Raw genomic sequence first — 72089 nt, 5'->3', positions numbered from 1 at the left:
CGGAATGATCTGCCCGCACACCCCGACAGGTTCATGGCAGGTATAACTGAAAAGGTCCCCATCAATAGGAATGGTTTTCCCATGGTACTTATCAGCCCGGCCCGCACAGTAACGGGGCATCTGAGGACCGTGTCCAGATCACCAGGTAGGAGATGACAGGGCTTGCCGTTCGCTACCCAGGGTCTCCAGGGCTCCAGGTAGGTCCGGTCTCGCTCAGAGAGGCCAGGCGGTTCAGCCGGGCGCCCTTACGGCCTGGTCCACATCTTCCTGTGTCCTTCAGCTACCTGACAGAGGACTTCTCAGGTGGATGGCGTGATGGCGGGGAACGTTTTCTTGCTGACAGCATCGTGCCACTCATTGTTTACGAAGATCTGGTTGTAGAAGACTTCAGGCTGCTGGGAGGCGGCGGCCCGGGCAGGGCGGGAGCGGGCTTGCAGGCCCGAGCGCCGACGCTCTGTATGGCACTAATTTCTAACGGTTGCACCTAACACTGGGTCTGGCAAGTACTCATAGTAGCATTCTGTAATGAATAGAATCAATGAATCAACTATGTTGCACCCCTGAAACTAATACAACACTGCATGTCAACTGTACTTCAATATTGAAAATGAAAAAAAAAAAAGTAAACTAATGTATGATAAGTTACAAATACTGATTGAGTTCCTACAGTATGGTATATTGGGTCTATTAGTGACTAAGACAAAGTCCCAGTTACTACTGAATCTGCATTCTAGTAGACGGAGACTGATGAATTTCCATGAGAAGGTTACTATTATTAGTCCCGTTTGAGGAACTGAACCACATAGAGATCACATAACTGGCTCATGTTCATCCAACTGGCAGATGTTAAAGCAGAGATTCCAATCCACACAAGTGTACACTGGACTTGCGTTCTTAGCAATTGCTCCCCTGGTATCAACCACGTGCTCTGGCAGTTCAGAGGACTGGTCAATCAGAGCTTGACTTGTTATTAGTTTACTTGTCGCTGCTGTAACAAATTACCACATATTTAGTGGCTTCAAACAACACAAATTTATAATCTTCCAATTCTAGAAGTCAGAAGTCCAACTCTGTTCCACTGGGTAGAAGTCAAGGTGTCAGCTGGTTGGTTTCCTCTAGAGGCTCTGAAGGGAGAATCTGCATCCGGTCTCTCAGCTTCTAAAAGCCATCTGCATTTCTTGGCTCACCCCTTGCATTTTTTTTTTTTTTTTAAGATTTATTTATTCGTAAGAGACACACAGAGAGAAGCAGAGACACAGGCAGAGAGAGAAGCAATGTGGGACTCGATCCTGGGACCCCAGGATTACACCCTGGGCCAAAGGCAGGCGCTCAACCCCTGAGACACCCAGGCGTCCCACCCCTTGCATCACTTTAACCTCATCCTTCATAGATCCATCTCTTGCTACTGACTTTGGTCTTGTCTCCCTCTTATAAAAGTCTTGTGAATACAATGTACCCACCTAGATAACCACGGTAGTCCCGTCTCAAGATTCTTCTCAATCACATCTGCAAAGCCCCTTTAGTATATAGTATACATACTATGTATTTAGTATATAAGGTAACACATAAACTGGTTCTGGAGATTAGGACATGGACATTTTTGGAGGATTTTATTCGGTCCACCATTGTGATTACTAGAAGAGCTAAAACTTGTGCTTTAGGACAAAGGTAGGATGGGGTGGGTTTTATTTTCTTAGTTCTGGATGCCAGAAGTCTGTGATCAAGGTGTGGGCAAGTTGGTGTCTTTTGAGGCCTCTCTCCTTGGCTTGAAGTGGCCATTTTCTTTCTGTGTCTTTACAGTCATCTCTGGGTGCGAGTGTTGGTGTCCAGACTTCCTCTTAGAAGGGCACGGATCATAATGGATTAGGACCTACTCAAATGCCCTCATTTTAACTTAATAACCTCCTTTAGAGACCTTATCACCAAACGTGGTTACTGTCTGAGTTACTGGAGGGTAGAATTTTGATATATGAATTTGGGCACAATAGAATTCAGTCCTTAACAGGCTTGAGTAATACACCAACTCGGTCTCATGCTCTCAACAGCCCAGTTTTGGCAGATAAGAATGTGGTGGTGGAGAGCAGTTCCTCAGAGGAACTGAGGTCTCAAGCTGGCAAGTACAACAGGGAGGATTCACACATGGGGCTGTCTGCTCCAAAGGCCAAGTCCTCGCCAGGTTCAAGCTGCTAGGGCAACTGCAATGGCAGAGCTGGGCAGATGAGAGTGGCCTGTGGGTAGCGAAGAGACTAGCCTGAGGATGAGAGCGTATGTTGATTTGGGGGAAATAGCAGAGTGTGACCTGTGGAAGGCTTACAATCTGGAAGAGGCATAGAGTGATTTCGCAAAGAAGTCCTGGAAGAGGAGAGGCAGCACTTGAGATGGGTTATTTTCTGACTCTAGCCAGTTTCCCGTAGGTCCCACCCCACATCCAGTCTTACCATAAACTTATACCAGGCAACTGTTCAGTTCTTTCAAATGTTCTTTACAACCTCACAGTGAATCTGCAGCAGAAACTTAGGGCAAGGGACCCCCTTCATTGAATGAATCTCCCAAAACAAGATGTAATTTCACTATTTGAACCTACAGTATTCTCCTGACACCCTGACCCTAGATCACTGGATGGATGACAGCTGTACCTCTTTCTAACCCTGTGACTTTAGAGGTTAATAATCTACTTCATCTCTCTCAATCTGCTCCTTAAATATTTATACTACTTTTTCAGCTTTTCTACCTGACAGAAGAAAGATGAAAAGGGACTGAAATAATTAAGTTTAAGCTGCTTTTTGAAGGCAAGACAACACATGAATTTTAACCTATATTCTCTCCTGTTCCCATTTATCATAAATGGCTGTTGTTTTGCTGATTCTAAGATTTCCCTCAAATTAACTTTCATCAGCCAACTTAGGAAAATAAAATTGAAATGCACTATTCTTACCTCTTCCAAATGGAATTCGTGCTAATGGGTTAAGATTTTAAGCATTTTAAAATACAGTGATCTGCAAATTATATAGCCAGGTTAGAACAGCTTATGTAAATTTTGGCAAATCATACAGCCAGTCCTCAACAGAATTATTGCCCTTTCAGACACTGGAACTTTTCCCTAAATGAAGAAAGGATTCCACTTTAAGGCTTCCTCTAGGGTACAGCGTAGGGGATGACACACCAGGCCTCTTGGTGCTAAACACAGATCCTCAATGGCCATGCTCCTCCGCCATTTAACCTGGCCAGCGTTCTTCTAGAGCCCATGCCTGGGGAAAAGCATTTAGAGATCAACATTTTTTGCTATGAGAAATGGTATATTTTTAAGAGTCACAACCTTTTTATAAGTTCAATTTTTTCCATTTCTCACGTCTCTCATTATTGAAGACATCCCTCCATCTGTTTAAACTCTGTATTTTTGGGATCCCTGGATGGCGCAGCGGTTTGGCGTCTGCCTTTGGCCCAGGGCGCGATCCTGGAGACCTGGGGATCAAATCCCATGTCGGGCTCCCAGTGCATGGAGCCTGCTTCTCCCTCTGCCTGTGTCTCTGCCTCTCTCTCTCTCCCTGTGTGACTATCATAAATAAATAAAAATTAAAAAAAAAAAAAACTCTGTATTTTTATTATTACTGAAATTTTTTAGATAAATTATGTTTTTTCCTTATTTATTTAAATAAAAAATATTATTAATAAAAAGAAAAAAAAAACCCAGAAGTCAATGGGTTTTAAGTTTATCCTGATGCAATGTCAGAATGAGATAAAATAGAAGCCAATCATATTTCCCTTAGAGTAGGGAACATTTCTATTCTCTCCTCCAACTCACTACTGCTATAGTAGATTAGTTATGGCTGCTCCTACTGTTGTAAAGCTAAACATTCACTCTCAGTGATTCAGTATTTGCTGAATAAACAGTTCATTACATTTTCCTGTGCTTATTTATTAGGGCCTGGCACATGTACGTGCTCTGTCAGCTGCATTATCACCATCAACATTATCACCATTATGCAATTTAGTGTTTACTGCCACCCACAATCCACAAAGAACTGCCTCCCCTACCGCCCAGTATCCATGAGAACCACTTAAATCAAGTAAAATATATTTGAGGTTAATAGTGCTAAATTCTGAAGAGAAAAAAAAAAGTATAGGTAGCATTTATTACAAAATTTTACAGTGGTCAGGAAAAGCCTCTTTGAGAAGGTAACATTTAGGAGAAGACCTGCCATGAAGGACTGTCATAATTCAAGGAGAGCATTCCAGGCAAGCAAAAGTGTACATGCAAAGGCCCTGGAGCAGAAGTTCACCAGCCTGCTGAGCAGCAGTGAGGAAGACAGTGGGCTAGAGATGGGTGTGGGAAAGTAGCTACAGATGCAGCCAGATCATGAAGGTCCTGGTAGGTGACAGGACTTTTAGTTTGTACTGAGGAACCTGGGAGATCCTAAAGGCAGAGGAACGAGAGAACCCCGTATAGATTTTAAGAAAATCACTCTGGCTGCTGTGTTGAGAATATTTTGAAGGCGGCAAGGGAAAAAATTGTTAGGACACTTAACCAACATGCCAGTATCCTGTAAGTCACAATCTGATAAGATTAAAAAAAGAAATCAACAGAAATTAAAAATAGTCCCTGGTGACTGCCTGCTTATTCTGGTCACCACTGCTGTACAGAGACCAGATGTACGAAGTAAATGTCAGGTCTGGTAACAACAGAAACACGTATGGATACAGTAGATAAAAATTTTTATTTACTTATTTAAATTATCCTAAAATATAAAACAGAGAATGGTTTCCTCAGTTACCGCTTCTGGCAGTAAGTAAAGGTTACAACAAAAACAATAAACCTCAACTTTCTACAGCAGCTTTTATTTTTCCCTAAAATTAAAGTCCGCTTTCCTACATACATTCATTCATTTGGATGAGATATAAATCAGGCGTCTTTTAAAGTGCCCAAACTCATACCATTCCTGTAACTGCAGATGGGAATCCCAATGAGCAGAAGAATGTATCAACTTAAATACTCAAGGTCACTCAAATCCTACAGGATGAGACGGGGGAAGGATTTTGCTAGATAACACTTAAACTAAATCCAGGCAAATATGGTCTACATCTGATTTCCTGGTTCTTAACTCTTTAACATATTGCAAGGCTGCTTATTCAAATCTAATTATGTGGTAACAAGACCTGAGAGTGTTTTGCAAAAGTTTGTTTTAAAGGTTCCTAGATCAATGTCCTTTGCTAATTTTCTATTCTATCTATACTTTTCTTTGCTTCATCTGTCTTCTTTTCCTTCCACAAATTCCCAAGGACAATCCCTAACAAAACCACTAGTCCCAATGTTCGATTGGAGGTAAATTTATCCCAACAATCCTCAGGTCGGTGGATGTCTAGAGTGTAAATCTGTAAGAGAGGATCACAATGCTACATTAGTACTTAGTATAAACTTTTTGGCATCACAAATAAACAGATTTGTACAGAGAAGACAACAGCACTTTGTTACAGGATTTTAAGGAATGGGAAGTCCTTTATGTACCCAAACAGTTTGGGTACTTTTCCCGGTATAGAAAAGTCTACCGTATCTCTCATTGGGTATCATCCAAGCTGTGTGGTAAAATTTTCCACTTGAGGGGTTCATGAATGCTTAGAGAGGCAACCCATGCTATTTTTATTTCTAACTCTTTAGAAAGCTCTAAACCAGTTACAATGATCTAAAATCTGCCTACTCCTACCCTCCAGTTCTAGCTTTATTACTTGGAGTAATGTTTCTCAACAGGTAGACAAGTCACATTTGGGAAAGGACAACTCTATTGTGTTGGGTTGTCTACTGCATTGAAAGATAGTTAACAAACCCAGCCCCACTAACTCAGGGGCTCTGGTGACCCCTCCTCCCTAGTTTATTTATTATAACCAAAAACACCCCACGGATGTGTCAATCTCCTTCCTACTGCCACATAGAGGGGGATCTGGCAACCCAGATCTGCTGAGTCACCTAGAACAAACACATTCCTTTTCTCCACAGTAAATCTATCAAGGAAGTCCCATGTCCCTGTCTCAGTTACTCCTAGGCTTTAGCATTAGCATCCATCATTTCCCCAACTATTCTCTATTATACGGACTGTGGACTTAAAATCACCATGATTTCCTTTTTTTTCCAAAAATGAGAAGGCTATGTCCATCGTAAAATACTGCATCAACACTAGACAGAAGACCGCAAATGCCATTTAGAATTGTCAAGTGGGTTCCAAATCTCTCTTACAGTATTTGTAATTGTATTTGTAATTTCTGCCTTCCTCCACTTATATCCTGGTGCTTAATTAAATATGGCTACACATCCATTATCTTGAGCAGGCAATCAATTGATGGTGACAACCCCCACAGAGCTGAGTTATGAGTAAAATAGGGTGCTAAGAAATTCTGAGGAGGCAAGTGGTGAAATCTAGAGGGTCCTGAAGAATCACCAATTCCTGTCTTAAAGCTTTCCTTGTGAGGAAAACAATGAAGGTGATAAGGCATGGGGTTTATGGATACTGGATTTTAGTTTCCTTCATACTGTGATGCAAGTCTTGCTATATTGCTAAGTAATTTGCAATAATCTGCATAAAACAGATCATCTACATACAGACTAACATCTTTTTGGATCTGTCAAAGAAAATAAGAGTAACATGACACAAAACTAAGAGGCCATTTACTAGCAGTCTATTTCATTAAGGTTAGATTTAGTTCATTAATTTACCAAAGTCAATAATGTAGATTCACAATATAAGCTTTTGGGTGCTGGCCGAACATCTTGAAATGAGTTTCCCATGATTTAGGCAGAACTCTGACATGTTAGCACTTCACGTCTTCTCTGGCTTTGGTTGTTAATGCCAGTGGGACCCAAACTTAGGAATGATTAGTTTGCTAACCATCACATCCATCACTGAAACCCACATATTAAAAAGATGATTATGTTGATCAGTTTGCTTTTGGAGCAAACTCAATCTACAACCTTTAAGACATTGCTGAAATGTTTCCAGACACGAATCAGAGGTACTTCAAGAAAAATCAGAGGGAGAAAAAAAAAAAAAGTAAATCTAGGTTTAGTTTTAGATTATTTCTCTAAAATAATACAGCTAGCTTTTTCAAGCAACACATCAGGAGAGGGGAGGGCATGGTTCAAGGTAGTATAAGCGAAGTAGTTGTTTTAGGAAGTACCCTGCTTGGTAAGCACAGAGGTTGTTTTGTTTAAATAATTTTTACAGTTTATACCACAGAAAAATGAGGGGAAAAGTAAGAAAAAGGTCAAACCTGGTGTGCCAGATGGGCTCCTACAGCAGCAAGAGCAGTGTAGTAGGGTGCAGTCTGACCACTATTCACTCCCACCAGGCTCAGCGCCCCCAGCATCGCCACACTGAAGCCACTGAGCCACTGCTTGGTGTTCTCCTGGAACCGCAGCGCCGTGGACTTAAGACCAATCAGAGCATCATCTCTTTTGTCCTAACAACAGAAAGTATTAAGAAACTGTCCGGTTTTTATTGACATGCTATAAAACTCACCATTTTAGTTGTATAATCATCACCACTATCTAATCCCAGAAGAAACTGTCTTTCAAAGGATAGAAGCTGTGAAAGCCGACAGTAACTTGGAAACATAGGCTGACTGGTAATAAATGCAAAGGCAGAATCGTAGTTAAGTGTCACTGCTAAGATGATCTTCCAGCTTTATTTCCACCTGTCGTTGTATTATAACCCTATTAATGACTCTTAACTTCACACTGACCACACTCAAAATTAAAACTCAAGTCTAATTGTTCACATAGCTTCTCCTTACCTTAGGGCTCTCCAATCTCAAGAATTTCCTGTACATTTAAGTTTCAATCTTGCTAAAGTCACAGATGTAGAAAATGGTCAATTGCCACCTAACCACATCCATTCACATTTTATTTCTAGCTCAATGTACTCCTTGCCTCTCCCATCAAATCCTTTCTGTTTAAGTAGAGCTAGGTTTTGGTGATACATTCACATCTAGCTGACTGATCTCTTCCCCAGCAATTTAATTTCTAGGCATTTCCACATACTGTTCTAATTATGGCCAAGTGTTATCAGAGGCTGTATGCTGAACTCTGTACCCACCTGCAGGCAGATAATGACCTGATAGGCTATCTTCTGGGCACCAAATCCAAATAATGAATGTGGGGTTAATGTATGCTTTTCCTTTCACACTGTAAGTTCAGAGGAGAGTCTGCTTCTCTCCCTCTCCCTCTGCCACGCCCCCCCAAGCCCCCCTCCACCCCACTTGTACTCTCTCTTTCAAATAAATAATCTTTAAAAAAAGAAAAACACAGTGCCTGGCATATAGTAAATACTGTTTAAGTACTTGTAAATAAAAGAATCGATCTCTGGTAAGCATACCACATGAAGCAAAAATATTTTGTTGGTGCCAAGAAAGCATGAATGATCTTCTTTTGAGAAAAATATACTTCCACTTTAATGTGGTTCATAAAGTTCTTAAATGGCAACAATAACTAAACCAAAGAAAAAAGATATCATCATTTTACCTGGTGGGCATAGATAGTATCATATATTAGAGTCCACATAATTCCAGAAAAATAAAGAGGCAGGCAAATAGATGGATCACAGGAGCCCTTGATAGCAGACCATCCAAGTAATGCTCCCCAATTAAAAGTCAACCCTACAAATGGTGAGAGACAGAGAGAGAGGACAAGTCTTTTTTTTTTTAATTTTATTTATTTATTCATGAGACACACACACACACACACACACACACACACAGAGAATGAGAGAGAGAGGCAGAGGGAGAAGCAGGCTCCATGCAGGGAGCCCGACGTGGGACTCGATCCCGGGTCTCCCGGGCTGAAGGTGGCGCTAAACCGCTGAGCCACCCAGGCTGCCCAAGAGAGGACAAGTCTAAGTGCACTTTAGACTCCCAAAGAGAAGAAGGGGCATCAGCACATAATAAGTGTCTCTATACATTAGGCTTTGTGCACTGTTTCCTGAAATGCTCTTAGCTCTCTGTGGTGGTGATTAGCTACGTAGCAAAAAAAAAGGAAATAGGCTCAGAGAGGTTAATTGACAAAATAATCCAGGTAACAGAAAGAATAGTATCACCCTGATAAATAGGATGTTTCAGGAAAACATCATTTACCCTATCAAGTATGGTGGCTGGCACAGTCAATGAAAATAGAAGCTGGAGTTTCACCTTAGACCTACCTGAGCCAAAACCCCCTGTTCTTTCCTTTATGACTCTATTTCCCCCATAAGCTACAGAAACAAGAGCATAGGCAGGTACACTCATTTATTCTGTAAGTCCATCTTCTCTGAGGACTGTAAACAAACACCTACAAGCACACAGCTCCTAAATCTCTTTGTGCAATCTGATCACTTCCTTACACTTGAGACTAGAGACTGAACTGCCTGCTGGCATCTGTACCTGCAAGTCCCTAGGTATCTCATACTCAGTGGGTCCCACATGTCTTTTCTCAGAAACCATTTTTCTTCTTTTATTCACTAAAACAACTAGAATAGTTCTAGAATAGTTCTAGGAATACTCTAGCTTATTCTAGGAGTAAATATTTTTGCAATAGATTCTGATTTACCTACCTATCAACCTTTGCTTGCTCTGTCAACAGATATTTATTGAATACCTGTGATACAGCAAATGCTATGTTAGATGCTGGGCCATCTACATGTAAAGAAAGTTTTATCTGTTAGGCATTTACAATTTACAACTGAGGAGACAGAGGCGGCTTTCAGCATCTTCTGTTTTAGTGATTGCTGGTTGAAAATAGTAAGCACCACGCCAGAGTGCTGTGGGACCCAGAGGCAAGACTGGCTAGCTTTCTCCTGGGAGATCTAAGGAAGGCTTAACAGTGATGGTCTGTCTAGGCTTGCACAAACTAACCCTGGTTCTCTTGCCTGACTTTGTTTTCTACCCCAATACCCCAAGTCCTCAAGGCATCCAAATTAGTCACCTAAAGAGAAGGGTACGGTCAAATCAGTTAATTTTTTCTTTGTGACATACTTAGATTTTAAAAGAGCATTTCAGAAAATAATAATGATGATAATCTTAATAAGTATGTAAAATTCCTTAGCCAATAAAAATGGCTAATTGCCCTCCATTAAAATATGAAAATCTATTCTTGGTTTGGAAAATTTCATGACTGACTTGACATTTTATTTCTGCCACACTGTATACACACACACACACACACACACACACACACACACACACCCCAAAGTATAAGTTTGAGGGTATTGAAGGAAATCCTTGTAATTATTTCAAGCTCACCTAGGGCTAATTGAGGCCAGTATGTAATTCTTTTCATTAGTGGGTAGGTGATGACAAGAAGCAGGGATGCTGCTCCCAGAGCTATACTGAAATCAAGAAAAACCATTACAGATTAATATCACCATCTCTTAGAAATTGCTAAATAAGACAACAGTAGTAATACTAACTGGAAAATGACTTGCTATATTTTTTATGTAAAATTATTTTCCTAGACTTAATTAGGATAAAAGTAATTAGAAAATATTTTAAGTGTTACAAAACAACCAAACAAAATAATAATACATATAATGCTTTCATGTATTAGGCACTTTTCTAACTGCTTTACATATGTTAATCCATAATTTTTACCACAAACCTAAGAGGCAAACTGTTTTATTCTACTTGTTTTTTGCAGATGAGGAAACTAAAGCACAAAGAGATTAAGTAATTTGTTGACTGTCATAGAGCCAGTCAGTAGCAGGGCCAGATTCAAACTTAGGGCAAGATGGCTCCAGAGTCCAACTTACTACCCATTCCATGCTACTGCTTCTCTAAGTGTTGTTTTCCAACATTAAGACAGCTAGTAAATGGAGATGCCCCACAGAGTTAGAATCAAGATCCCCCCTCTCAATATGCACAATGGGTGTCACTTCTCTAGGAGAAGATAAAGCATCTATAAAAGGATAATAGCATCCTAAGGTGTTTTTAGGTACTTCATAGCTCGCCTAACATGGTCCTTCCAGGAAAAACATTCCAAAAGCATTTTCACGTGATATTATCAGGGCAAAGTGTGCAATTAAATCTAGTCTCTATAAAATGACAATTAAATTTTTTGTCTTTTTTTCTCATTTATATACTTTGTAGGCAGCCATCTGATGTGCAATTTTTAATTTTGTCTCTACTTAAGAGATCTAGGAATGAATCCTTCCACTTTTTCCCCCTCTGTCATCGATTATAAGCATGGCTCTAGGAAAGACCTGCTTAATCTTTTTGCAAAATGAGTATAATCACTTCTCTATACTTTAGAGATTGTGTCAGGATAAATAAAATTATACATAAGGGTATATACCAATATCCCTGTATACATCTGAAAAAGTTATGAAGGTGCCATGTGTTTCTTAGGTAACACATAATGGAAGTATAACAGTGGCTCAGAATAAATTAAATGCTGATCTTCTCATTCCTTTGGCTGAAAGTATTCTTGCTTTTACGACATGTGGTAATGTCTTTATACTTGCTAACTTACAGATGCTCCATAGATAGCCAATAAACAACTTTGGATACAGATATTTTAATTTTATTTATTCTTACTTTCTCCATTTCAAAAGAGAGATTTTATATGTGATTCTGAAAAACACATTTACTATACCTGTAGTAATTCAGACACAAAAGAATGCCCAGTGCCAAGGTCAGCTGTCCCCCAAGGAAAATAAAGGACTGAAAAGTTGAAATGTCTCCAGCAGCTATTGGGCGATTTGCTGTTCTTATAACCTTAATACATAAAAACAGATACTTTAGCCTCATGTAATGGTTCAATCATAAATTTAAACATGTAATCAAGAGAATGGCCCATGGCAGGCACTAAGGAAAAAAATATGAATAAAAGGTAAAACCAACATTGGAAGCGCTGCCAAAAATAAAAGCTTCATATTAAAACAGCTTTGAAAAAAAAATAAGATAAAACAGCTTTGAAAAGCACTAAAAATTCCCACCACTCATTCCCCTCTCTTTTCATCTCCCATCTCCATCTCCAACCCCACAAAACAAAGCAACTTCCTTATCTGGCTATTTAGCTACCCAGCTTATTAGCATGTATATGTTTAATTTCCACAGAGAAAAAAGAGACAATAATTATGGTAATTCTCAGGAAAGAGGAAACTGCAGTGAATGTTTTGATTACAGGAAGCACTGCAATCAGCAATCAAATGTAAATAAAGAAAGAAGACAGATTATCTGGGTTTGAAAGCAGGAGTGCTTTTGCCAGGCTATTTAAGGATGGGACTATAATCTAATATTAATTGCACCCAAATATAAAGGGCAGACTCAATGTAAGAATATGAACAGACAGAGCTATTATGTGGACCAACAGGATATATTAGTTGTTATTTTTTGCTGTCTAGAGATCATGAAATCTGATTATTCTAAACTGAAGCATAAAAAAAAAAAGGGCATAACCAAAATTTTCAGCATTGTTAGAAGAACTCAAGACCTGGGACCCAAGAGGCCAGCATTTGAATCCAGTTCTATAACCTACTTATTGGCTGTGTGAATGTTTGCAAATTATTTAAGCCCTCTTGGGCTTATATTACTTACTTGTTAAAAGAAAAACAGAAAGAGAGGGAGAAGAAGAAGAGAAAGAAGTAATAAGAGCACTACCTCAGAGTAAATGTGGTGTCTAAAGCATGTAAGTATGCAGTAAATGTTAGCATATGAATATAACATATTTCCGTTTTGATTTATATCAAGGGTTAGCAAACTATGCCTATAGGCCAGATCCAGCCTACTGCCTATTTTTATATGGCCATGAGCTAATAAGAATGGTTTTTCTTTTTTAGGCAGTTGAAAATCAGTTAAAAAAAAAAAAGTAATATGACTTATGAAAATATTATGAAATATAAATTTCAGTGTCCATAAATAAAATTCTATTGAAACAAAGATATATCCATTTGTTAACGTATTGTATATGGCTGCTTTCATGCTCCAACAGAATCAGGTAGTTGCAAGACAGTATGGCCCACAGAGTCTAAAATATTTACTTAGGAGAAAATTTGCTGACTCATTTTATAGCATGCTTCACTGTATAATAAAACAGTTTGTCAAAAACCATAATGACTCACCTTAGTTAGACTGCCAGACTTGTATCTTTTATCTTTGATTTAATCCCCACAGTTTTAGTTGGCAATATATTTATATCTTGTATTTGTTTTAGGATATTATGGTTATTCCAACTAGTACGTGAGCGCTTACCATGTGTCATTATTCTAAGAGCTATGTATTTATCCCACCACTGAATCCTCATAACATTCCTGACTTTTAGCCACTCACAAGTTCTTGCCATTTGTTTTAGAAAACTGAAACAGAGTTCAGTAACTTTCCAAGGTCATGGATGGGAAGTAGCACAGTCTGTCTAGCTCACCTGACCATACTATTAACCACAGATTACACAGTCCTTTTATAACTACACAGGTAGTTATAATTACCTAGCTAAATTCAAAAGCTGAAAATAAACCTGCACGCCATCAAAAGACTAAAAGTGATGTAATATGATGATCAAAACTTATTCCATGTGGTTTTTAATGAAACCATTTACTCATAGCTTATAAAACTGAATCACTGGGGCACCTGGGTGGCTCAGTCAATTAAGTATCTGACTTTGGCTCAGGTCATGATTTATTTATTTAAAAAATAAACAAATAAATAAATAAATAAAATAGAACTAAATCACTAACACTTATACGCTGAGATTATTTCAATGTTTATGAACCTAATGTTTATCACATGGTTGGTAGATTATACAGAACATCAACAGAACACACTTAACTCATATACCCAAATAACAATCGATTTATCATTTAATATACTAGCAATTTACTTATTATCTAACATACTAAGCAAAACTCTGAGCCACAAATATATCCTTAATGATATATAGTCTTTAAGAAACTGTGAGGTAAGCATTACAACTTAGTCAAGCCTTTTAACTCATTCTTTAAAATGTAAAAAATCTGTTGTGTTTTTTGAACACTAATAAAGAACTACCTAAGAGAGATTAAAACAATCTTATTTACAACTGCAGTAAAGAATAAAATACCTAGAGACAAATATAACCAAGGAGGTGAAACACCTGTATGTTGAAAACTAGAAGACATTAATGAAATTAAAATCACAAATAAATGGATAGATATTTCTTGCTCATGCATTGGAAGAATTGATATTGCCAAAATGTTCATACTATTCAAAGCAATATATAGATTTAATGCAATCCATATCAAAATCCCAACGGCATTTTTCAAAGAAACAAAATGATCCTAAAATTTGTATGGAACCACTAAAAACCCCAAGTAGCCAAAGCAATCTTGAGAAAGAAGAACAAAGCTGGAGGCATCACACTTCTTGATTTCAAACTATACTACAAAGCTACAGTAATTAAAACAGCTTCATTTTGGCAGAAAAACAGACATATAGATCAGTGAAACAGAACCGAGAGCCCAGACATAAACCTACACATATATGGTCAACTGATTTATGACAAAGGAGCCAAGACTATACAATAAAGAAGAGTTTCTTGAATAAATCGTGTGGGGAAATACGGACAGCCATATGTAAAATCTGGACCCCTATCTTACAGTATACACAAAATTAACTCAAAAAGGTTTAAAGATTTGCACATAAGACTTGAAACTCCTAGAAGAAAACATAGCAGTAAGCTCCTAGACACAGGTCATGGTAATGATTTTTAGATCTGACACCAAAAATAAAAGCGACAAAAGCAAAAATAAAGTGGGATTACACAAACTAAAAAGCTTCTGCACAGCAATGGAAATCATCAACAAAATGAAAATCAACCTACTGAATGGGAGAAAGTATTTGCAAATCATATGTCTGGTAAGGAGTTTATATCCAAATATATGAAGAATTCATATAGCTAAAAACAAAACAAAACAAAACAAAAAACCACCACCCAAAAATCCAAATAATAAATAGGCAGAGGACACGAATAGACATTTTCCAAAGAAGACATACAGATGGCCAACAGATGTATGAAAAGATACTCAACATCAGAGCAATGATACTCTAATCATCAGAGCGAATAGACATTTTCCAAAGAAGACATACAGATGGCCAACAGATGTATGAAAAGATACTCAACATCAGAGCAAAGATACTCTAATCATCAGAGCAATGCAAACAAAACCACAGTGAAGTATCACCTCACACCTGTTAGATTGGCTATTATCAAAAAGACAAAAAACAAGTGTTAGTGAGGATGTATAGAAAAGGGAACTCTTGTGCATTATTGATGAATGTAAACTGTTGCAACCACTGTGGAAAACAGTATGGCAGTTCTCAGAAAATTAAAAATGGAACTACCATATGATCCAGAATTCCATGTGTCTAGGTATTTATCCAAGGAAAACGAATACATTAATCTGAAAAGATATATGTACCCCCATGTTCACTGCAGCATTCTTTAAAATAGCCAAGATATGGAAACAATCTAAGTATCCACTGATGGATCAATGGATAAAAAAACTGTGGTACATACACATGCACACACATATACACAAAATGGAATACTATTCAGCCATTAAAAAAAATCTTGCCATTTTGAAACAACATGGATGGATCTAAAGGGCATTATGCTCAGTGAAATAAGTCAGACAGAAAGACAAATACTATATGATCTCTCTTACATACGGAGTCTAAAACAAAACAAAAACTCAAGCTTATAGAAAAAGAGATTAGGTTGGTGGTTGCCAGAAGCAGGAATTGGGGGGGGGAAGGGGGGAAATGGGAGATATGGGTAAATGAATTTTTTTTCCCATTTAAATAGACCAAAATATTTAAAAAGAAATTAGATTATAAAAGAAATACATATAACATTTTAAGTCCTATTAGCAAAACCTCCTTAATAGCTATAAAACACTGATTTAAGAGCTTTGTTGTATGTCTATATAGAACCTGGACTCTTCTAAGCAGAGAAAAATGTCATAGGGGAGATAAAAGATACCTAATCAGTTACCCTGTAACCTAAAGAGAAAAGAAAAATCACTTAAGGGGAAACGAAAATGGTCATATTTTGTTAATTAAAAGTTGGTTATTATTTTTTAATTATATTATCTATTAGTTTTTTAATTAACCTTTTCTCTTTTGAAATGATTATAGATTCATATGCAGCTTTTTTTCTTTTTAAGATTTTATTTTTGGGGGATCTCTGGGTGGCTCAGCGGTTTAGCTCCTGCTTTCGGCCCACGGCGTGATCCTGGAGTCCTTGGATCAAGTCGCATGTCAGGCTCCCTGCATGGAGCCTGCTTCTCCCTCTGCCTGTGTGTGTGTGTGTGTGTGTGTGTGTGTGTGTGTGTGTGTGTGTGTCTGTCTCTCTCTCTGGGACTCTCATGAATAAATAAATGGAATCTTTAAAAAAATAAAAAATAAAATCTTAAAAAAAAGATTTTATTTTTTTTGAGAGACAGCGCAAGAACATGGGGGAGCGGGAGAGGGAGAGAGAATCTGAGACAGATTCTGCACTGAGTACATAGCCTGATGTGGGGCTCCATCCCACAACTGGGAGATCATGGCCTGAGCCGAAACCAAGAGTTGGACGCTTAAATGACTGAACTGCCCAGGCACCCCAACGTGCAGTTTTTAAAAAACATCTCTGCGTTTTAAAAAATATAAAGATCCCACATGTCCTTTATCCAGTTTCTCTCAAAAGTAACATCTGGAAAACTTTATAAGTCAATAAAATATTACAACCAGGATTTTTATATTAGCTGCTCTAAACATGTTCAAGAATTATTTTGAAGTAATATATACCAGAATCCTCAATCATCTGGTTATGTAGAATGAAAAACTGACTGGGGTCAGTTTTGGGGTGTATGAACCCCAAATCAAGAAAGTATGCATCTCCTGACATGAATCAACTACCCCAGTTGGGTCAGCGGGGTCTAGAGATGTGTTCAACATGCAGTTCCAGCCACCTGCCACTATCCTATCCTCTAGTCACACACAAACCACATCGCTGCAGTGGTTAAGTTTTATACTTAATCTCACAGCCATTCAAGACCTTCACTCTTCCTCCCACCCTTGTTTTTGCCATCTTATGCTAACACAGTTCAAAGTCACCCCCCTGGAAAGTTCTCTCTGCTCCGTTTGGCTGAGGTAGGTGGTCGTCAGTAAGTTCCCTTGTGGATACCACTCTCACAACAGTGCTGCTGGAGTGTAACTATGAAACTATGAGGTCAGGAATACTGCCTGAAGGTCAGGAATACTGCATGCTTTCATTCATGCGATCCTAAAACCTGTCACTGTGTCTCACATACAGCAAATACTCAATAAATATTTTTTAGTTAAAAAACACATTGTGATATTGTTCTTACAAACTAAAAATCATTGCAGGTATACCTTGCTAAAAGAAAATTCAGACCAGTAGTATGAAAGGCAAACTAGGGATGATTATTCACCTTATTATTATTTTTTAATATTTTATTTATTTGTTCATGAGAAACACACACACAGAGAGGCAGAGACACAGGCAGAGGGAGAAGCAGGTTCCGTGCAGGGAGCCCCACATGGGACTTGATCCCGGGTCTCTAGGATCACGCCCTGGGCCGAAGGCAGCGCTAAACCCCTGAGCCATGGGGCTGTCCCAACTATTCACCTTATATAAATGTATACAAAATTATTCATTTTGTATTAATTTTTCATGGGTTTCTTTTAAGTTGAAAGTTTACTTGATTATTTACTCAAGCATTTAATGAATGATCTTGTACTTGTAATGGCACAGTCACTAGGATAAAAGGCAAACAAGTTGGATGCTTCCCCTGAAAAAATAACTGTCTGTTGAGGAAGAAATAATTATACACAAACATTTGAACATGAAGAGAAAATAATCCAGAGAAATATAATGCATCAAACTGTTAAGTGAAGTTTCTCTAGGGGTCTGGGAGAGGAGATAAGAAAGACTTGAATTTTCTATACTTCCTACTTCTGTACTGCCCAAATTTTTCAGATTAAACATGTACTATTTTTCTAAGGAGAAAAAAAAGAATAAAATTACATTTTTGTAAGGAAATAATCACAGCAAATGCTAATAGGGGCTTCCTTGGCTTATTTAAATTAAGATTTGAATTATAGAAGAATAGTTCCAACTCCACTATATATCTCAAAGGAAAGAATGACAGTTCTTTGGGATACACAAAAGTTCAGGATGAACTTTTCACTTTGCTCCTAACATCCTTACCTTAGCCTTCTAAATTCTAATTCATTTTGTAAAAATGAAGTACACTCCCTGCCTGCATGGCCGCTTTTGTTGAGAAAGTACACTGCACTTTGCAGTATCAACTATTCTACTGAAAAACGGCACTTCTTACGATATGGGATTTCAAGGAGTACAGTAAAAGATCCTTTGCCTTCTGTGGACTTTAGAAGTGATGCCACCATGTCACTCTGCAAAATTGAGAGGAGCCTCCCTATTCCTTTCCCGGAAGAAACTACCTTTTTATCATAGTCCCGGTCCCACATGTCATTAATAGTACAGCCTGCTCCACGCATCAGAACAGCTCCAGTGCCAAAGAGGGATAACATGTACCAATCTGGAAAACAACCTGGTTCAGCTGCTAACCCAATGCTCCAAGTACATGGCAGATACAGCAGCCAGGTTCCTAAGCAAAAATAAAAAGACAAAAAAGGTACACATTAAAGTTAGTTAGTTAACTGTCTTCATTTGTTCAAACACTACATCCCAAAAAAGTAAAGAACACAAAATCAAAAACACAGGACAAAACTGGGAAAATAAATTAACAACTTATATCACAAAGGACTTTTTGGCCCAATATGTAGGGTTCCTAGACACTGAAAAGAGATCAATAGTCCATGGAAAAACAGACTAAAATAATAATGGAAGTTCACAGAAAAAGAAATACAAATGACTTATTTATATGAAAGATCAACTTTAAGAAATACACATCAAAATTACATTGAGATAACATTTTTCACACATCAGATGAGCAAAACCCAGTCAGATAACACACTCTGGGGAGTCAGATACTCATGCTTTTCTCATGAGGTTACAAAGCAGTCCAGCCAAACTATTTTTACCATGCTGTGTACCACCTCCCACCACCAGATACATACATTTGAATGTCAGTATGTTCACAGGCCATGTCAGGGAGGAGACAGTAGAAACTGATAATGATATCTGCCTCTGGGGAGGGGAACTGGGTGGCTGGGAGACAGGGGAGGAAAACTTAGTTTTCACTCTATACCTTTGCACTTTCTGAATTTTGCATCACATGCAATGTATTACCTACCTGCTAAAAAAAGGTCAGCAAAACTTTTTACTGTTGTTAGTACAATAAAATAAAATGGTCTTGCAGGAAAGAGGTCATTAACCTACTGGTTTTTAAATATTTTACAACTACATGCACAAATGGGATTAGTTCTTGGTTTCTTAGCCCATAAACCAGATGAAATTAAGCTGAAGCCAAAAAGATTGTGCAAAAAGGAGACTTTACATGTAAACTCTGATATTCTACTTTCAAAAGAAAGCCTTTCAACGAATGTTTGGATATGGTGCCTATTAAGATAAATTCTGAGCTTTACTGTCCAATTTTGCCACATAAGAGAAAAAGGAGATGTGGCTAAATAAAAATGAGATCCTATACAAAAATGGCCAAATGACAAAGTACCTATAATCATATTTAAACTTCATAAGCTTAAGCTTTATTCATTTATAGGTATTTATAAAGCACGTACAAGAACTGGGAATACAACAGTGACTAAGGCAGAGAGGCTTTCTGCTTTCACACAGCTTATAAATGAAAAGGAAGAAACACAGTTAAACAATAACAATAAAATGGATCAATTCAAAAATAGGGCAAATACAGGGTCCTACAAAAATGCACAAAACAGTGCCACCCAAGTTACTGGGGGAGGGATCAGGGAGGACAAAGCAGAAAAGGCAAGCAGAGACTGAAAACAAGCAAGGGCCAGTTCAGACTCAAATTCAGGTTCAGGTTCAGGTTCTCCTGGATAGACACATATTTGGTGTGTTCCATATAAAACAAAAGCAACAAAAGCTAACATGTCAGTAAATGTTACTATTCCAAATGCTTCATACACACAAACTCATTTAGTCCTCCACCACACCCTTACAAAGTAGGCACTACTATTGTTCCTATTTTACAGGTGAGGAAACAAATGCACAGAGAGGTTAAGTGTTTACTTCCTTTTTCCTAGATCTCCCAGTATAGCTCGGAGGGACAGAGTGACCCTGCCCTGATAGATACAAAAGACCACCACTTCAAAGGCATTATTTTCCTAGTGCAGCTAGAACTGAAGGGTCTATTTAAAAAAGAATTCTGGAGAGAAAAGATGTTGTAATCACCTACAGCATTTTTGTGTCAGCAACAAAATTTCCTTCACTATCAGTCTGCATTAAAGGTACTATATTCATTTACCTATAGGAAGCTGTAGGGCACTCCTATGGATGAGGGGGGTTCCTAGGGAAAGTCAGACATTCGGTTTGATGTCTGCCACTATAAATGGAATGATGCCAGACACTGAAGTATATTAATTGGTTCATCTTTTTTTTTTTTTAAAGATTTTTAAAAACTTATTTGACAGAGAGAGAGCGCGCGAAAGCACACAAGCAGGGGCGCAGTAGACAGAGGGAGAAGCAGGCTCCCTGCTGAGCAGAGAGCCCAATGCGAGGCTTGATCCCAGGATCATGACCTGAGCTAAAGGCAGATGCTTAACCGATCGAGCCATCCAGGTGCCTCCAGGTGCCTCGACACTGAAGTATGTTAAACTTTAAGGTTCAGTATTCCTCATCTGTAAATGAGGGGAAAGACTATCTCTGAGAACTGTTAATGAGAAAATGATACTGGTAATGATGAAAATAAAAACAGAGCAAGTATGTAACTGTTGCTATGTGCCAGGTGCTATCAAGAAATACTTTTGATTCTCAGGACAAACCTATGAGATGGGCACTGTTTTTATGATACCCACGAAACAAATACAAAAATTGAAGCACAAAGGAAGTAATTTGCCCAAGGTCACAAAGGGCAAAAAGTGGCAGAGTTGAAATGTAAACTCAGGTGGTCTGGCTCTCCCTAAGGGCAATGTTATCAGTCATTCTACCCAAATCTCCACATACACTGAAGTCCTTACTGGCCCTCTGCACTCCTGATTCTCAGCAATGGTTCTTGCCTCTCTTCCCAGTGGTACTTTGATTATTCTCTCTTCCATGAAGAGGGATGCAGAGGAGATGAGGATGCAGACAGGTTTCAGAAAGAAATATCTACTGTTGAAAAAGGAAAATGAGCAAGTCCTGAGAAGTGGTGGGCAGACCAAAAAGCCTATGAAAACTGAACCTAAGGTTCTTGACTAATTACATATTATCTTCAAGACAACATAATCACCCATGAATGCAGGGAAACAAAAATTATTACCACCAATTTAGTGTCAAGAGTGCCACCTGCTGAAACTTTGTGAAATACCACAGTTTGTGACACATTTGAAAGAAGTTGTAATCCCTTCTGAAAAACAAGGAATTCCACTTTGGTTTATAAAAACAAGATCCAACTTCAACAAAGTAAAACAATGAACAGTAACATAGACCATTAGTAAATGGTCTTAAAAAAAAAAAAAAAAACCCAAAAAAACAAAAAACCCCTGCAATCATCTAGTACTAATGCCTAACATTTCTTGGGCGCTTATTATATCAGGCACTGTTCTAAGGACTTGAAACACATACACACATAAATGATTCTCATGACAATCTTATAAAGTCAGTACTGTTAGTATCTTCATTTTATAGATGAGAAATGAAGAGGTCTGGTTTCAGAGTTGTACTCATTACCCTTAGTAGCCAGCCTCTTACTACTGATGTAAAAGTCAGAGGTTTACAGAAATGGGAATAATGGCAGCTGTTGATCTGTCCTGATGTCTGTAGGCCTACACTGCAGCTCCATGACACAGACACCAAAACAGAATTATAATTATGCTTCAGATTAGAACTGGACTTGGAAATTAATGACTATCAACTCTTATCTGGCCCAAAATGCAAGGGGTTGTGATGGCAGGACTGTGTTTATCATTTAATTTGCTTTTATACTTTAATAGCTAATTGGTTTTTTTTTTTTTTAGATTTTACCTATTTATTCATGAGAATAAATTTTAGATTTTACCTATTTATTCATGAGAGAGAGAGAGAGAGGCAGAGACACAGGCAGAGGGAGAAGCAGGCTCCATGCAGGGAGCCGGACGTGGGACTCCAGGATCACACCCTGGGCCGAAGGCTGGCACCAAACTACTGAGCCACCAGGTGTCCCAATAGCTAATTGTTCTAACACTTAGTGCTCTGATCCCAAATAAGTAGTGCATAGACCTAGAATACCATAAGCAAGATCTAATTTGAGGTCTTGGCTAGGCAGACGTGGAGTGAATATGTCTAAGCACCTGGATGCATTTCCATGCACTACCATGGCAAATGCTATCACCTAGATTATCTGCAGTTCAGTCTCGGCCCCTCCATTCCCACTGTCCCTCCTTTTTCCATCCAGCCCTTATCCAGCCTTGCCTCCCAGTGTTTTCTACATCCATCTGCTATTCCAGATCAACTCATATCCTTGATGTTTCAACTCTCAACCCCTGAGTCTGCAAAAACATCTCCCCAACCCACCAAGATTTCTTCTCCCTTCTGCAAAATCTACCTGTCCTTTGAGATTCAATTTGTTCTGGACACTTTCTAGCAATGTGGATCCACAGTAACCACTCTTAAGTGTACCACTTGCCATCTGTACCACTAACATCTGACCTCCTACTTTCCCAGCTCACCCAATCATATTCGTCTTTTTCAACTAGAAAGCAGGGCGTTTCCATAGACCTTTCTGTCCCCCAGACTAGGCAGTATGATAGGAATTCGTTTGATACTACCGGCAGGCTCTATACGAGGCACTAGATAGAAATGTCCCATGGATGGGGCGCTTAGATTGTGTTGGAGCAGTCCATCAAGCCATCGGTGTGTGAGGTTAATCAGTGGGGAGTGCTACGACGAAAATTGGAAGGTAGAGGAATAGAGACTGAGGTGGCAGGTATTATTTAAATAGGAAGGTCACAGAAGTCTTCGGGGACGACTGTGAGCTGACAGGCAGTCGGCAAGCGCTACCCGCTGCATTCAGCGGAATTACGTCTTTGCGTTAGGGTTGGGGTCGGGCAAAGCTAGCACGCAGCATCAAACTAGGTTCCTCGGCATCACTGCGGTGTCTGTTCTTTGCTTCGGGAGCCTTGCAAAATTACGGCAGGGATCAAACAGCAATGAATGTGGAAGTGCTTCAATACCGTAAATCTGTGCAAATAAAGGGGCACGGAGTTTCCGCTCAAGGCCTGTTTCAACAAGGGCCGTGCCATGAGCCAACTTCTCGCCCGCCCGGGGCACTGAGGACGCAGGGGGACGTGCGAACGGGAGGGCCACTTCGGCGCCCGCTAGTCCGGGGGTCCCGGGAGTACCCCGCGCCTCGGCTTCCACAACGCCCGCAGGCCCCCCGCCCCCCGGCCCCGGCCCGCGGCGCCGCGCGCTTCGGCCCGTCCGCCCCGCACTCACCAATCGGCTTGTCCAACCGCATGAGGCGCAGGTAGGGCTGCAGGGGGCGGGGCGCCGAGTTCACCACCGCCGCGGCCGATAGGCCGAGCCCACGCCTGCGCGGTCCCGGCCCGGCCGAAGGCCGCCCGTGCCCAGCGCGGAGCGCGCCAGCCGCGCGCGCCAGGGCCAGGGCGCCGGACCCCCGCAGCCACGGCCGCGTCAGGACCCGCAGCCCCCCCGCGAGGGCCGCGCAGCGAGCGGCCAGCATGGCGCCCGGGAGGGCGTGGCCCCGCCCTGGCCTGAGGTCATTCCGCGGCGACGGGTCGCGGCAGGTCTGCGCAGTGACGTCACTGCAGGCCGGCCGGCGCGCGCCTAGTCTGAGCGGCCGAGTGGTCCGAGCCTTTCTAGTAACCGGCCGGCGCGCGGGGTGGCCGCGGTCGCTCTAACCTTGGGGGCGGGGGTCCCTGGGATGCTTAGCGTGATGGGATGATTCCTGTGATGGGCTTTCTCAATAGATGAGCAAAGATAGTGTTGTACCAGGAAAATAAGAAGACCTCGAGAAAGCTACCAAAATACTGATTTGGGGACAGGTGTTTCCCTTTTAAAGTAAAAAGGGCACCGAGAGCCATTGTAAGAATGTAAATTAAACCCGTGCTCCGAGTCAAGGGACATGCATCACACAAGTGAAAACCTTAAATTCGACGGTCAAGTCAGAGGAGTTTGTGTAGTCCAGAAGCAGTGAGCTTGTGAGATGCAAGAGCCTGCGGCTGGAACACGTGGTGGTGCTCTTACTTCTGGCCGGTTCTTGGGTAGGGCCGTGTGCCCCGCACTGTTACAGGCACTTTGCACGGATTATCCTGTTTAACCGCTTCCTTAGTCACCATGGGTAAGCCACTCCCCTGTATTGCCTTTCCTTAAAACCACAACAGTGATTCTGTGATACCTTGAGTCTCCAGGGGTGGTGAGGAGGGGGCAGTCTTTGATAATTCTGCAAAAATAGCTCACCACTAGTTCACTGATTGTAGACAGAGGGATCGAGGCATCAGGAAATTTTACTAAAGGAGAAAACACGCTTCCTCCTGTATGTGTTACCTCCTCTCTCAGTGCTCCACCACAACACCAGATGTGTGGGTTTTCCACATACCAAGCAGTTCTGTGATAACACGTGGTATTCTGTAATTTAACTCAGTGCTGGTACTAAGTACCTGGAGATGCCATTAGATCCCACAGGTTAAGGGCTTGGGCTGGCAAGACTGCCCCTTGCCCCACTGAAGATGCTAATTGCAAGTCCAGGTCATTATCTGTGCTTCTGACCTATTGGCTATTGATTGGAAGTTTTGGAGACCCCTTCTTGCATTTGATTAACTTGCTAGATGGTTCACGGAACTTAGGAAAACATATTACTTACGTTATTACTGCTTTATTATAAAAGGGTGTAACCCGGGAACAACCAGATAGAAGAGATGCATAGGGTAAAGGGTGTGGGAAAGAACACAGAGCTTCCATGACCTACTCCCTCCACACCTCCGTGTGTTCACCAACCCTAAAGCTCTCTGAACCTTGTGGTTTGGGGTTTTTGTGGACACTTCATTACATAGGCATGATTGATGAAATCCTTGGCCGTTGGTGATTGAACTCAATCTCTAGTCCCTTTCCCTTCCCTGGATGTTGGGTGTTGGGCTGAAGGTTCCAATCTTCTAATAATACATGGGTTAGTTCCTCTGGCAACCAGCCCCCATTCTTGAGGACTTTCCAGAAGTCTCCTTGGAGTGAGAGTGGTATACATTGTCCTGCCTCTGATGAAAGGAACTCAGGGGAGGTTCAGAAAATGGAAACCTCCAAAGTGGACCACTGTTCCCCTGCAACTTGATGCAAAAGTGCTCTTCCCAGATGGTCCTGAAATGATCACCAATGAGAGTGCCCTGGTCTGGAGTTAGGCTTCTAGCTTCCTCAGCGGGCTCGTTACTTTAGAGTAATCATTAGACTTGTCATCAAAGCAGTTTCTGTGTTTGTTGGAGAAAGAGCCCTAGAGCTGGATTGGGGTGGGGGTAGGGAAAGGATGAAGGTCAAAGTTGAGTTTGTGGGTTCGCTATTTTGTTTGATTACACTACCACTGAAAGTCATATGAGAGAGCAGCAACTTTCCATTACTAATGCCCTGGCATTTGCAGTTGTTGATAGAATCCTTCAACTACATACAATTTTCTCTCCTTAATCTCTCGTGGAACTTTGTTTTTTCTGTTTTACAAAATTTAAGTAATTTTCCTTTGTATCATACTAATTTTATGTTCTCATTTTGATTGAAAACCCCTTGAAGTTAAGTATTTAAGAAAATTTAGCAAACTACTTATTGAATTCTTGTTTTATGAAAGCACTGTGTTTAGCACAGGGTATGTCAAGGGGGAAAAGTCCTATCATCAAGGAGCACACAGACTATTCATTTAATGTTCATTAATATAGGGGTACCTGGGTGGTTCTGTTGGTTAAGTGGCTGGCTCTTGATTTCAGCTCAGGTCATGATCTCAGGGTCCTGGGATTGAGCTCTGTGTGGGGCTCCATGATCAGCGAGGAGTCCACTTCAGAATTCCCTCCCTCTCCCTCTGTGCCCCCCTCTAAAATAAATACATGCACACATAAATGTTTTTAAAATATTCATTAATATATAACTGAGAGCATTCCTTTCTTCATATAAGGATGCCCCCAGTTTTTCACATAACCACCTGCCACTAGTAAGAGCTCATTAGTGATAGTTTTTAAAAGACTCTTTAAAAGTAATAGGCAATGCCTTCTCAGGTTGAAATATCATTAACTTTTTCTATATGTTAAAAATAAAAATACTTAAGCTAGTCTCAAATTTGTTCTTCGCTGTCATTAAGGAAACATCTGAGTGGCTACGGTGTGCCAGACAATATACTAAGTACAGGGAATATAAAGATGATTTAGGATACTGTACCTCTTTCTTCTGAGCTTAGAGTCAAGTTAGAAAGACATATGGATACAATTAAAATGCACCATAAGTGCCATAGTAAATGTACAACTCCTAAAGGGACAAAGAAATAGGACTAAATCTACTTAAAGTATGGGGGAGTCGTGGAAACTGGTGTTTGAGAGGGTCTTCATAAATGTGAAAGTTTGCCACAAAGAGAGGAAAGTTAGAAGATCAGTTTGGATGGAGAACAGATGGACCATCACCAAAGGTTGAGGGGACTGTAGGTTCAGACCCCCAGCCAGTGTGCAGGCAGGAGAAGAGAATTCTTGGCAAGAATAAGAGTTAAGGCTGAAGAAAGAGGCAGGTGGAGCACCTTACTGTGACTATAAGAAATGGGGAGCCATTTAAAAATTTTAAGCAAAGTCAGAGAACAATTAAGAGATGGTTATAATAATACCAGTGATAAATCAGGCTTTACATTTATTAAGTGATAGAGGGGACAGGGAAAAGAAAAATAGATGGGACAGGACTTTGATCATGATTGAGTCTACCTGATGAGGGAGGAAATTGTGTTTGTACCTGATTATCTCTTTGCTTCAAGGTCAGCTCTTGTGTGCAGGAGGCAGCAAGGACAGATAAAGGTAGCAGGTGTTAACAGTGCTGAAGGAAAGTAAGGCTTGCAAATGTAGGGATCTGCAGGCTTAAGGTTTTTTCCCCCCCAGGCTTAAGTTTTATTAAAAGAGTAATCATGCAATATTGAGGTTATAAAAATTACTTTATTTCCAATGTGAAAATATAAAAACTACTTATATATAAAATTTAGGGGTATCGAAGCATCCAAACTCTAGGTTCTGTCTTTAGTTCCTTATATATGTACTTAAATTTAATTGAGACAATATTCATAGCAGGCATGAATATAAAGAGAATTATATTTCTAAAAATTAAGATACAGGAGAAAATAATACCTTCCGTCAGTGATAAAAGCACAGAACTATGGTTGTCAGTGCCACAGACTTCCAAACACCCTGTCCATTCCAAAAGATTACTAGGAGACAATTATAGGGATTTCATTGATGTTGATAGTGATGGGGAGAATGGCCATGTGACCCATTCCTGACCAATAAGACATGAGGAAACATGAGGAAAGGTCCACTAGGTCTACTGAGAGACCCTCTGAGAAAGGATTCTTCAAGTCTATGAAGGAGAGGAAAAAAAGTTGCTCATCTTTCTCTGACTGCTGCCGGGTCTGAATGGGTCCATGGAATAACTCCAGCCATCAGGCATGAGCTTGAGAATGAAGCCAATGCTAAATGTGACAGAGCAGAGAGATGGAAAGGTGCTGGTTCCTCCCTACTTGAACTTCTTATTATGTAGGTTTATAAATGTCCTGATGGTTTAAGCCATTTGAATCAGGGTTTTCTGCTACTTGCAGCCAAAAGTTTCCCAACTAAAACAAGAATTAAAGGTAGATGAAAAGTAAATATTAACAGGTGGTTATAATGTATTTCTCCTTTTGGGGAGTCAATTTCTTTTATAGTCACTTTAAAATTTCATTTCAAGTTTACATAATCCAGTCCCTCTGAATTGTTCTTTTTTTCTTGTACTGTCACTTCTAACCATCTGTCCTCTCACACAGCATTGTTGACAAAGAACAGAGAGAAGAGAAGCAGCAGTTGAACCTAGCTGCCTGTTTAGGTGCGAAGAGACTGTCTCTCATGTATAGGCAATTTGAAGATTGTGGCCGTAGATTCCATAGAGAGAGCGTATAGAATAGATTCCTGCTACCTTTTAATAACTGTTTTTTAAAATAAAAATAACTAAGCACTTTCTTAAAGTTAATCATATAGCCTTCACTTACTTGCCTCCTGGCTGTATTGAGAGCACCCATATACCTTTTTAATAACCTTAAATAAAAATAGAACATGCAAAGCACTAAGTGTAGTGTTTGGCGCAAGGTATTATTAGCAGTGGTCTACTTAGAACAAAAGACTCCATTAAATCTAGCACTGAGAGTATCCCAGTGGCCCTAAAGCCCTCGCTAGTTGATTTGTAATATATCTGCTTGCCTTCCTATAGCTTGGATTTTGTTTTCCTCTTATCAATACATTTGAAAATTTCAATCTCGGGGCTAGTGTAGGCTTTTCCTTTTCAGATGCAAGCAGGAACTTTGGCATTTCTTATCACAAAAAATCCATATGAGAAAGCTGGCAAGCCCAGTGAACTCCCTGGGCGGAGAGATTTTTCTGTTAAAGCCGGGAGGGTGTGATCATCCACCATCTTCAGAGTTTGACCATTGAGTTGAACAGATCTGTAAAGGGGAAAGATACATCTAAGTTAGCCCTAGTTGTGTGTGCTCTACAAAAGTCGTGACATTGTTTTAAGATCAAAAAAACTTGTGACAGCTTGTATTATATAACTTGTATTTCTGTCTATATTGGGTAAATGTTTGACCCAGATGATCTCTAAGCTATACTGGGAGAGCTGAGTCATTGTGACAGAGACCATATGGCCCGCAAAGCCTGAAATACTATCTGGCCTTTTACAGAAAATGGAACACACATAATCTATACTAGACACTATGACGGAGGTATCAAAAGGACAAACGTGACATAACTTCTAGATTTGTGGCAATTTGATTTGCTGGTAAATAATTGAAAATGTTTTTTTATACAAGGCAAATAGATATATAGAATGGGATGTAAATTTCACAAATTTAACGTTAAAAATGGCAGTGAAACTTCCTTATAACTATGCCCATAAATCCTCTAAGTCCCCTTCCCCCAGGTGATATGCATTCATTTGCATATCTTATGTTGTTAAGATATTTTGGTAGAATATATATTGCTGGAGTGAAACAAAAATAATTCTGTTTCACTGAACCACAGATTCCCCAAAAATGTATGTTTTCTTTGTGTTCTACTGTTGGAATTCAAATTTAAAACTGAGTCAAAAATGTGAAAAATATTTTAAGGACAAGTATTATTTTTATGTGTATTTATTATTATTTAAGTCAAATTAATGTAGGTTCACAGCAATAAATCCAATATAAATAAGAGCTTATAATGAAAACCTTTAGCCGGCTTTTAGTTCCACTGATAAGTTAATTCCATAATTCTAAACATCTTATATTTCTATAATCTTTTTCTCAAGCACTTTTTACATTCTGACGTTTTTCCAACAGGAAAAAAATTTGTTGTTGAAATTAGTTAATGTCAGAGTTATATGTACGTCCTATATGTAATACATGTAATATATATAGAACACTTACAGGAGTTTCTTGAATATAGTAACACTGAAAAAGTATTATCTATTATCATTATTCTGATGAATAAATATAACAAAAGTAACCTTCTAATTCATCATAACCATTTTTAATATTTTGATGTATATTCCTCCATCTTTTCATCTCTTTTATGTATATACATGCATATTTTCATTTAAACAAAAACAATCATACAGTATATAATCTCTCAAAACTTGATTCTTTTTCCCTTAACACATCTTAACATTTGCTCACACACATCTACTACATCATTTTAATAGCTGTACAGTATTCCACTGTGTGAGCATATTAGCTTAGTAATTGTCTAGTGTTAGACATTTGGTTGTTTCCAGTTTAGAATTATTTTAATTTTCCTTTTTAAACATCTCTCAAACTTTATCCTCACTAAGTATCAGTCAGCAGAAAAATTGATTTCCATTTAAACTTGGTTAGATGCCCAGCTCTGGTTATGTACCAACAGATTTAATAAGATAACCATGATGATGCTAGAGGCTACCAAGCCTGCCCTGCATTTACACTTGGTCCACATGAGCATGAGTTTTGTTTTAGTGCCTATATCACATCCATTTTTAGATGGGATGGGGGAGGAAAGGCCATGACCACCATCAGGAAACCACAAACATTAATAGGCCTTGAAAATACTTCTAAATGCTAGTAGTAAGAGCTATTCTGCAAGAAATTGAAAAACATTTTCAAGAGTACCTGAACAAATTTCAGAAACACTTTAGGAGAGGCCACAGGGCTTAAAGGTAAATCTCATCATTGTAAATTAATAGTGCCATGGGTTCAAATGATGAAACATGGGCAAGATAATACCCAAGACCATCTGGCTACATTGTTTAATTAGCTGTAAAAATAGCTAAAGGATGCTATCAATACATTGAGGAAAGCTGAAAGCATGTTGATTATTTTTGCACTGGGCTGGGTAAGTGAGGGTAGGTTTTATTAGAGGGTAGTATCCTGTTTCATATTTTGAAGTCAGTAACATGATGACAAGAAATAGAAGACATGCTTGTCAAGTTTCAGATGAAATAGAGCTGAAAGGAATTAGCAAGCAAGAGGAATCTGAATTAGGGATGCTGGGCAAAATTTATCTGAGATAAGTATAAAATACTGCTTTTATGTTAAAAATATTCTCTCAGATATTTACTAAATGCCTACTACACAGGACCATCTGTAGACACTATACAAGTTGTTCAACTGAAGAATGTTTTTTTGAAAGATGATCATTGTTTAAGCCTCTGAGGTCATTAGAATGAACAAGTTTGTAACTGTTCACAAATTTAACATTAAAAATTTCACAAATTAAACATTAAAATTTCACAAATTTAACATTAAAAATGGCAATTACACAATTACACTCATCAAACTTATCTGGAATACTTCTGCAACATTTTATTTTATTTTTTGCAGCATTTTAAAGAGAAAAGTGTAAGTAATGGATACTCATCAAAGAGAACTTAGGGTAATAAAACATGATCCATAATTTCACCAGTTCTCCATTATTAAGCATGAAATGTATGATCAGAAAGCAACAGGGTCTGATAAATACAGCAAAGAAAAGGATCATTAAAGAAATTGGGCACATTAAACCTGGAGAGATCAATCTAATTGTCCTGCAGCTATTGGAGTTACACTGGAGAAAATTAGATATTTGGCATCATTACACATTAAGGATAGTGAACTCAAGTGCTCACAAAGCCAAGGAATTTATATGTGTAAGTGCAGTAGGGCAGGTCTCAGAGATAACAGGGTCATGGAGGGACTGAGAAGAACCTGTGTAAAGTAAACAACCCCAATTCAACTCCATCTACTTGGGAAAACAAGCCCAGAGTTCCAGAATACCTGTCTTTAAATTTTAAAAAATATTTATTTATTTACTTATTTAGAGAGAGAGGGAGGAGGGAAAGAAAGAGGGAGATGGGAGAAGAGAATCCCAAGCAGACTCCCTGCTGAGCCAGGATTCGGTTATAACCTGAGCCAAAACTAAGAGTTGGATACTTAACTAACTGAGCCATCCAGGCGCCCCTGGAATATCTTTTTTTTTTTTTTTAAGATTTTATTTATTTATTTTTTAAGATTTTATTTATTTATTCATGAGAGACACAGGCAGAGGGAGAAGCAGGCTCCCTGTGGGGAGCCTGATGAAAGACTCGATCCTGGGACCCCGGGATCACAACCTGAGCCAAAGGCAGATGCTCAACCACTGAGCCACTTGGGTGCCCCTAGAATATATATTTTTAAAGAAAAGCTAGAAATCCAGATATTTTTGTAGTTATCAATTTTTAAATGTTGACAACTTTGTAAACATAAAAATTAACACAGAGTGCATGCCAACCTCCCCTAGTAGGAAAAAAGAGGGGAAAAAAGCCCCCTAAACCCACTTGTACACAGGCATGAGGTGTAGTTTCCGACCTCTGCTCTTGAGGACAGAACCAAAAACAGCAGATGAAAGGCAAGAGAGAGGCTCACCTTCCCCTCACCAGAGAGGATGGCTGCCTGCCTGGAGAGGCTGGCCGATCCAGCAGAGGAGGAATCAAGCAGAGCTGAATGGCCTGAACTCCCCATTGAAGGTTGGACTAAAATATCTCTATGCTTTTCCAACTCTACAACTATTATTCAATTATTTAAGAAAAGCTTTTTCCTTGTCAGCATCAGACACAAATATCAGCATCAGACGTAAAAATATCCATTTCAGAAAGTCAGAGCCCAAATAGAAAAAGTATCTGTTAACGAAATATGCATTATTTACATTAGGGCGGAAAATGATTAAAATGGCAAGAAAATGGGTTAAGTAAACCTTGGTAATTTTACAAAACATGCAGCCCATAAAAACGTCTACAAAGGCTTTGTATGGAAAGACATTCCTGGGTACCCCCTCTTTCCCATTAGAGGTTGTATGATTACAGTTGTAAAATAAAGCATAGGGAAAAAAACAAGGACTGGAATCCAACGTTAATGATGTTTGTCTATGGAATGCAGGTCTTTGGGGAAAGCATGCTTACTGTCCTTTTTCAGGTTCTGATGCTGATTATTGTGGAAAACATCTCTCATACAGCATTTGCAAAGATGGGAGAAGATGGTGAGAATTTTGGAGATTCTTATTTTTTTGCTCCAATGTGAGAATAGTCATGATGAAAAGAGCTCCTTCCCAACACAGAATCTTACAGTTTGCATGCATGCCTCTTCAAGGCTCATGGTCATTTTTGGGTGTTCTGTTGAATACGGTATTTTATAAGACATAACCAATGACTGGCTTTTAAAACTAAAATGTGTGACAACTAACTTCAAATAATCCACCTAACAGCTACGCTCCTAGACATTTTTTTCTTACTCTATCCAAATAAAAACACTGCTTTAACACTGTAAGAGAATCACACTCAACTCACATGGTGTAATATGTACGCCAACCCCAATGCTCTTAGTAGCAATTATACATAGGTATGTTTTGCTTTAATGACTGTATTACCAAGAATTACAAGTTTTGTAGAGCAAATAATTTAAATGCTTTGAGGGCATTGACATATCAAATTGTTCTGAAATGCAAACTACTCTGTAAGAGAACGGCTAATTTGTGTTCATATCCTTCTGCTTAGGACTCTGGGTGAGTTATACCTGTATTGATAAATATTCATATATAAATTTCCCGAACATTAAGAATTGTTAGAACCTGAAGTAGTTGACTTTTTTTTTCTTCCTATCAACACTCTCTATTCTGATAAACATCAATCAATTTGGTGAAAGTTTGAAGTGAAAAAGGAAAATCACTCACTTGGAAAGTAACTCATCAGGTCCTAGAGGTTGTATGAGATACTTGTCCACTTGTTTGTCAAATAGATGATACGGCAACTGCAAGCGTTTGGTGACATTATGGAGGTTTAAGGCATACAGAGTTAAATCTCCTTCTTTATACCTTGGGCTAAAAGCAAATGGGTTAACTCAATAAAAATATTTAACTTAAGCAATTAAAAGCAATTACAAACATAATCATGGTTACTAAGTATTGGTGTCTATGATGATGGGCCCTCCTTTTATCCTTCCTTTCATGATTACAGTTGATGACTGATATGGTCCTATTTGAAAATATGATTGAAACTATTGCTCCACATGCTACCATTTTCTGGGTTAGAGCATTTTGGGATCTTTGATGCTTTGCCAGGTGGACTTGCCAGGAAGCTGGTCAGCCCAACCCTGTTCAAACATAGGAAAGTTAAATAATAAAAAGCAAATTTTGTGTGTTCCTATGAATTCAAATCATAAACCATGCAAACAGGAGCTTTTCTTGCCTTATGAGAAAACTAAAACAAACAAGAAAATTGAATCTATTGGTACTTTTCAGAATTTCCATGTGAACCATTCATTCTCCTACTCCCTAGTGGGTCCTTGCTATTTAAAGAGTTTCCACTCACCAGAAATCATGGGTGGCTTTATTTTGGCTAGAATTATTATTTCAGTATAACCCTTTCAGGAAGGACATTTTACTGATTAAAACTTGTTGACTGGTAAAGGATGTGTTACACACTTACTGATTGACATTGGTGCAGTGAAGGTATACTCGAAGTTTACTTCTGTCTGGACCTTTCACACTTGCCATGAACACATTGGTGCCCACGAGTTTCTTGAACAGAAGAGATAGCCAATAATCCTAATGCAGTGGTTGGGGAGAGAAGGAATCAAAATAGATCTTATTTATTTCTTTACTTAACAAAAACAGTGTGAGCAAATAATTAATCCTACAATGACTGTGACTGTTATCCTAGAAGTATTTAAATGAAATACATCTTTTGATCCATGGTCCCACCATGAATCCGAGGGCAAATTTTTATTTGCTGCTTTTTATCATTGGAGGACTATGTTGGTACAATTCAGAGGGTCATGACCACTAGGAGATGTATCTCAAGAACGTAATTCATTGCTGAGAGAGTTTAAATATTCTTTATCATCTATCACCCAAGAATTCAAAGCAAAGCTCAAAGTAGAACATTTAGATATGTACAAGTACACACTCACACTCAAAGACAAGTCTTTACAATACAATTTCTACCTACTTAAGAGATTAAAATAATTTCTTTTTTAAAAAGATTTTTAGGGATCCCTGGGTGGCGCAGCGGTTTGGCGCCTGCCTTTGGCCCAGGGCGCGATCCTGGAGACCCGGGATCGAATCCCACATCAGGCTCCCGGTGCATGGAGCCTGCTTCTCCCTCCGCCTGTGTCTCTGCCTCTCTCTCTCTCTCTCTGTGACTATCATAAAAAAAAAAAAAAATTAAAAAGATTTTTAAAAATTTTAAGTAATTTCTATAGTCAACATGAGGCTCAAACTCACAACCATGAGATAGTGTCCGTCCCCTGCTCCACCAACTAAGTCAGCCAGGAGCCCCTAAAATAATTTCTTTTAGAACCTTATGACCCCCCTTCCTGGGTAAAGTAATGGATTAGGCAACAATCCTTACTAGCTTTAAGGTAAAAAATATATATATATATAGAGAGAGAATCAGACATTATGTGCTTCTTGTTGGAAGCACATAACATCTCCTATGAAGAATTGCTACAAAACATATCTCTTCCAAGTGGCTTTTTGGATCAAAAGCCTACATTCCTGATTTGGCACCAGATACAGTTGCAGGTAGGGTGAAAATGAACTTTATTCATAAAGATCTTGAAGATTATAAACAAAATAGCCAATTTTTAGGGTGAGATTTTTGAAAAAATAAATTATAATTTCCTGACAGAAAAGTTTTGAAGTTTTGGATACTGTTAGTAATTTTAACTTTGATTTACTTTGCAAAAAACATTTCTTTTTTAATTAATTAATTAATAGTGTACAAGCAAGGGGAGGGGCAGAGGGAGAGAGAGAATCTCAAGCAGACTCTTCACTGAGTGGGAGCCTGACCAGGCTTGATCTCTGGACCCCGAGATCATGACCTGAGCCAAAATCAAGAGTTAGACTCTTATCTGACCAAGGCATCACGGCACCCCACAAAGTTCTGAGTTCGTTATCTTATGAAATTGGAGTCATTAAATTTGAAATTTTCCTTTAAAAAAAAATCCCATGTGGTGCCTGGGTTGCTCAATTGGTTAAGCATCTGATTCTTGATTTTCACTCAAGTCATGATCTCAGAGTCATGAGATCAAGCCCCATATGGGGCTTGTACTTGGTGTAGAGTCTGTCCCTCTCCCTCCATTCCTCCCCTCGCCTCTGCACTTGTGTTCTCTCATCAATCAATCAATCAGTCAGTAAATAGCAATGGGAAAATAATGATCACTTACAGGTAAAGGTTCGAAGTTTTCATCTACTAAGTGGTAGTTTCCAGCTCCAAAGAGCACTTGCCTCATCACCACTTCTATGCCCATTCTGGCCGACAGGCCCAATTTATCCAGCCACCTGCAAAAGAGCAAGGCCCAGCTCTCTTCAGGTTTGGAAAAAAAAAAATCAGTTCTAATTATACAACTATTCTGATTGATTCATCTATGTGGGAGGAATTGACAGGAAACCAGACAAGTGGTATTAATTATAAATAAGCCATTCACATGAAATGGAGACTATCCTTCCCTTCACATGTTCACACGTGTGAGCATGATAATAAATCATAGAATACTATTAATATGCCATAGGAGTTCCTTTCGAGGTAAGAAAACTTCTACAAAGCAGAGTAAACAAATTCTCACCCCACAGGCAATCATTCATCTTGCTGGATACCCTCCCCACCTCCCCAAAACCCAGGCCCATGTGAGGAAGAAAAGGTTGAAGAAGAAAAGGCAGTTTGTAGTCATCAGTAGTAAAATATGAAATAAGTAGAATCACACCTAGACTTTTGTGGCTATCTTCCTCCATCCCTTCCATCTTTAGCTGATGGCGAAACAAACATCTTTATTCTTATCTCTTCTCATGCCCCCATGAGCAAAAATAATTTATTTTTTTTTATTCTGGGTTTACAAGAATTAGGAGGGTAGGAGAGGAAAGAGAGTAAGTCTCAGTGTAAGGTTATAGAATTATAGATTGGGGATCCCTGGGTGGCGCAGCGGTTTGGCGCCTGCCTTTGGCCCAGGGCACGATACTGGAGACCCGGGATCGAATCCCACGTCGGGCTCCCGGTGCATGGAGCCTGCTCCTCCCTCTGCCTGTGTCTCTGCCTCTCTCTCTCTCTCTCTGTGACTATCATAAATAAATAAAAATTTAAAAAATTATTTAAAAAAAAAAAGAATTATAGATTAAGAGTGTTAATAGAGTTCTGGAATGTAAGTAAACCAGTTGTTTAAAGCAATCAAGTTTGTGGTGGTTGGATAATGAAGGTGATTTAGTAAGTCTTGAAACTTATTGGTAGCTCCTCACACTTCAGACTCTAAACTCCTTGGGAATCTATGAATAGAGCCACATATACATAAGGTTTCTTCTCAGACTTAAGCCTCTAGAATATACTCTTTTATGATCTCTTTCAGAGTAAGGAAGCCTTGGCATATTTATGGGCCATAATTAAGGAACAGCACTTCTAATGCAATTCATTCATACAATAATTAATTTGGGACACCCATTAAAGATGTCCAACAAACTTTAGTAAAAGATTTCCTTGCAAAATCTGGCATGAATTTTGGCTCTCAGCCATAGAAATGGTCTTTGATCAGCTTTCTGGGTGATGAGCTGTTTCAACATCCTGTAATAAAAGGCCAGGAGAATGTTGCAGCCTAATCCCCAAGGCGGTGCTGTTTCACTCACATAAAGCCAGCTGCAAAGGTGTTGGACAGCAAGGGTGCTCCACCCCCGTATGCTGAGCTTGTTTCTCCTAACCAAACCTTCTTGTGGGGGCTGGTCTCCTCAACAACCTATGGAACAGGAGATTCCCTATTATATTTGCAAATAAGCTAACCAGCTACAGTGATAAAAATAAATAACATTCAAAACCTTGTATTCCCAGACTGATTTGTCCAATATAGTTACAAAATGTGTTCGTGGTCATTTAGGTCTTGGGCAATTTACTTTTATTAGAATACTCAGTGTGGAAGGAATTTAAATAATCCCATTCTTATTTGAGGCTGGCCTTGGAGAGTTAATTCTACCAAAGACTATTGGAAGTATTTTTAATTTTTAATTGGGCATACATGGGAAACACAGGATGCTAAGGGGGATGGAAGGTGAATAAGTATCTGTTATTTAAAGAAAAACATGTAAATGTATATACACATGGAATCTAGAATTAACTAGACCACAAAATAAAAATTCTGGCTTTACAGAAGTCTCTCCTTATCTATGGTTTTGCTTTCTGCAGTTTCAGTTGCCTGTGGTCAACTGCAATCTAGAAGCAGATGGTCCTCCTTCTGACCTATCATTAGAAGATTGCTAGTAGCCTAAAGCCACCAATACATATGTCATTCACCTCACTTCATCTCATCATGTAGGTATTTTATCATCTCACATCATCACAAGAAGAGTGAGTGCAGTATGGTAAGATATTTTGAGAGAGGGAAACCACATTCACATAACTTTTATTATAGTTATACTGTAATAATTGTTCTATTTTATAATTATTGTTGTTAATCTCTTACTATGCCTAATTTATAAATTAAACTTTATCATAAGAATGTATGTATAGGAAAAGTATATATAGGGTTTGATATTATCTGTAGATCCAGACATCCACTGAGGGTCTTGGACTATATCCCTTAGAGATAAAGGGGACTACTCTCCTTAAAAAAAAAAAAAAAAAAAAAAAGAAGACTATTACCTGGAAAATCTTTTGCACAGTTGAAGTAAAAGTGTCCAAAACATCAGGGTTTAGGAAATCTTCTTTGGTAGCAATTCGTCCATTCAAGTAGTAGCTAAATTATTTGGAAAATATTCAGAAAAACAAACAAACCATACTTCCTGCTTTTAAGTTAATTGGCTAACTTGTTCTCCTTTCTACCTCTTCATACCCCTCTGTTATTAAAAAAAAAAAAAAAAAAAGTCAGAACTTCTAGCAAGAAAAGACCAAGATGGAAGGGGATAGTCACAAGTGCAGGTTCTTATAGGTTACCTGTTCTTTAGCAAGCATATTGATTTTAGCTACTTATCTGCTCCACAATTTAAATGATAGTGTGTTTTGATCTTATAGAAACTACCATATATTTAAAATAAAGTTTAAAATTTTCTTTTCTTAATATTTAAAGTCTAGTACAAGCTGCTTGAGATACTATTTGTTTCTTATTTGAACTATGTCAATTAGTAATTAAATGGAAATAATTTTTTGAAAACTAAGCAGTAAGTAAAGCTAGCATTAGTTTCTCAGTACTAAGATCAGGTGACATACTTACTGGTGCCATGTAACAGAATCAATCACTTTTCCTCCAGCCTTCAGGAAACTGGAAAAAAAATCCATTATGATCCTTACTTAATCCTCATATGCCCAGTATATATGCACAATATATGCACAGGAATTTTACTTCCTGGAAATGAGCTGGTTGCTGCTTTTGCATCAGGCAAACACAAACTTCCCAATACTGATACAGATTATATCGTAGGTTCCCTTGGCCCTCAGATCCTTAGTATTCTGAGCCAGGCAATGTTTCCCCTTTTGGTAAAACATTAGGTAGCAAGTGGCTTAATTACAGGTGGACTATTGAGAATTCTCCACGGGAGATAAATACTATGTTTAAGAAAAGTGGTTCTGCTTCCTCTAGCTCCTACCTCCTTAGCATGGGGACTGTCTTTCCTCGAGGCTGGCCAATATCAGGACCATAGAGATTGGCGGTTTTGAAAGAGGTTTTGCCTAGAAGTTTATGCAACTTGACAAAATCTTTTCCTAACTGCAATCCATCGATGAAAATACCAGCCTTCTTCCGGAAACTGTTAGGTTCTGAAAGAGAGCAATACTCAGGGTAATCGCGTACCTAGAAATCTTGTATTCAAAAGCAAATTTAACAGCAGCATCTAAGAGCAAGAAAACATTTCCCAGTCACAAAAACTTAGATTCCAAAGGCAAGAAAAGTAAAACCCCTCTTTATCCTCTTTATGAAGAAGATATTTCAGTTAAACACAAATTTAAAGGACATAACAAAAGGGTGAGGGGATATTAAAACAATCTGAAGTTAATGATGGGAATATTAAACTAGTGGATAGTTGGGGAATAGTCTTCATCCAGTACTTAGTACACTGATTTACTTAAAAAGGATGAAAACTTTGGGTGAGAGGTGAAGACATTTAAAAACTGATTTCTATAATGCCATTAAAAGCCTTATTGAGACCATTTATTCACAAATTATCTGTGCAGGTGAACCTGGATGTAGCCATGCTGAAGACTCAGGAGGGAAGCAGAGAAGTGTTCAATCCACTGCCCAGAACACCCTGTATGGGCACTTCCTTGCTCCCTTCTCCTTCTCTCTGGAAAGCAGACCTTTTTCTTGCAAAACGGGGCCCAAGGAAGAGGGGAGACATGATGGCATGGCCCTTTTATCTTCCTCTAAAGAACAGAAGGAGTTGGGGATGAGTACAATAGAAAAGGAGGGAGGGAGAGATGTATAGAGTTGGGGAAGGATGGGCTCAGATGACTCATTATTCATGTGGTTGCCATTGTTCAAAGTTGTTCAGTGTCTAGCTAAGATATGGTTACCCCTACGTTTATATTGTGTTTTGTGCTTTGACTTGCCAGTTACCCTTAGCAACCTCATCCCAAATCCACCTCTAGATATCATGGAGGTACATACCACTCTAGACATTTAGCTTATTTCTTTGCTTGCTTTCGTGTTGGTCTGGCTCCCTTCCTCTAGAATGGAACTCTTGAGAAAGCAGGGACCTTGCTCTGGAGCCAAACTACCTGGGCTCAGATCCCAAATCCTCCGCTTAGCAGCCCAGCATCACACAGCTATTTAACCTTTTTGTGCCTCTTTTGTCATCTGTAAAATGAAGGTCATAATTGTATCCACCCCAGGGTGGTTTATGAAGAGAAAAGAATACTTATTAAATGCTCAGAACAGTGGTTCAGGAATGTAGTGCGTGCCCACCATATAACAACATCCCATTTCCCATTTCACTTTCAGTTCCATTGGCTCACGTGTGGAAAAAGCATTATAAATATGTTGGAATAAATGTGGCTGTAGTTGGAATTTACAAGTTCTTTGCAAAAAAGTGAAGAAGGAAATCATCAGGAGCTTGATCTGGGTAAGATTCTATGCTAGGAACTTCTAGCTTGAGCATATCATGATGATTGGGATAGAGTCGCTGAGATTAAGTGACAAGTTGAGAAACAAAGAAAATAGAAGGGCAAAAGCAAAAGTGCCTGCTTTATAGTTTTGCTGAGTCCAGCCTGCCAACCACCCTAGGTTTAAGTGACCCTGAAACTGTCAAGTGAACCCAGGAGCTGTGGAAGTTTCTGGGTCCAACCAGTTGCCTTCAGCTCAAGTGTAACATAAACTAGGATTAACAGTAGGTTCTAGGATCTATAAAGAAGTTTATTGCCAGAAGCAATTCCAAAAGTTGCATTGTTGACCACTGGTACAAGTGTGCCCAGCCAAAAGTATATCTGCTAATATTAAAAAGAATGTCATAAATAGGAACAACTAATGCCAAAGGGGAATCCCTTTATGAATGAAATGTTCCTGGGGGTACTTACCATTGCCTAGTTCCCAAGAGATGTTATAATTCTTGGAAGAGCAATAGTCCAGGAGCAACTGAGCGTTAGAACTATTCCACTGCAAATCTGCTGTTCGTAGTAAGGCATTTAGACCAAAGATCAAGTCCAATCCTGAGCAATTTGCAAAAGTGTACAGCATATCCACAGAGCTTCCTAAAAGAAAAATGTTGCAATGTAATGGCTGGGTCAGCACCACAATAATGAAGGCCTCCAGATTTGTTCTCCAGTGAATTACTATTTTGGTTGTTAAATTGAAGGAATTACAGTCCTAATGAGTGACTATAATTAAGAGACAAAAAACTGGACAGGCAAATTAAAAAAATTAAAAATAGATAGGACTTCATTGCCTTCAGCGGTTAAATCAACTTTCCATGCTGAACCATGTGAAGTACCAGAAGCTTTGGTCTGGTACTCAGGTTTTATTCAAATGACCTCAAGTGAACTCATGCTCAAGCCACACTATCATTAGTCAACATAAGCCACACTCTTCATAATTAAAACATCTCTACTCACAAACTCAGTCACAAAATATTTTGATAGATTTAACTATATTTAAAACAAGTTTTTGGAAAATTCATGTATATGATTTATTGATTTTAAATAAGTACAATTTGACATTAAAAAATTGACCTATGATTATAGATCTGTGGTTTCCAAACTATGTGCCAAGACATCCTGGCAAGTTTCAAGAAATTCACCACATGGTTGTCAGATTTAGTAAATGAAAATATAGATGACCAATTAAATTTGGACTTCGGATAAATTATTCAGATGAATAATTTTTACTGTATGTCTATGCAACATTTGAGAAATACAGTAAAAAAATTTAGTTTATCTGAAATTCAAACTTACCCAAGCAGCCCTACTCACAGGAGCACTACAGAATCCTTTAGATTTGCAAGGGAAACATCAACTCTGTTGGACATGACAAGAACTATTACTATTAGGTTTTTGGACCTAACAACTTCATAATTGAAAATCTTAGGTATTTCCTTGGGGCTAGGTAAGATATGAAACAAATTACTGAGTCACTTAAGTGCCATAAAGGTTTGGAAACTTTTGAACTCAGCGTTTCTAACCATTAACTTGTTTAAAATCCCTTCTTGAGAGTGGCAACAACGTCAGCTTGAATATCATCTTGAAGTCAGGTATCATACGCATAGTAAGTCTGTAATCTTCATGCATATTTAGAGTTATTTGTTGAATAGAAATCCACTCAAACTCTCCTAGTTTAAAAAAATCTAAATGAATTACTTGGATCAGCATAGCAGAGAAACCTTAAATTTAATATTGCCGATGAAGCTGAGGTGCAGGGGCATCTAGGTGGCTCATTGGTTGAGCATCTGCCTTCAGATCAGGTCATGGTCCTGGGCTCCTGGGTTAGAGTCCCACATCAGGCAACCTGCTCAACAGGGAGTCTGCTTCTCCCTCTGCCCCTCCCTCCTGCTCCTGTTCTCTCTCTCACTTGCTACCAAAATAAACAAGTAAAATCATTAAAAAAAAAAACAACAACAACAAAACAAAACTGAGTGGCAGAAACCTCTCATGCAAGTTGTTTGAGGTGTTTTGAATGTTTGCTGTGTCACCCACTTCCACAGAACTGCTGCCTATCATCAAGGAGTTTCAGACAACGGAAGTTGAAAAGCCCTCCAGGTCTGTGGCCCAGCATTCAATCAGAACCTGAGCCACAGTTTGAGATGGCCTTGGGATTGTTGAGTTCTCCCCAAACCTACACCCTCATTTTTCCATGAGGAAACTGACACCCAAGGAAATGAAGTGCTTTGCCCAATACTGCATAGCTATTTGGTGGCAGTGTCATTACTAGAGCCTGTTGTAAAAGGGTGACTCGACTGTCTTAATCACAGCTCCCCATTAGACATATATATATATTGCAAAATCATGCTGTGGAAAGTTTCCTGGATCAGGAATCCTAAGACCTGAGCTCCAGAACCCACTCTCCCACTTATAGACTCTATGATTGAGGTGACTCCTTTACCATGCATGAGCCTCAGCTACAGATGCACAGCCCTGGAATTAGCACTATCATGTGCCTATTCACAAAACCGAGGTTGAAATGACAGATGTGAAAACCCTTTGTAAATCATATAGTAAACCTTTACTTTATTGTTACTACCTAGTCTTTCTATGGCATTTTCAAAAAAGTTTGCATTTCAGAGTAATTATTCAACTCATGCTTTACTCTTTGTCTATTTCATTTTTCCAAATGCACTTGGAATTTATATAGCTTACAGTTGTATTATATGCTCCCTACAATGTAATCATAATATCTCCTAGAATAAGAGCTGTATAATACTGGATTAGAATCCACTCTTTAAAAAAAAAAAAACCCACTCAGCCTACTTTCTCCTCAAAATAAGAACAATAGAAAAACTCATAGCTAATTTTCCAATTCCCAATCATTACCCCATCTCTCACCTCTTATTTTACAAGAGAGTGGAAAGATCCGTGGGACAAAGATCATCTAAATGACACACTGAAAACTGACATTGACTCTTGCCCTGGTGTTATGCCATGTCTGTTTACATACGTGTGTCCAGTTCCAGTGTGGGAATGGGTGATGGAGGTCGAGGAGTCAGGTGATGATGAAGAGAGGTGGAGAAGGAGAGCAAAGAATTAGCCCATTAAGTCAAGTTATTTTAATAAGGAAGTTCTTTCTGCAGTCACACCCAGAATTATATCCGTAACATTGCTTCCTTTTCCTGCCTAAACAGGCTTATAGAGTTTGTAGTCTAATGACAAACATTTTTGTCATCTTCTACTTAAGTGAAACCCACCATCCAATGGGTCCTGTAATTAGAAAACTTAACTGTATCTTCTAGGACATCTGTTTTAAGGGTGTAGGCCACTGACTAAGCAATTAACCTGTCCTTGCCACAGTAGACTTTTGCAATCTCTTCCACTGACAATGTCAGCCCAAGTTACTCAGGCATTGCCAACCTCAGTCAGCAGTGCAAAGCAATGTGTGGAAACACTTATAGGCTTCTGAGACACTTACCACTATAATGAGTTGATGCCAGACTGAACAACGTCCATTCCTATCTATATGTTTCTAAGACATGTACATTCAAACAAAACATTTCAAACCAGGAGTCAAACATTTCCAAATACAAATAAACTATCCATATTTGTTCAATATTTTAGCCAATCAGGTGGCTGCAGTTATAATTAGACCTAGTTACATAGTTAGTGAAGGAACTTCCTTCTGGTGTAGCAACTAGGAAGGTCCTAGTCCCAGAGGCAGGGAAAGATAGTGGAAACCTACCATCTTGATTCCAGAAGGATCGTGTGAGGTAGGAAACTGGTATAAACTGACAGAATGTTTAACATGATACAAAATAAAGTAGAAGTCAATAGATTACCTAATAACATGGAGTCTTCTCTTCACAGACCTAGATCATAATGATTTATTATAGGTGAGATCTTACTACTATGGGTCTCTTGTACTCCTGTCACTCCTTTCATGGGATCTGAGACAGCCCTGTGTTATGCCAAATTCCATTCCACCATAGATCATGTTATTAAAGTGTCAGAGTAGTTCCCCCATCCCCTTTAAAATGCAATAAATAATTTAGAGGATTAAACTATTTTCTGATTTCTTATGTGTCATATCTTTTCTATACCTTATAAATAAAAAAATATAAAGATAAAAATCCATGGGATACATTGAACTCCAGATAACATACAGTAAAATCTTACAAAGATAAATAATCTACTTCCAATAATGTATTCTTGGAAATGCTGAGTGACCTAAATTAACTACAAGATCATTTATTTTCCAAAAATCCAAAGAAGAACGTTGTAGAGTAGGTTATTTCCTTAACTGAGATCTGGGGCAACATCATCCCTTAGCTGGGTATAAAATATCAACTTTCATGGACAGCCCCGGTGGCACAGTGGTTTGGTGCCGCCTGCAGCCTGGGGTGTGATCCTGGAGACCAGGGATCAAGTCCCATATCGGGCTCCCTGTGTGGAGCCTGCTTCTCCCTCTGTCTGTGTCTCTGCCCTTCTCTCTGTGTCTATGAATAAATAAATAAAATCTTTAAAAAAAAACCAATTTTCAGATAAAATATTTTTCATCGTTAAATAAAGATTGCCTGTTTCAGTCGTTTTAAAGCTCTGCACGGCAATATCCTCCCATATTGAAGACTGGATAACTGTATCAGTGAATGGAAATAAATTCCTGGTTAGTCTAGCTAGTTCTACGTTTGCAAAGCCTGAGAGGAAAGAAAAACAGAGAGCTGCTTGATGGCCAACACTCTCTTTTATGACTCAGGCTACCACTGCCTAATGGTACAACTCATAATAGTGGTTGCTTCTGGGAGGAGAGATGGAATAGATGACGAAGTGTGGATGGTTTTCACAACTTACACTTTTTTTTCCTAAAGATTTATTTGTATTTTTGAGGAATCTGTCCACCCAGTGTGGAGCTTGAATTTTCAACCCGAGATCATGAGGTGGAAGCTCTACTGACTGAGCTGTTCAGGTGCCCCCACTATTTACTTTTCATACTCTTGTACTTTACTTTCACACTGGAATTGTATCTGTGTCTTCCTTGACTTCCTAGTTCTCCAGAGCAGTAAAGGTCATCATTAGCTCATGAATGAATGATTTCTAGATTTCACTTCATGGCTAGTAGGCAAAGTCAGGTGAAGTAAAGAAATGGGGTTCACGATTTCCCATTAACTCTTGATACCATTTGAGTATTATGCAGCTTTACACAAATGCTGTAGGGCGTACATGATTCAAGGCCAAGTTCAAGCTCTCCATGTATTTCGGGGGCTGGGACACCTGCAGAGTGCCTTTCATCTCTTACTTGAGTAAGTGCTGTTCTTGAACTTTTTCTGATACTGTTCTTGGAGCAGCAGTTTTTCCTGGAATGGCCATTCCAACTGTAACCTCTTCTCTACATCAGAAGGGATGGATCCAGATTTGCAAATATCTGCAAGTGGAAGAAATAGTTTAGAGAATCTATTTTCACAGTGATAAGGTTCAAATCCCACACATTTATTTCATTACCTATCTATGTGACTAAAGCAGGATAATTACATTTTTGGTTTTTAGGTACAAGACCGGAGGAAGATACATTCTGTTACACACGTCAAATTTGCTGGCTAACCAATCACCACACAAAAAGACAACCAACAGACAGGTTTCCTAAGAAACAGTGGGCATACCCTGGATACCAGATACACTGGGCATAACTGCAAGTTATTTAACAATTCAGAAGGCTCCTCAGAAACTTAAAATTGCTAGAGAACCCCACTGAAGAAGACATAGTTCAATTCTCTTAAGATTCATTTTCAAAATACATAAAATTTGTTTCACTGGCCTCTATCTGCTTTGTGATGATTTTCTCTTGCCATAATGGTAGGACAGGAAATATTGACTTTTTTTCCCCCTTCAAGTATGGTATCCTCAAAGCTTCTGAGACCACAACATGTGCACTTGGAAAAACCAACCACTATGCTGTCAGGCAGACTGTGCTTCTTTATCACAAGGCAGCAGAGCTGCTGAGGGCTGGCCGCCAGGGCTGGCTGACCCGCCAACAACTTCCTTTCTGGAAAGCTGCTCATTCTGGCTTTCTGGCAGCTCATGTCCCATCCATCCCTGTGCTCACAAAGGATGCTTCAGAGGCTTTGACACCCCCCGCCCCTTACCACATACACACACAGGATGAGGAAAATCGATGAGCAAAGGAGAATTTCCTGTCTGAACTTAAGAGATCTTTCAAACACATGTGACTGAGGGAATGGATAAGTCTGAACATATATTATTCCAATATATTAAGAGAATTCTCCTGCTTTTTTTCAATGTTTTTCTAATTACTCTTTTATCAATTTTGGCCCAATTACTGATTAAGTGTTCTAGACACTTTCTAACTGAAGAAAATAGAAGGAAAATATTTCATAATATATGAAATAATTAATTATTCACTAATATATACATTATACATACATTATTATAATTCAACTATATATACCATATTTTTAATAATTGTTACAATAATTATTTAACTGCCATTTGAGGTCTGTATAGTACTTCTGAAAGACACAGGACAAATCCTTGTGGTTCCCTCTAAGACAGGTTTCTCAGGGGGAGCCAACAGACCTCGAAATATCAGAATCACCTGAGGAGCTTGCTAAACTCATAATCTAAGGTTGGAATGCAGAATCCAAACATTCAAACTCACCCAGGTGGCTACTGAATAGTCAATAAAGTTTGACAATCACTGCCCAATAAATCAAGTCTTAAAATCCATTCTGAGATACAGAGCATATGTCTACACCCTCTTGTTATACCTTTCATCCACATGCTATTTTCAGAATAAATGGATTTCAATCTACTGCTTGTATCTTCATTTGGAAATACCCTTTTTAGTTTGACACATTTCTGCCCACACACTCCCCACTAAGCAGCTGTGTCCTTCAGCTACAATCATTGTTCTATTTACAGGACAATTAACTCTCAGTTATGCCCAGCACAATTTTTTTTGCAAGGTCTCACATTCATGAAAACAAGAGGAGGAGGAAAGCTGCCCACTGCTTCCTCCTTTTATACCAGTGCCTGCATTGGTCAGCTGAGAGCTCTTGATTTCTCATTAATTGTTAGATGTCAGCAATGACACTTCTGAGAATGCTCAAGACTAACTCAAGGGAATTAAAACATATCATGAATCTTTAAAAGGCTTCACCCTGCTTGACTTGAGACTGCCAGTAACTTCTCTCTTCAAAGGTTGGTTCTTTTTGGGGATCAAAAATTAGAAAGTCCGTCTTGGTGCCACCAAATCGCAGGTATGCAGGAGACAAACCTCTGGCCAGGGTACGAAGCTTTGGTGAACTGTTAGAAGACAAGTGAGAAATTAAAATTATTTTTTTCCCAAGACAATCCAGTCAAACATGCTTACTCTCTTCTCTTTCACTGGGCCTATTTCTTAATATGTAGCTGTAAGGCCTTGGAGGGAGAAGTCTTTTTGCTATAATGGAGAAATCTCAATCTGCTTCTTTTTAATTGAAGATCACACTCCTAGGCACCTACAGGCAACTTGGAGCTCTGACTCTGGCAAGAACTTATATTTTAACTTGATAGGTAGGATAGTGTTCAGTGCTTTCAAAACACTCATAACCTTTTATGGTTGATGAAGGAAAAGAGGTTAAGAGAGTGGAAACTCTAGGAAAGATGACTGTGTTTCTTTGAAAAATAGATTGTCTTCAAAACTTATATTCTTAGAGCACCTGGGTGCTCATTCATTTAAGCATTGGACTCTTGATTTCCACTCCAGTCATGATCTTGGGGTCTTGGGTCAGCCCCACATCAGGCTCCACGCTCAGCGGGGAGTCTGCTGCTTGGGATTCTCTCCCTCTGCCTCTCCCCCCACTCATACTCACGTTGTCTCTAAAATAAATAATAAATCTTTTTTGAAAACTTGAAAAAAGGTTTATGTTCTCAGAGAAGTTCATAAGTGAGTTAGACGTTTTTCTCTGCTCCCTAACTCTGGCTTTCAAAGAACACCATCCTTCTAAATTTAAGTCAAATGGATTAGAATTAGATAAGATTCTAATTCCTATCATTAACAACTCTAGTCTGAGCAATTCTAAATTCATATCTCATCAAGTCAAACATGCTCCTGATAGGTGACTAGTATGTGCTCAGAATGGCACCAAATGCTCTAGAATGGAATTAGAATGATTTATAAACCCTTCCCTCAGAAGGATGAAGATGTCATGGATATTTAAGTGAACAAAACTAAGATAACAGAAGACACAGGTAGTAGGAAACTATACATTTCTGAAGTCTCACACATGTGACTCTGGCCACACTACTCTCCAAATTCTCTTAAAACACATAAAACCAATGCTGTGCAGTTCCTTGGAATGGTCCAATTACTTAGCTTACATGTGGGTTCTTTCAAATTGGAAAATCATTCCAGGAGGACAAATTAGCAATACCTTCTAACATCCTAGGAATTAGAGACCTGACCTAAAGTATCTAAAATTTTAAGATAGTGCTTAACTATATATATGACTCAGGACGCCTGGGTGGCTCAGTGGTTGAGCTGTCATCTGCCTTTGGCTCAGGGCATGATCCTGGGCTCCTGGGATTGAGTCCCACACCAGGCCCTCTCCTCAGGGAGTCTGCTTCTCCCTCTGCCTATGTCTCTGCCTCTCTCTCTGTGTCTCTCATGAATAAATAAAATCTTTAAAAAATCTCTATATACCACCGTGTAAGATGTTGGAAAGATGTCTTTATTTATGCCTAGGAAAGAGGACTTAAAAGATGGAAATAGACCAAAGATAAGTCTCCTGCATTAAAAACTTCAGCAATTCCTCCTTGCCATTTTTGTTTGTTTGTAACTTGAGAGCTTCTTATTGTACTACCTTGGCATTTTTGCCTTCATGATCCTCTTCTTCCATAAAAAAACATATTTAAAATTATATTTCATGATGATATTTCTAAAAAGACAAACATGTTAGAGGAGGCTGGGTAGCTCAGTCAGCTAAGTGTCTAACTCTTGGTTTCAGCTCAGGTCACGATCTTGCGGTCATGGGATTGAGCCCCAAGTCAGGCTCTGTGCTTAGCAGGGAGTCTGCTTCAGGTTCTCTCTCCCTCTTCCTCCTGCTCTCTCTCTTTCTCTTTTTAAATAAATAAATATTAATATTAATTAATTCAATATCAACATTAATTAATATTAATAAATAAAATTAATTAATTTAAATAATTAAATATTAGTATTATTTAATGTTAATTAATTTAATAATAATTTAATATTATCTATTAAAACATCTTCTTTGACCTAAAGGTTAATTTACTTTGGATCTTACAAGAAGTTGGAATATTTTCATGGTCCCCTAAGTGTGTTACAGGTCCTAGCATGAGGAAATGCAGCCCAGAGTGAGGCTTCAAAAATAGTATCAGGCTGGGTTCAGGGCTGGCTGAAACACACAATGGCACCAAAGTACTCCAGGAAGGATGTCTTCTGCCATGAAATCCTTAACAACTACCAGAAGATAAATGCTAATAACCTTGACTAAGTCAGGATTCAGATGAAAGCCATTTCCACTTTGCTACAAACCCAAACAAAAATAAGCTGTAGGGAAAGGAAGAGAGCACTTTGTTTGATGGGCACAGAGTTTCAGGTTGGGAAGATAAGAAAGTTTGAAGATGGGTGATGGCGATGGTTGTACAGCAGTGTGGGTGTACTTAATGCCACTGAGCTACACATTTAAAAAGGTTCAATGGTAAGTTTTATTTTTTGTAAATTTTACCATAATTTAAAAAACTGCAGACATAGTGTGATTTCAACAATGAAAATAATATATATAGAAGGTTAAATATGTATAGTGATGGATGGTAGACTCTTTTTTGTATTTTATAAGCGTTCCATAAAAAGCATATGACATTTTAAGCTACACAAGGTGGTTTTGTGTATATGTTTCTAGTTTTTAAGGGTAAGTGAGAAAACCAAAATTTAGTGAAGGGAGGCGTAGCCATCCATTAATCAATAAATATTCCTGGCAGACCCGTCCTGCCAGGTATTGTACTAGTGGCTGGGGATACAATAGCAAAAAAGACAGACAAAGCTCCTGTTCTCATATAATTTACAGTTCTGCATAAATACTTGTTTTTGGTTTAAAGATTTACTTATTTATTTTGGTTAAAGATTTATTTATTTATTTATTTATTTATTTATTTATTTATTTTAGAGAGAGAGTGTGTGTGTGTGCATGTGCGTGTGCATGAGTATGTGAGTAAGTGGGTTCGGGGGGTAGGGTGGAGTGGGGGAGAGGGAGAGGGAGAGAGAAAGAATCCCACAATGAACAGAGAGCCTGATGAAGGACTCCATCCCACAACCCTGAGATCAAGATCTGAGACAAATTTAAGAGTAGGGCACTCAACCAACTGTGCCACCCAGGTGCCCCAATTGCATACATATCTATTTAAACAAGTCAATAGGCAATTCCAAAACAGTGCTATGAGAATATACAAAGAGGATCCTAACCCAGACTTTGGGCTGGGCGGTAGGGTGTGGTTAGAGGCTTTTGGGGGCACTAGCTTCATTGTTAGACATTCAAAAGGAATAAATCTTATCCAGATAAAAGATAGTGAGGTGGGATTGAAGGAATTGTTCTAGGTGGAGGGAAATGTCTGCAAAGACCAGAGGTAGAAGACATAATGGCACCTCTGAAGAGCCAACAGGTGTGGTTAGAGCCTACAGACTGGGGGCAGGGAATTGCAAGGGGAGGACGGACCACAGAGGCAAATAGGGCCACCATGGAGGGACTGTGGGCTGGAATCCAACTTTACACGAGAGCAATATAGAGCTCTGGAAGGCTTTAAAGCAGTGGAATGGTCTCACCAGACTTCTGTTTTAAAAAAGAATCTCAGGCTGCAGTGTAAATAACTGAATAGAGGGACAAAGACTGTGGTCATGTTAACATAAAAAGAAAGTGATGGGGGCGCCTGGGTAGTTAAATGTCTGCTTTTCAGCTCAGGTCATGATCTCAAGGCCCTGGGATGAAGCCCCACATCGGGCTCCCTGCTCAGTGGGGAGCCTGCTTCTCCCCCTGTCTCTGCCTCCCTCCCCTCCTCCTTCCCTGTCTCTCATGAATAAATAAAATCTTTTAAATAAATAAAACCCAATGCTATGGCTCCTGCCAAGTAAAGAAAATCACATGTTTCAAAAGTCTTGGTATTAAAGACCTTTTTGTTTGTCTCTTTTGTAAGGGAATATTTCCTTGTTTTGATAATACAATATTAATGCCCTCCGACAAAAACCAGATTTTAAACAGCTGCAAAACATGTCATAAAACAAAATTGATCAGAGGTATGCTATTCCTATCATATACAGGAAGAAGGGGGGATATACCACCACCACAGTGACATGGAAATTAAAAAAAAAAAAAAAAAAAAAAACCCACATAAAAGCAGCTGCAGACATTCTACTTCCAGAGCAATTTGTTAGGGGAAAGAAAAGTCTGCAGGTATTATTTTACTTTCGGTGTAAAAATAAGCTGCTTATCTCTGACATGAAAGCAGAGGTGTGCTGGAGCCAGCTTGTACCAGCTCCTATCAGCTGTGAGAGCCAGTTGTCATATTTTGAGAACAAGTTATTAAACTGTTGGCAGTTTGAAATCAGCCACAGTGGGAGTATTTATACCACAGAAATAAAAACAACAACAACAACAACAACAACAAAACCCAAAAACCCATAAATCAGTTTCCTGTCCTCTCCAAGAGTCAATTGTTAAACATTTCCTAGAACATGGGGCATGAATTCAAGCCACTGGTAGGACCATTCAGAAGATAATGTGACGTGAAAGCAGGCCTAAGTCGGAGGTCTGAGGAACATCAAACATTTAAGAAAGCTGGAGAAAGAGGTGAAGAAGTGTTAAAGAGGTGAGGGAACCCCCAGAAACAGAAGCGACATAGACCTGAAAGGATGAGAAAGCGTTTCCGTTGTCAACCTTGCCAACTGTTTCCAAGAGATTCCAGTCCTTTGCTAGGGCTGCAGAATGAAAGTACCACAGACTGGTGCCTTACACACAGAAATTTACTCTTTTATGGAGGTTTGGAGGTGGAGGCCAGAAATCTGAAATCCAGGTGTGGGCATGGTCATGCTCCCTCTGAAGCTACGGGGGGAAGGATCCGTTTGGGGCTCTCCTCCAGCTTCTGGTGGTTCCCTGCTGCCTTGGGACTCCAGTCTCCACACAGCCTTCTCTCTCTCTCCCTCTCTGGAGGCCTATCTGTCCCCAGATTTCCTCTTTTTGTAAGGACATCAGTCAGAATGGGTTAGGGCCCCCTCCATTCCACTACAACTAGTTCTTAGCTAATTATATCTGGAATGGCACTATTTCTAAACAAGGTTACGTGCTGAGGTATGACTTCACGTGCTGGGTTAAGACTTCAAGTATGTGTATGGTGGAGGAATACACAGAAATTCAACCCATGAGAGACACCAAATAAGACATGGAAGGAAAGGTGTTCATTGGATTTTGCAATAAAAGGTCACGGGTGTAGAGGTGCCTGGGTGGCTTAACTGATTAAGCATCGGCCTTTGTGGAATGCCTGGGTGGCTCAGCAGTTGAGTGTCTGCCTTTGGCTCAGGGTGTGATCCCAGGGTCTGGGGATCGAGTTCTACACTGGGCTCCCTGCGAGGAGCCTGCTTCTCCCTCTGCCTATGTCTCTGCCTTCTCTCTGTGTCTCTCATGAATAAATAAATAAAATCTTTAAAAAAAAAAAAAAAAAAGCATCTGCCTTCGGCTCAGGTCATGACCCCCGAGTCCTGGGATCAAGTCCTGAATCTGGCTCCCTGCTCATTGGGGAGTCTGCTTCTCCCTCTATCCTTCCCCTCATTCATGCACATGCTCTCTCTCTTTCTCTCTGTCTCAAATAAATAAAATATTTTTATTTAAAAAAAGGTCACTGATGATGTTGGAAAGATTGCTTTTATGACACAGTGATAGGGACTTCGTGAGGGTGGAACAAGGACGGAGTGGGCAGTAAGGAAGGCCACCAAGGGGAGAAGAGAGCAAGGGCAGATCCCCTGGCACATGTGCAGAGTGGGGTTTGAGACAGGATAGCCTTGAGGATGTTTCCACACTGTGAAGAAGGACCCAGTCATGGGGAGAGGTTAAAGACAAGGGAGAGAAGAGATGACTAGGGAGCAAGAGGGGACAGAGAGGAAGAAGCAGTGGCCTGAGGAGAGAGAAGGAAAGAAAGCTACATGTGGCTGTGGTATGTGCACAGGCTTGATGGCAAGAAGAAAAGGAAGTTCTTATCCAGTGACTTTTTCTTTGGGAAATAGAAATGTAGTCATATACTAAGAGTGTGGAAGTGGAGATGGGATCGGGTTTGAAGGAAGTGGAGAATGAGAGGGGCAGGGAATGGAGAAGTGAGGGGTAGCACCAAGTAAGTCTGGAGACCAAGAATTTCTAGTGCAACCCCATGTGGCTGAGCCATTCCCCTCCACCCTAAAAGCGCATAGCCCAGCTATTCAGTGTGGCCAGCAAGACAGGAAGCAGAGGCAAATACATAAAACAGGCTTATTAATATGCACTATAATTCATAATTAGGTAATATTTTTTGTTCCCAGACTTTATGTCCACTTTATAGATCCCAAAGAAGGAAACTAAACTGAGCTGGATTTGGGTTTAGCAATAAGAACAACAGGGGCAGAGTATGGGGATGTCATCCCAAGAACTATTCATGTGGGAAACCAAGAAAAGAAGCCCAAGTGAGCCATGGAAGAAACAGAGACAGGACAAGGCTGTTTGGTGGAGGAACTTAAATGGTTGTGGTGGGGGACACTTGGGTGGCTCAATGGTCAAGTGTCAGCCTTTGGCTCAGGTTTTGATCCGGGGTCCTGGGATTGAGTCCTGTATTAGGCTTCCTGCAGGGAGCCTGCTTCTCCCTCTGCTTGTGTCTCTGCCTCTGTCTGTGAATAAATAAATAAAATCTTAAAAAACAAAACAAATGATTGTGGCGGACCCACAGAGTGAAAGGTTAACAGGGTAAGGTATGTAGTCCAAGAACAGGAGATCTTCTTTCTTTTTTCTTTTTCTTTTTTAAATTTATTTATTTATTCACGAGGGACAGAGAGAGAGAGAGGCAGAGACACAGGCAGAGGGAGAAGCAGGCTCCATTCAGAAGCCCCATGCGGGACTTGATCCCAGAACTCCAGGTTCACAACCTGAGCCAAAGGCAGACGCTCAACTGCTGAGCCACCCGGGCATCCCCAGGAGATTTTCATTTAGGATTTCGATGTTAAAAGATTCTTAGTGATGAAAAGAGTCAAGGTGTGGCCACGCCATTAGGTGGCTGAAATGGGGTGAAGCAGGGTGTGCAGGTAAACTGGCTCCCTAAAAATAAGTGCCCTGCTTTTTAGCATTTGCCAATTTCCATGGTGTAAACACTCACCAGGCTGATTTCAAGGTGGCAGTGTCATGCCAGTGAATGTGGAATTGGGAAGGGATGCACATCTTTCATAAGGTGATGCAAGCCAGCTCCAATAGAACATTGAGAAAAGAGGATTATAATGTGTGGATATGAAGTCGTTGAGAGACACTTGATTCAGGAGGACCTGAAGTTATCCAGGATGATGGTGGAACATGAGAGTAGAGAAAAAAAGTGTGAGGTCAACGCTGATTTTTAATCAGTAAGGAGAAGTGAGTGAGAGCAAAGCTCCCACGGAGACAGTGAACCTCACACTGGAGTCATGACAGTCATCTCCAGCATGCACTGGGTTCATGCAAATTCAGTAGTTTAGACACTTTGTATAAGTTATTTCACTCAATCCCAAAACAACTCAATGAGATAGGTTATTATCCTCTTTTTACAGACAAGGAACCTGAACAAAAGGAAGCTATTGCTCAAAGTCACAAGCCGGCAGGGGTGTGAATTACATTCATACTGGTGGGTGATCACGTAGAAGTTGTGCTGGTGGATCGGAAAGGTGCTGCAGATTGCATAATGCGCAGCTTCTACTCCAAAGGGCTACCTCAGGGAGGCAGCCACGTCTGCTTCGGCACTAGGATCTTTAAAGAAGAGCCAAGTTTTAGCTAGGGCAGGAATATTCTGTGAGGAAGACAAAGCAGGGTTGCCATGCAAAAGGGCTCCAGGGAGCACAATGAAAGGTCTGGGAGGGAAAGGAACAGAGGAGCACGTCATCGAAGAGACAGTGCTTCTCCAGGCGTCAGAAAATGCGAGTCTATGGCTTGTAACTGTTCTCCGTTCTGTTTCTCTGGCTAGGGTTAAGTCTCAGCAACAGGCACATAGAGGGCCTGTGGTTATTTGCAATATTGGCTTTCAAAATGTGCACTTGACGTTGATCATAAGTAATTTTCTGAATATGAAAAGCAATTTTGTCCATGAAGATGCAGAGATCAGATTATCAAGTCATTATTAAAACTATCTAATGAGTTGGCAAAAAGGAATGAACGTTGTTGAAAAAAAAATAAGCAAACCCTTATAAAAAGCAAGCACGCCTGCACGATTACTGCTGTTGCTATTCAGCACTGCTATGTCTGCTCTGGAGTAGTTGGGGTCTCTAGCACTGACCCGATGCTCCATTTTTTTTTTACCTTGTATTACAGAACTGTGTGTCTGTGTGTGCGCACATGTGCGTGTATGTGTGTCTTGTTTGAAGTGTGGACTTCACTGCCCAGAAGGTAACCATTAGCCACATGTGGCTGGGACTTGAAATGTGGCTAGTGTGAATTGAGATATATTATGGGTATGAAATATACACCAGATTTTGAAGATGTAGTTTGAAAAAGAATGTAAAATATCTCATTAATATTTTTATATTGATTACATGTTGACATGCTAATACTTTGATATTTTGTGTTAAATAAAATATATTTTAAAAATTAACTTCACTTTTTAAACTTTTTTTTTGATATAGAGAGTGAGTATGAGCAGAGGATAGGGGGCAGAGGGAGACAGAGAGATAAAAATCTTAATTAAGCAGGCTCCACGCCCAGTGGGGAGCCCAACATGGGGCCCCATCTCAAGTCCCTGCCTGAGCCAAAATGAAGAGAGCTTTGGGGTAAATACCCAGTAGTGCAATTGCTGGGTATTGGGTAGCTCTATTTTTAACTCTTTGAGGAACCTGGGAAATGAACAAAGGTTGCGACATGAAATGAAAAGACAAAGGTTGTGTAAGGGGCAGTGTGGGCGGGGAGTTGGGGTTACTGGGTGACGGGCACTGAGGAGGGCACTTGATGGGATGGGCACTGGGTGTTATAGTATATGTTGGCAAATCGAACTTCAATTAAAAAAAATAAAGAGAGCTTAACTGACTAAGCCACTCGGGTGGTTTTACCTTTTTTTAAACATGGCTATTAGAAAATTGTAAGTTGCATATGTAGTTTGCTTATGAAGCTCACATTGTATTTCTACTGAGCAGTGGTCGTGACACTCCCATCTGTGAGGACAAGTGCCTTTTTAGAGCTCTGCACATAGTCAGGCTTAGAAAGTTTTTGATTGGGTTGTTGATTAGTTACCTTTGGAAAGAAGGCAAACTGAAAAGATGCTCCTTTCCAATTCTAGAGTGTTCTATCACTGGCATTTTAAGTTCTGTGTACTCTATGTTCTCTAATTGCAAATATGAAAAAAGAAAAACCACATCTGTTTGCCATCATGGGAAACCAGAACCATGCCATCGGATTCAATTCACTTGGGCCTCTATTGAAGCGCCTCAGAAGACTGGACCCTGATTCTCCTACTCTCAGGTCAGTGCTTCTTTTCATTACATCAATCTTCTCGATTTGTTTCGGGACAATCTTTTTCCTCTATACCCTACTCTACTGCCTTTAAAAAATATAAACTGCTTTTAAGAAACAAAACAGATGAACATAGAGGAAGGGAAGGAAAACTAAAACAAGATGAAAATAGAGATGGAGGCAAACTGTTAGAGATGCTGACCTCTAGGAAACTAACTGAGGGTTGCTGGAGAGGCAGCAGGTGGGGGACGGGGTAACTAGGTGATGGGCATTCAGGAGGGCTCGTGATATACTGAGCACTGGATGTTATATGCAACTGATGAATCACTGAATTCTACCCTCGAAACTAATAATGCACTATATGTTAACTGAATTAAATTTAAATAATTAAAATATAAATATATACATATACATGTACACATACACAATACACATATATACACACATATGCCGCAGACTTTATTTTTGTGCACTCTTGTCCCTGCAATTAGTATCTGGGCTCAGACTCTGCTCCTTCATGAACAGCTGATTGACTAGGGGTCATTTCTTGAGTCTCCCTAAACTTCAATCCCTTTATTTCTTAAAAATGGAGATACAGGGCACCTGGGTGGCTCAGTGGTTAGGCATCTGCCTTTGGCTCAGGTCCTGGGATCGCGTCCTGCATCAGGCTCCCTGCTTTTTTCTCTGCCTGTGTTTCTGCCTCTCTTTGTGTGTCTCTCATGAATAAATAAATAAAACCTTTTTTTAAAAATGGAGGTAATAATAGTCCTGTCCTCATAGTCTTGTAGTGAGGACCAAATGGATCAATACCTGGAAGATGCTACAAACAGGGCCTGACAAGCCAAAGGCTCACTTACTACCAGCTATTTCTATTACCCTCTTCTTTTTCTCCCTCTCCTTCAGCTTTTATCTGCTCAGCTCTTGCCACCTTGGCCTGAGCATCTTCACTTTTGAGGAACTGTACAAGAATAACACCCACCTCACAGGTATTAAGCTTAGTGTTGCCATCTGAGATGGCCAGGTCACTTGGGGCACAGTGCTAACCATCCTGGAGAGATGGACTCTCAGACCCTAATTCAGAAGCTAGGTCAGCAGACAGTGAGAGGGAGCTCCTATTGGAGCTTCAGTCTTGTAAGTGGCAGCTGGGAATAGTATGAAGTGGTTGCAGATGCCCCTGCTGAGCAGGCCTTAAAGACAGCCTCTGCCCAGGGAGTGGACTGGAGTGGGTGGGAGTCAGCCCTGGAGAAAAGCCCATATGAACACTGAGTTTTGTAAATCAAAGAAATAATTTTATCTATTGCATACTACACTCTTGGTTTTCATTATCATCCTCCAGCCGTTAACCAAGAGGTGGGGACCAGCCAGGCAGAAAGAGTGTTATGGGAAATGAAGAGACAAAGGTATCACCCTTGCCGAATTGCAGACCAGAAGTTCTGTGTGTGTTGGGGGCAAGGAGATGAGGACCGTGCTAGTCAATTGGTTAGCTTGACTGCAGGGCATCAGGCCTGGATCCCAAAAGTTGTGCTGTAGGGTTGTTTGTTTTTTGTTTTTTTTTTTTAAAGTTTCTTGCTGAAACTTTTTTCCTTATTACTTATTTATTTTTTTTTAATTTTATTTATTCATGAGAGACACAGAGAGAGGCAGAGACATAGGCAGAAGGAGAAGCAGGCTCCCTGAGGGGAGCCTGCTGTGGACTCGATCCCAGGACTCTGGGATCACACCCTAAGCCAAAGGCAGACGCTCAACCACTGAGCCAACAAGGCGCCCCACTGTAGGTTTTCTTCTTTTGGATCTGTTTCTCCAGGAAATATCCCCAGATGCCCTTTTCTTGGGGAAGGGTGGGAGGCACAGTAGCTGCAGTGGCAGAAGAGGACCTGAGTTCTCACATTTTACTAAGTGGTTCAGTTAGTGCTTCTGTGTTCAACAAGGCACCTCACATCTTCTCTTCCCCTCTCAGCCTCCCACCCCACCTCTGAAGCAAGGCCTGGGGTCCTCAGATATGGAGCCCATAGTTCAGCGTTTCTCCAGAATAATCTTTCTGTCTCCCACCCACCTGCTATGTGGTATCAGCTTTCTATCCCCAAGAGGAAAGGGCAAAAAAGTGGGGATTCCTCTCCACCAGGAAATTCTCCCTCTCCCGCCACAGGGAAAGTTGGAGGTTAACTATGATCAAAAGAAACACTCAGACTACTGGTGAATGGTTGGCAAATACTCCTTATTTTCCAGGAAGAAGCAATGAGTTTAAATTTTAAACACTTTGTGTCAAACACTGTGCTACCTACTTATTTACTACCATGACATCCTCATAATGGTCCTACAAAAAGGCTTTAGAAGTTCTATTCTACAGGTACAGGAATCGAGGCTTGGAGTTGCCAAGCAACCTGTACCAACCAAGCCACCCATCTTCGGTAGAAGTTGGGAATGAAGCCAGTGTGGTCTGACTGCCAGTCTCTTCACCATTAGGCTATTAACCTGCTTTTCTTTACAGAATAAATGATCAAAATTAGCAATGGCAGCTGAAAGCATGGGCACAGGCAGGACAGCATCTAGGTGTTTGGGAATGAGAAGATTCCCAGCTGTTTGGACTGGTTGAGGCGTGGCCCTCCCTGGAGACTCTCATGACCTAGATGAGAGGCCTAGATGACCTGGGACTGTCCCTGAAGTTCCCTGTCCTGGGATCAGCCTGCATTCATGGGGCAAAAGCCAGCGAACAAGCACCAGTTTGTCTCTCTCAGGCGAGAAAAAAAAATTACGGCTGATTTTGCAGCGGTAAAATATCTTCTGGAAAAAAAATAATCTTTTTATTAAGACTCTGTAAGTCATTGCAATAGTTTCCTATCTCTCACCTATTTAATATTTAGATTAAAAAATAGTATAATCCTGGAAATCTCTACCTTGTGCCTAAAACTACTCCTTAAAAGTTTATTCTAGGGACACCTGGGTGGCTCAGCGGTTGAGCATCTGCCTTTGGCTCAGGTCGTGATCCCGGGGTCCTGGGGTCGGTCCTGCATTGCGCTCCCTGCAGAGAGCCTGCTTCTCCCTCTGCCTGTGTCTGTCTCTGGGAATAAATAAATAAAATCTTTAAAAAATACAAGTTTATTCTAAAATACATAAAATCATAGTTTATACACACACACTTATTTTCCTTTGAGACCTTTTCCATCTGACTTTTTAATTTTTTTTTTTTTTAAACCGTCCTAACAGTTTAAGAGAGGGAAGCCTGGTCCACAGTCTTACCTGTCCTACACTGTGCTGCAGACTCAAGGGCTCACAGCCTCCAGGTGCACTTGCCTGGGTGCCCTCCTCCAGGCGGGTTTCTGGGGCAGGTGGGAAGTTTCTTTTCCGAATTTCCCCGTGATATTGGCCCTTAGTTGGCGCTCAGGCAACACTTGCTGAATGAACGGAGGCGGGAACGAGCGGTGTGGGGGGCAGCTGCCCCGGAGAGCGGAGAGCGGAGAGCGAGGGAGGCGGCGAAGCAGGGAGGGAGAGGCAGGGCCAGAGGGAGAGGCGGCCCCGGGCGCGGACGCTTACCCCAGGATGGTGAGGAACCGCGGGTCCGTGGCCAGGCTGGCGTCGATGGTGAAGGACAGGAACGCGGGGCTCACCCGGTGCACCGGCCGCTCGGTGGCGAAGTCCAGCTGCACGGTGTCCTCGGCCTGCGCGGGGCCCGCCAGGGCGCCCGGGGAGAAGGGCCCGAGCGGCCCCAGGAGCAGCAGCAGCAGCGGCGGCGGCGGCGGCAGCCCGGCCGTGCAGCGCAGCAGCATCGCGGGCCACCTGGCCGGCCCGCCCGGAGCCGCCTCGCCGCGGGAGCCCGGAGCCCGCGCTGCCTCCCCGCCCGCCCGCCCGCCGCGCTTTTCTCCGCGCGCCTCACCCCTCCCACTGCGGCCCTGCCGCCCTCCCTCCGCTCCTCCCCCGCTCGCTCCCACTTCCTTGCACGCTCCCCCGCGGGACCGGTCACACCCACTTGCGAAATCACCCGCACGCACTCGAGGGTGCGGACCTGGCCCGGGGCCGAGCGCCCGCGGAGGGCGCTGGGCATCCCGACCCGGGGCACCTTTCCCGCCTGGGCCTCGTCCAGGTGGCGCCAGGTCCTGACGCTCCACGGAAGCCTCCAGCTGGGCATTCGTTGCGGCCCACCCCGCCTCACCTGGCTCATACACACTTGCTTGTCCCTTGACTGACCGCGTGTCCGCTGACCAGAGGGCTGCTTCCTGGGCGTCTCACCTTCACCTGAGGAGGCGGACCGGGCGTTGGCTGCGGACGGCTGGAGAGAGACGGGCCTCCACAAAGCCCTACCGGCTTACCCTGAAAACGGCGCTTGGTAGAGCCTCAAAGTATCAGATGTCCAGCGCCTGAAACTCAAGCCTGAGCTCGGGGCGGGACCGTCTCTTGAATTTGGAGCTTTTGCCAAATTTCCCCTCTGTAAATTTACCTTTAGCCGTTGGGCAAACTCCTTCAGTTTTCCCTTGAAGCCTTCCATGGGCATATAATTGTGACTAGCAGGATGCACTCAGGGCTTGCTCTATGCCTGATGCCCCAAGAGATGCTTTACTTGCATTCTCTCTCATTTGCACGTCTCTGCCAAGTGTGTATTGTGCTCGGTTTACACATGAGGACCCGGGCTCTAAGACATTAATGTGTCCAAGTGTTTCAGTTGGGATGTGAAGACAGTTACACAACCGTGGGCAGATGGCAGCCTGTCTCAGCTGAAATAGAACTTCCTCAAAGAAGCTGCGCCTGAAACGCCAGGCAGCTGAAAATCCCCATGACGCACTCTCACTGCATCCTGGACTGGCTAGAACTTAGCACATTCGCTGGTATTGTGACCGTTGCTCCCATGTTGACCTCGTCTGCTAGATTTAAACCCCATGAAAGCAGAGGTGGGCTTCATCTTGTCTAGAGCACTCACTAAAGCTCATGGCATCGTGCTTGGCACCTACTGACCATCCAATAAATATTTGTTCAGTGAACAAATGACACCAGAACCCTTAGAATTTTCTACTGAGGGGGCCCCTGGGTGGTTCAGCGGTTGGGTGCCTGCCTTCGGCCCAGGGTGTGATCCTGGAGCCCCAGGATGGAGTCCCACGTCGGGCTCCCTGCATGGAGCCTGCTTCTCCCTCTGCCTGTGTCTCTGCCTCTCTCTCTCACACACACACACTTTCTGTCTCTCTCTCTCTCTCTCTCTCTGTCTCTCTCTGTGTCTCTGTGTCTCTCATGAATAAATAAATAAAATATTTAAAAAATAATTTTCTACTGAGATTGCACCACCTATAAAGCAATAAATAAAAAATGGATTGGGGGCACCTGGCTGGCTCAGTTGGTAGAGCATGCAACTTTTGGTCTCAAGGTAATGAGTTCAAACCCCACATTGGGTGTAAAGCTTACTTTAAAAAATAGGTAAATAGCAACCAATTCAGCCAAGTTTATTTGTGAAACAAGGAAATAAAGGCTTACTTCTCTTAAAAAAAATAGGTAAATAAAAATGGATTATTTTGAAATGCATCTCTAATTTGCATAGATCTGTCTATTCTTAGGCAACTTAAAAGTTAACCAGCTAGTTAAAGAAGGTGACAGTTTGGAGATTGTGTGTGTGTGTGTGTGTGTGTATCAGTTACTATTTTGCAACCTGAATCAAGTTTATATCCTGCAACTATATCTAAGAAAAAAAATTCATACATAAATACCACGTTGCCAGGATATCATGGGGTGGTAGACACGGAGGCAGAAAAGCAGATGCCTAGGCTCTTCCTCTGCCTTTGCCATGACATTGGTCCTACATACCACCCCGAAGGGCAAAACTCACAACAACTTCTTTGGAATATTTGGGTGATTTGAAAAGTGGATCATTGCAAGCTTCCTAAACAGTGAGTCTTCGTGACATCCCGAGAAGTGGGCCGATGCAGTCCACATACAAGTTACTAATATGGAAACTGAGAAAGCATAAATGAGGAAGTGAAGAAAAGCAACTTGCACATGTGATGATCTGTAGTTGAGAGCAGTTGAGTTGCTGGCTTCTGGGTCTAAGTTGGTTTGATCCATTATGCCAGAGAAGAGGACAATATGGACACCAAGGAGGGAGGGATATGCAGTGATATTAATAGAAATTATCCTTTCAGAGACACTTTGTAATTAGACACCTTATATTTTTTTATAGCAAGTTCCAGCTTATGTACATCCTAGCTAGAGCCCTTTTACATGCATCCTAGTCCCATATCTCGAAAGGTTGTGGAAACTTGGCCACTTTTTCCACCTCCCAGAGCCCCCACTTCCTGTCTGTAAAGTGGGAATAATAATGCATATTTCATAATGCTTTTATTGAGAATTTACTAAATATATGTAACACATCTCCATATGCAATATGAAGTAGATGTTCAACAGATATGTTTTTATTAGTAGTGGTACTTCATTTAATCTTCACAATAATCTTATAAAATATATGTCACACAGATTTGGTAACTCACAAATTATGTGACGAAAATGAATTAGAAATAAACATCTTCAGGGGGGCTTGGGTGGCTCAGTCGGTCAAATGTCAGACTTGATTTTGGCTCAGGTCATGTTCTCAGGGTGGTGGATCAAGCCCTGTATCAGGCTCCACACTGGGCATGAAGTCTGCTTAAGATTCTCTCAGGGAGCACCTGGGAGGCACAGTCAGTTAAGTATCTGACTCTTGGTTTTTGGCTCAGTTCATGATTTCACAATCATGAGATCAAGTCCATGTCGGGCTCCACACTCAGCACAGAGTCTTCTTGAGATTCTCTCTCTCTCTCTCTCTCTCTCTCTTGCTTTACCCCTCCAGCTTGTGCTCTTCCTCTCTGTCTCTCTCTCTCTAACATAAATACAAATGTAGTGATCTGAAGGGGCACCTGCCCCCCAATGTTTATTGCAGTAATGTCCACAATAGCCAAACTATGGAAAGAGCCCAGATGTTCATTGATAAATGAATGGATAAAGATGTGGTATGTACATGCATATATACAATGGAATACTACTCAGCCATCAAAAAATGAAATCATGCCATTTGCAATGATGTGGATGGAACTAGAAGATATTATGCTAAGAGAAATAAGTCAAACAGAGAAAGAATTATATGATTTCACTCATATGTGGAATTTAAGAAACAAAACAGGATTATAGGGAAAGAGAGGAAAAATGAAACAAGATGAAATCAGAGGAGGCAAACCATGAGACTCTTAATCATAGAAAACAAATTGAGGGCTGCTGAAGGGAGGAGAGTGAGGGGACAGGGTAACTGGCCTGTAATGATGGACATTAAGGAGGGCACGTGATGTAATGAGCACTGGGCGTTACATGAGACTGATGAATCACTGAAGTCTACTTCCGAAACCAATAATACATTATATATTAACGAATTGAATTTAGTTTTTTTAAATGGAAAATAAATAAATTTTTAAAAAATGATTCTCTCCTGCCCCTCCCCCATCAAATAAATAAAATCCTTTTAAAAAAGAAATAAAAATCTTAGAATGAACTAGGACAGTTCATATGGATCCTTTAATAATTATAAAGTGGTTTCTTTCTTTCTTTCTTTCTTTCTTTCTTTCTTTCTCTTTCTTTCTTTCTCTTCCTTCCTTCCTTCCTTCTTCTTTCTTTCTTTCTTTCTCTCTCTCTCTCTCTTTTCTTTCTTTCTTTCTTTCTTTCTTTCTTTCTTTCTTTCTTTCTTCTTTCTTTCTTTCTTTCTTTCTTTCTTTCTTTCTTTCTTTCTTTCTTTCTTTCTTTCTTTTCTTTCTTTCTTTCTTCTCTTTCTAGGAGACCACTTTTATTGCCCGCCCTGGACTGGAGCCCAGTGTGGGTGGGACAGGAGGGGTTGGGACCTGCTGTGGACAATAAAGGTGCCCTCAGCGGATGTGGGCCATGTCGCCAAGGAAGGGCGTGTTCATGCAGCCGGTGCAGAGCTGGTCCATCCGGAGCGGCACCTCACGCTGCAGGGGCGGGCGGCGTGGGTACAGGTAAAGGTGAAGCGTACCGCGTAGTTGAGCGGACAGCGCAGGGAGGCCGTGTGGAGGTCAGAGAAGCGCACAGGGCGCGGGGAGAAGTCAGCGGGGTGTGGAAGGTGCGGGAGATGCCCCCAAACGGAGCGTTGCACAGGCGCTGGGGTGGCCTCGGCTCCTGCCGCTCCTTCACCCAGGCGCCGGCACCTGCCCGACTCGGCCTCCCGGCAGGTCTGCGAGCGCCCCCGCAGCCCGGGGAGCGCACGCACCGCCGTGTTGGTGATGCTGCCCTCGCGCTGCAGCTGGGGGGGGGGGGGGGGGGGGCACCCGGTGGCCAGTGGGCAGCCGCGCCGCAGCAGGAGTCCGCCAGGTCCCTGTACAGGGGGTCTCGGGGGCAGAGCACGCGGGGTCCCCGCCGTCGCGTCAGGCGCAGGCGGTGCTGCAGGCTTCCCTGCCCGCAGGTTTTCCCTTCTCAGGCGGGGGCTGCGGCCCCAGTGCAGGGAGTTTTCGGAAAGGCTTGCGCCGGTGGGTGAGGGAGCTGGGTGTGCCAGCCTGGACGGTGCCCGCGTCGAGGAGCTGACGCCAGTCGGGACCCGCCAGGTGCCTCGGCCCCTCGTCCCCGACGCTGGAAGGGCGTTTCCCGCGTGCCACCAGGCGGCTCAGGCCAGCGAAGGTCTCGCCCCTCCGTATCCCGTCCAGCCCACTGGTACTCGAGGCCCCTCACGTGCCCGTCTCGAACGGCATCCGGCACGTCCCTGTAGGGATGCGCTTGGTCAAACTGCAGGCCGTGCCCCCGAAAGCGCCTACCACGCAGGACAGCAGCGCCATCTCCGGCAGCGGCAGCGAGGTGTCCACGAACTGCCTGATGGAGGGACCCTTGCCGTAGAAGCCGCCCACTGGTACCGAGGGGTGTGCCGGTGCCCCCCTATAAACCGATCACCTCCTCATCGGGCGCAGGCTGGAGGCCCCTGGAGGCGACCCCAGCTGCACGCAGGGGAAGGCATGAGTCTTCATCAGGAGGCTCTTGTGGGGGATCCCTGGGTGGCGCAGCGGTTTGGCGCCTGCCTTTGGCCCAGGGCGCGATCCTGGAGACCCGGGATCGAATCCCACGTCGGGCTCCCGGTGCATGGAGCCTGCTTCTCCCTCTGCCTGTGTCTCTGCCTCTCTCTCTCTGTGACTATCATAAATAAAATAAAATTCTAAAAAAAAAAAAAAAAAAAAGGAGGCTCTTGTGAATGTGGTAGTGGAGGCCTCGGCAGAGCTGGGGTCGTAGTCGTCCTTGCGGACCCCCTCTGGGTACTGGCAGTGCGCCCGCAGCACGGCACGGGCAGCCCTGAGGATCTGGGGCGCAGCGCGTCTGCGTGCTGGGCCCGCGTCTAGTCCTAGTCGAAGCCGTAGACTTGCACGTCCCGCAGGCTTACCTCGTTGTTGGCGTAGGTGGCTGCTGGGTTCAGGAGACTGCAGACCTCCGGGGGCGGGGGGGGGGGAGACTGCAGACCTCCGGGGGCGGGGGGGGGGGGGCAGGAGGTCGTGCGCCAGCCTCCCCATGTCCCAGGGAGTGGGCGCCGGGACCCGCGGGGCCGCAGCCAGGGCAGGAGGGCGAGGACGGGGCGGCTCGGGCCGCAGTGGCCCCTGCACGGCAGCCAGCGGCCCGCCGGCCAGTCCGCCGCCCTCCGACTATACAACGTGGTTTCTATACGGCCTCTGGACTGATTTTCTCCAATGGCATTGGGTTTTTAGGGACTTACACAAGGTTTACCCGGTGAGCTACTAGAAACACCTGTAAGACAACAGGCTGATTTCAGTGCATCTTCAGAAATAATAATCTTCATAGGGGAAGGGAGGGAAAACTGAATGGGAAGAAATCAGAGAGGGAGACAAACCATGAGAGACTCTTGCTAGAGGGGAGGTGGGTGGAAGGTTGGGGTAACTGAGTGACGGGTATTAAGGAGGGTATGTGATGTGATGAGCACTGGTGGTACATGCAACTGATAAATTATTGAACTCTACACCTGAAACTAATGATGTACTACTATATGTTGGCTAATTGAATTTAAATTAAAAAAAGAAAAGAATAATCTTTATACTCAACTGTATAGAAAATAAAGATTTTCTTGATGTAGAACTCCCTTGGGGGTGGTAATTTCTTAAGCATTTTTTGTTCCTTCTAGGCTGTGTAAATAGTTCACATAAACTATATTGTTTAAAGATATTGGGTTAGACTTACTAAATTTAAATTTTAGTTTATATTTTTTGGTTCTCAAGCTATACTCTAAAACAAGGAGAAACTAAAAGCAAATATGTGCTAGAATTTGGAAATAGGGATGTTAACATGTATTGAGTGCATGCTGTTCTTCAAGGTGCTCTCACATATTTGTTCGTCTAGTCATTTAAATATTTATTGGATGCTTACCATGTACCAAGCATTCAGCTAAGCAGCAATAAACCTACATTCTCTGCTATTAAGTTTATGTCTAGGGACACCTGGGTGGCTCAGTCAGTTAAAGCCACCGACTCTTGATTTTGGCTCAGGTTATGATCTCAGGGTGGAGGCATTGAGCCCCACTTTGGAGTCCAGGCTCAGTGTGGGGTCTGCTTTTCTCCCTCTCCCTCTGCCCCTCCACCCACTCACATTCTCTCTCTCTCTCTCTCAAATCAATAAATCTTAAGAAAAAAAATTTATGGGGTGCCTGCCTGGCTCAGTCGGTTAAGCAGTGATCTAAAGAAGCAGGCCCCGAGTCAGTCTCCCCGCTCATCGGGGAGTCTGCTTCTCCTTCTCCCTCTGTCCCTGCTCCCTGGTCCTGCTCTCTCTTTCTCTCTCAGATAAATAAACAAAATATTTTTTAAAAGTTGATTTTTAAGGGCAGCCCCGGTGGCGCACCAGTTTAGCGCTGTCTTCCGCCCAGGGCCTGATCCTGGAGACCCAGGATTGAGTCCCACGTCGGGCTCCCTGCATGGGGCCTGCTTCTCCCTCTGCCTGTGTCTCTGCCTCTCTCTCTCTGTGTCTCTCATGAATAAATAAATAAAATCTTTTAAAAAAAAAAGTTGATTTTTATATATGCCCTGTAAATACGTATTTCTCTGTGTCTGTAGGAAAGTGGCTACTTGGAGCCAGTAAGTAAGCCAGAGGATATCAGAGAAAGCAGGAAATGTCCCTAGAATGACTCAAAAGTTCCAGTGGTCACACACACATACAATAACCAGGTGGGTTATTATGGTGTAGCCGGAGGATTATCCAAAGTCCCCAGAGGAGAACTGACTGCCTAATTTTTGGTCACCTTCTCTGGGATGATGAAAGCCTTGGAGACCCTAATAATTATACTTATGACATAAAGGCATAATAAGGTGAATTAAGTGAGATATTATTTATGGTTACCCTCAGGCTCCAATAATATAAACATAGAGAAAGAGTTCCAGGAAATGCACTGGAAATAAGGAAGTGGTTGTGGTGAGGAGAATAGGGAGGAGGAGTCCTATCTTAATATTATGTGTTACATATACACATTATGTATTACATTATTACACATATTATATAATATATATGTAGGCAAGACTCTACTCTGTTCTTGACTTTTGACCAGGAATCAGGTAGTTTTGGGCTCTCTTAAGAAATAAGTGCTATGTACTGGGTATTTACCTAAAGAATACAAAAACATTAATTCAGAAGGATGCGTGCACTCCTATATTTACTGCTGCATTATTTCAAATAACCAAATAATGGAAGCAGCCCAAGTGTCCACTGACAGACAAATGGATAAAGAAGATGTGTTATATATATATGTGTGTGTGTATATATATATATATATATATATATATATATATATATAAATAACATGAGAATAAACACATGGGACCAAAGGGGAGGTGGTAGGGGGATGGGTGAAATAGATATGGGGATTAAGAATACATGAATCTTGATGAGCACTGAGTAATGTGTAGGATTGTTGAATCACTATATCGTACACCTGAAACTAATATAATACTGTATGTTAGCCGTATTGGGATTAAAATTAAAACTTAAAAAAAAAGAAAGAAGAGCTCTGAAGTGGGATGAAAGTACTTCCTGCTTTGTTGGCTCTAGATAAGGAGTTAATATGGAAGGTGGGGTATGTAGGAAGTAGTCCTTGCAGTGGAAGAGATTTAGTGGGAGTGATTGAGGCCTTATAATGGCTATTCTTAGCACCCAGACTGCAGCCGAAGTGCATGTTGAGTGGTCAATGAGTTAAGGTAGGCAATTGCTTCTATAACTTTTATTGAATAGTTGGTTCAGGCATGATTGTGCGATTATTTAAATATTGCATTAGCCTTTATCATTAGTTCATAAGATGAATAGAAAATGGAGGGATCCCTGGGTGGCGCAGCGGTTTAGCGCTTGCCTTTGGCCCAGGGCGCGATCCTGGAGACCCAGGATCGAATCCCACATCGGGCTCCCGGTGCATGGAGCCTGCTTCTCTCTCTGCCTATGTCTCTGCCTCTCTCTCTCTCTCTCTCTCTGTGTGTGACTATCATAAAATAATAAATTAAAAAAAAAAAAAAAGAAAAGAAAATGGAAAATACTGTGGGTGAGAAAGGTGGTTCACATTAAGTCCCTTCATTTGTGAGCAGGTAGGGAAATGATTAGGTGTGCTGATAGAGACAAATCATTTTTGTTTTTTTTATGATAGTCACACACACACACACAGAGGCAGAGACACAGGCAGAGGGAGAAGCAGGCTCCATGCACCGGGAGCCCAACGTGGGATTTGATCCCGGGTCTCCAGGATCATGCCCTGGGCCAAAGGCAGGTGCTAAACCGCTGCGCCACCCAGGGATCCCTAGAGACAAATCTTTATCCTTGATCTGATATTCTTCAGATGTAAGCAGCTCAAATATGCATTTACTTCTGAAGGAAAAACTCATATTAAAGAGCCTATTCAAAAATGCTAGAAATAATCTTATTATAATTCCAACTTGGACAAATAAACTTTATTTTAAAAATTATGAAGAAATTGGGGAAACATGGACTAGATAGTAAATGGTATCAAACCAGTTATTGTTAATTTTCTTAAGGTGGGGTTGTGGCTATTTTTCAAGATTCCTTATCTTTTAGTGCTACAGACTGAAGTGTTTGTGAACTCACTGATACAGTTTTTGGGATTTGCTTCAAAATAAACTCAGCAAGAGGAGGAAGGTGGGTATGGGTAGGGGCGAAGTAAGATTGCCCGTAAGTAAACAATTATTGCAGCAGGGCAATAGGTCTGGAATACTTGTGGCATCTCTGTTACCTGTGTGTCATGAGGAAGCATGTGTTGTCTTTTCCCAAAATGGAAATGGCTTTGTCTTATTTCTGTTTATTAACTGAATCTGTGTTCTTTTTTTTTTTTTTGAATCTGTGTTCTTTGTTCAAAAGTAGTATATCTAGAAGCAAATCAAATTTACATTGGATGGATGAATATAACATGAGCAAGGAAGTATGTCCTAGCAATGGAATATTACTGAGTCTTAAAAAGGAAGGAAATCCTGTCACATGCTACAGTATAGAGGAACTTTGCAAGAAAAGTGAACCCCCCCACTTATATGAGGTTCCTACATTAGTCAGATTTATAGAGATGAGAAGTAGAATGGCAGTTGTCAGGGGCTGGAAGAAGTGGGGAATGGGAGTAGTTTAATGGGTGAGGTTCAGACCTACAAGATGAAAAAGTTCTGGAGATCTGGTTAGCATAATGTGAATATACTTAGCACTACTGGACTGTACACTTAAAGACAGTTGAAATGGTGAATTTTATGTGTTTTTTTAATACAATACAAATTTTTCTAGCTAGTATATATAAAAAAGGAACACAGAAGAAAATAAATATCTCCATAATCTTACAACCTAGAAATAATTAGCATTAATTGGTATGTATCTTTCCATACATTTTTCCTATGGATACACACACCCTCCCATACACACACAATTTTAATTAAATAGGGGATCATACTCACTTAATAATAAAGAGGATATCTTTTCATTTAGTAAATATGTTTTCATGTACCATATCAATGGCTGCAGAGTTCTCCACCATTTAGACATATGGCACAATAAAAGTTTGGCAGTCTCTCTTAAAGTTTTTGGTCTCAGGACACCTTAATGAAGTTAAAAATTACTGAGACTCCCAAAGAATTTTTTGTGCATTATATCTGTGATATTTAGTGTACTAAATTAAAACTGATAAATTAGGGCACGTGGGTGGCTCAGTTAAGTGTCTGCCTTCAGCTCAGGTTATGATCTCAGGGTCCTGGGATCAAATTCTGCTGTGGGCTCTGTGCTCAATAAAGAGTCTGCTTGTCCCTCTGCCCCTCCCCCTGCTCCTGCACACTCTCTCTCAAATAAATAAAATCTTTTAAAAACCTGATAAATTAAAAAATTTATTAATTCATTTAAAAATAACTATAATGCACTCATTTCATATTAATATAAAATACCATTTTAATGAGAAATAGCTATATTTTCCTCTCTCTTTTTTTTTCTTTTTAGAGAAAAGAGAGTAAGCAGGCAGGGGAGAAGGAGGTAGGATACTGAGC

The 72089-nt window shown here is 40.9% G+C and overlaps 2 protein-coding genes and 2 pseudogenes across 2 annotated transcripts; all 4 read right to left on the bottom strand.

Annotated features, from left to right (window-relative positions):
- LOC112919569 (aldehyde dehydrogenase, mitochondrial-like) overlaps positions 1–3202 on the bottom strand; it is a 4328-nt pseudogene extending 1126 nt beyond the window's left edge.
- Positions 3203–4696: 1494 nt separating this feature from the next.
- On the bottom strand, positions 4697–23830 carry COQ2 (coenzyme Q2, polyprenyltransferase). The gene is made up of 7 exons (XM_072755773.1): positions 23564–23830; positions 18454–18620; positions 11606–11727; positions 10258–10343; positions 8507–8640; positions 7258–7446; positions 4697–5370 (listed from the first exon to the last, which is right to left on the bottom strand). Exons 1-7 carry the CDS (start codon positions 23808–23810, stop codon positions 5209–5211), a joined length of 1107 nt encoding a protein of 368 aa, XP_072611874.1. The 5' UTR covers positions 23811–23830; the 3' UTR covers positions 4697–5208.
- Positions 23831–27226: 3396 nt separating this feature from the next.
- On the bottom strand, positions 27227–61438 carry HPSE (heparanase). The gene is made up of 12 exons (XM_025998032.2): positions 61126–61438; positions 48066–48211; positions 46188–46313; positions 41333–41506; positions 39412–39580; positions 39039–39086; positions 38471–38564; positions 37465–37571; positions 36021–36135; positions 34280–34398; positions 33526–33672; positions 27227–28778 (listed from the first exon to the last, which is right to left on the bottom strand). Exons 1-12 carry the CDS (start codon positions 61356–61358, stop codon positions 28619–28621), a joined length of 1638 nt encoding a protein of 545 aa, XP_025853817.2. The 5' UTR covers positions 61359–61438; the 3' UTR covers positions 27227–28618.
- Positions 61439–65969: 4531 nt separating this feature from the next.
- Positions 65970–72089, bottom strand: part of LOC112919567 (5'-nucleotidase domain-containing protein 2-like) — a 14886-nt pseudogene continuing 8766 nt past the window's right edge.

This window comes from Vulpes vulpes, chromosome 4 (assembly GCF_048418805.1).
Source record: "Vulpes vulpes isolate BD-2025 chromosome 4, VulVul3, whole genome shotgun sequence".
NCBI classification, from domain to species: Eukaryota; Metazoa; Chordata; class Mammalia; order Carnivora; family Canidae; genus Vulpes; species Vulpes vulpes.
Note: the sequence above shows the minus strand (reverse complement) of the source record. Positions and strands in the feature narration are given on the sequence as shown.

Coding starts and splice junctions, on each gene's coding strand:
- COQ2 (XM_072755773.1), bottom strand. CDS start 23,810: ATGCTGGCCGCTCGCTGCGCGGCCCTCGCGGGGGGGCTGCGGGTCCTG. Junction 11,728..18,453: donor ACCGGGACTATGATAAAAAG/GTAGTTTCTTCC, acceptor TTATGTATTAAG/GTTATAAGAACAGCAAATCG. Junction 5,371..7,257: donor GAGCCCATCTGGCACACCAG/GTTTGACCTTTT, acceptor CCTCTCTTACAG/ATTTACACTCTAGACATCCA.
- HPSE (XM_025998032.2), bottom strand. CDS start 61,358: ATGCTGCTGCGCTGCACGGCCGGGCTGCCGCCGCCGCCGCCGCTGCTG. Junction 39,087..39,411: donor ACAGTCCCCATGCTAAGGAG/GTAGGAGCTAGA, acceptor TTTTTTTTCCAG/TTTCCTGAAGGCTGGAGGAA. Junction 33,673..34,279: donor CACTGCACCAATGTCAATCA/GTAAGTGTGTAA, acceptor ATTTGCTTTTAG/CCCAAGGTATAAAGAAGGAG.